At 46.8% G+C, this 72,089-nt stretch overlaps 1 protein-coding gene across 1 annotated transcript; it reads right to left on the bottom strand.

Annotated features, from left to right (window-relative positions):
- Nucleotides 1-12,083: 12,083 nt before the first annotated feature.
- On the bottom strand, nucleotides 12,084-36,697 carry LOC142196948 (cytochrome P450 2F2-like). The gene is made up of 11 exons (XM_075266922.1): nucleotides 36,540-36,697; nucleotides 33,909-34,110; nucleotides 32,624-32,786; nucleotides 24,167-24,316; nucleotides 23,055-23,215; nucleotides 22,791-22,967; nucleotides 18,528-18,669; nucleotides 17,290-17,474; nucleotides 15,642-15,783; nucleotides 14,871-15,054; nucleotides 12,084-12,528 (listed from the first exon to the last, which is right to left on the bottom strand). Exons 2-11 carry the CDS (start codon nucleotides 34,089-34,091, stop codon nucleotides 12,084-12,086), a joined length of 1,932 nt encoding a protein of 643 aa, XP_075123023.1. The 5' UTR covers nucleotides 34,092-34,110; nucleotides 36,540-36,697.
- Between the last annotated feature and the right edge of the window lie 35,392 nt (nucleotides 36,698-72,089).

Below are 72,089 nucleotides of genomic sequence, written 5' to 3' on the forward strand. Positions count from 1 at the left end.
ATGTAGCAGAGCCGAGGCTGCACAAGGGTTCAAGCGCACCCTCGGCTCTGATGTAGGAGAGCCGAGGGTGCACTTGAACCCTTGTGCACCCTCAGCTCTGCTACATCAGAGCCGAGGGTGCGCTTGAACCCTTGTGCACACTCTGCTTCATCAAGCTAATAGAATGCATTGGCCAGCGCTGATTGGCCAATGTATTCTATTAGCCTGATGAAGTAGAGCTGAATGTGTGAGCTAAGCACACACATTCAGCTCTACTTCATCGGGCTAATAGAATGCATTGGCCAGCGCTGATTGGCCAGAGTACGGAACTCGACCAATCAGCGCTGGCTCTGCTGGAGGAGGCGGAGTCTAAGATCGCTCCACACCAGTCTCCATTCAGGTCCGACCATAGACTCCGCCTCCTCCGGCAGAGCCAGCGCTGATTGGCCGAAGGCTGGCCAATGCATTCCTATGCGAATGCAGACTTAGCAGTGCTGAGTCAGTTTTGCTCAACTACACATCTGATGCACACTCGGCACTGCTACATCAGATGTAGCAATCTGATGTAGCAGAGCCGAGGGTGCACTAGAACCCCTGTGCAAACTCAGTTCACGCTAATAGAATGCATTGGCCAGCGCTGATTGGCCAATGCATTCTATTAGCCCGATGAAGTAGAGCTGAATGTGTGTGCTAAGCACACACATTCAGCACTGCTTCATCACGCCAATACAATGCATTAGCCAGTGCTGATTGGCCAGAGTACGGAATTCGGCCAATCAGCGCTGGCTCTGCTGGAGGAGGCGGAGTCTAATGTCGGACCTGAATGGAGACTGGTGTGGAGCGATCTTAGACTCCGCCTCCTCCAGCAGAGCCAGCGCTGATTGGTCGAGTTCCGTACTCTGGCCAATCAGCGCTGGCCAATGCATTCTATTAGCCCGATGAAGTAGAGCTGAATGTGTGTGCTTAGCACACACATTCAGCTCTACTTCATCAGGCTAATAGAATACATTGGCCAATCAGCGCTGGCCAATGCATTCTATTAGCTTGATGAAGCAGAGTGTGCACAAGGGTTCAAGCGCACCCTCGGCTCTGATGTAGCAGAGCTGAGGGTGCACAAGGGTTCAAGGTGCACCCTCGGCTCTCCTACATCAGAGCCGAGGGTGCGCTTGAACCCTTGTGCAGCCTCAGCTCTGCTACATCAGAGCCGAGGGTGCGCTTGAACCCTTGTGCACACTCTGCTTCATCAAGCTAATAGAATGCATTGGCCAGCGCTGATTGGCCAGAGTACGGAATTCGGCCAATCAGCGCTGGCTCTGCTGGAGGAGGCGGAGTCTAAGATCGCTCCACACCAGTCTCCATTCAGGTCCGACCTTAGACTCCGCCTCCTCCAGCAGAGCCAGCGCTGATTGGCCGAATTCCGTACTCTGGCCAATCAGCACTGGCTAATGCATTGTATTGGCGTGATGAAGCAGTGCTGAATGTGTGTGCTTAGCACACACATTCAGCTCTACTTCATCGGGCTAATAGAATGCATTGGCCAATCAGCGCTGGCCAATGCATTCTATTAGCGTGAACTGAGTTTGCACAGGGGTTCTAGTGCACCCTCGGCTCTGCTACATCAGATTGCTACATCTGATGTAGCAGTGCCGAGTGTGCATCAGATGTGTAGTTGAGCAAAACTGACTCAGCACTGCTAAGTCTGCATTCGCATAGGAATGCATTGGCCAGCCTTCGGCCAATCAGCGCTGGCTCTGCCGGAGGAGGCGGAGTCTAAGGTCGGACCTGAATGGAGACTGGTGTGGAGCGATCTTAGACTCCGCCTCCTCCAGCAGAGCCAGCGCTGATTGGCCGAATTCCGTACTCTGGCCAATCAGCACTGGCTAATGCATTGTATTGGCGTGATGAAGCAGTGCTGAATGTGTGTGCTTAGCACACACATTCAGCTCTACTTCATCGGGCTAATAGAATGCATTGGCCAGCGCTGATTGGCCAGAGTACGGAATTCGGCCAATCAGCGCTGGCTCTGCTGGAGGAGGCGGAGTCTAAGATCGCTCCACACCAGTCTCCATTCAGGTCCGACCTTAGACTCCGCCTCCTCCAGCAGAGCCAGCGCTGATTGGCCGAATTCCGTACTCTGGCCAATCAGCACTGGCTAATGCATTGTATTGGCGTGATGAAGCAGTGCTGAATGTGTGTGCTTAGCACACACATTCAGCTCTACTTCATCGGGCTAATAGAATGCATTGGCCAGCGCTGATTGGCCGAATTCCGTACTCTGGCCAATCAGCACTGGCTAATGCATTGTATTGGCGTGATGAAGCAGTGCTGAATGAGTGTGCTTAGCACACACATTCAGCTCTACTTCATCGGGCTAATAGAATGCATTGGCCAATCAGCGCTGGCCAATGCATTCTATTAGCGTGAACTGAGTTTGCACAGGGGTTCTAGTGCACCCTCGGCTCTGCTACATCAGATTGCTACATCTGATGTAGCAGTGCCGAGTGTGCATCAGATGTGTAGTTGAGCAAAACTGACTCAGCACTGCTAAGTCTGCATTCGCATAGGAATGCATTGGCCAGCCTTCGGCCAATCAGCGCTGGCTCTGCCGGAGGAGGCGGAGTCTAAGGTCGGACCTGAATGGAGACTGGTGTGGAGCTATCTTAGACTCCGCCTCCTCCAGCAGAGCCAGCGCTGATTGGTCGAGTTCCGTACTCTGGCCAATCAGCACTGGCCAATGCATTTCTATGGGGAAAAGTTAGCTTGCGAAAATCGCAAACTGACAGGGATTTCCATGAAATAAAGTGACTTTTATGCCCCCAGACATGCTTCCCCTGCTGTCCCAGTGTCATTCCAGGGGTGTTGGTATCATTTCCTGGGGTGTCATAGTGGACTTGGTGACCCTCCAGACACGAATTTGGGTTTCCCCCTTAACGAGTTTTATGTTCCCCATAGACTATAATGGGGTTCGAAACCCATTCGAACACTCGAACAGTGAGCGGCTCGTTCGAATCGAATTTCGAACCTCGAACATTTTAGTGTTCGCTCATCTCTACTTATTATATTAGCAGTCCCAGACACGAATATTGATTAACAATCAAATACTGAAATCAGGTCAAGATGCCCTCATAGGAAACAGAACTAAGCAGAAGTATTGTTTGAAAGTAAGTATACATATATACATGAGAAATATATATGCAGTACAGATCAAAAGTTTGGACACACCTTCTCATTTAAAGAGTTTTCTGTATTCATGACTATGACAATTGTAGATTCACACTGAAGGCATCAAAACTATGACTTATCACATATACTTAACAAAAAAGTGTGAAACAACTGAACATATGTCTTATATTCTAGGTTCTTCAAAGTAGCCACCTTTTGCTTTGATTCCTGCTTTGCATACTCTTGGCATTCTCTTGATGATCTTCAGGAGGTAGTCACCGGAAATGGTCTTCCAACAGTCTTGAAGGAGTTCCAGAGATGCTTAGCACTTGTTGGCCCTTTTGTCTTCACTCTGCGGTCCAGCTCACCCAAACCATCTGGATTGGGTTCAGGTCTGGTGTAGCCCCACATCACTCTCCTTCTTGGTCACATAGCCCTTACACAGCCTGGAGGTGTTTGGAGTTATTGTCCTGTTGAAAAATAAATGATGGTCCAACTAAACACAAACCGGTTGGAATAGCATGCCGCTGCAAGATGCTGTGGCAGCCATGCTGGTTCAGTATGCCTTCAATTTTAAATAAATCCCCAACAGTGTCACCAGCAAAGCCCCCCCACACCATCACACTTCCTCCTCCATGCTTCTTGGTGGGAACCAGGCATGTAGAGTCCATCCGTTTACCTTTTCTGCATCGCACAAAGACACGTGGTTGGAACCAAAGATCTCAAATTTGGACTCATCAGACCAAAGCACAGATTTCCATTGGTCTAATATCAATTCCTTGAGTTCTTTAGCCCAAAAAAGTCTCTTCTGCTTGTTGCCTGTCCTTAGCAGTGGTTTTCTAGCAGCTATTTTACCTTGAAGGCCTCCTGCACAAAGTCTCCTCTTAACAGTTGTTGTAGAGATGTGTCTGCTGCTAGAACTCTGTGTGGCATTGACCTGGTCTCTAATCTGAGCTGCTGTTAACCTGCGATTTCTGAGGCTGGTGACTCGGATGAACTTATCCTCCGCAGCAGGGGCGGAGCCTGACCGGCAACGTTGATGGATGCTAGAGCCTGAAGCTCCGTCAATATATTAGCCTAACATCGACCCTGCAGCTATTACCAGCCCGAAAAATGGGAAAACAGCAGCGTGAACGAGGTGGGGACTTACCGAGCACACCAGCTTCCAAATCGTCCTCGGCAGAGCTTCACAAATTCTTCAAGAAGAAGCAGTCTCAATCCCCGCTGTTGGCGAGCAAGATGGCGCCGGCGGGAACACACCATGAGGATGTACAGGAGGACTCAGACATGGACAGTACCTCTGGAGCGGACACTCAAGGTACCATTTCTACCTCCTTTTTTAAGTCCTTCCTCAGAAAGGCACTGGCACAGGCTATAGCCCCGGTTATGTCCGAGCTTGCAGAGATGCGTGCAGAGCTACAACACATGGGGGGTCGTGTGGACAGGTTGGAATCTGCACACTCTGCCCTCACATTACACTCAACCACAGCAGCTCTCCATGTCTCTAACCACCATACCCACTTAAATCGCGTGTATGATATGATTGAGAATCTGGAGAACAGAAATAGGAGAAGGAACATAAGATTGAAAGGACTACTGGAGTCACATTCTCCAGACTCCCTCAGAGATATAATGGCAGCCATCTTTGCGGACATCTTAGGTGCAGAGAGGGCAGCTTCCATTCAAGTTGAAAGGGTTCACCGCGCCATATGCCCTAAACCTGCTCCCTCTGAACCACCTAGGGACATTGTTTGTGGATTGCTTTCCACCGTTGACACATCAGCTATATTAACTGCTGCGAGAGACAAACGGCCCCTAACCTATGAGGGGTCTGAAATACAACTGTTCCAAGATATAGCACCCTCAACCCTCACGAAGAGGAGAATGTTAAGACCCTTACTGGAAGCTCTAAGGGAGAAAGGCCTCCCATAAGCGTGGCTCTTTCCATTCGGACTCTCGGTCCTAAAGCAGGGCCGCAGGATATATATCCGCTCCCCGGAAGACCTTGCAAACGCCTGGCAACAACTGGGAATTGAGCCGCTACAGATCCCCTCCTGGTCTGCCTTACCGGAGGATATTCACGCCTGGCCTGAGCTCCCAAGACTGGACTCAGACATTGCTCCACGCAGGCACAAATCGCCCAAGGCCAAGAAAACCCTGGTTAGCAACATCATGAGTGACTGAACACTTACTTTCCTAACCGACGTTAGACCCACAGGTTATATATTCTTCATATTGCTTTGATTGTTACTCTGGGTTATACCTGTTAGGCCCCAGTTTCCTTCTGTGGACACCTAGAGCTGCAGCCATGTATGTGAGATTCCGGCTGCATACACAATGCAATGTACTTCCATAACTGCATTTCTCCCCTGTTGTAGATTTAAGTTCTTCTCACAGGTTTGTTCCCAGCACATTCCTTGTAGCCTTACTGCTAAGATGTTTACAGCGGGAACATATGTCATGTAGTACACGGAATGTACCCCCGTCATCTTGGAGTGGGGTGTTCCATTGGTACGTGCCCCGTAGATCCGGGGGGTAACCTCCCTTTAATCCCCCTTCTCTCTCCCCTTACCTTTTCCCACATCCCTAGTGCTCAGGTGTCTTTCTATGTTCTTTAAGCTTTAAGAGATGTTCATGGCCACCTTCGCATTGGGGAAGGGGCTGATATTCTGCCCGGGTGTCATGTTTGACTCTATACTTATGGTCTCCTTCATACCGAATGTTAACTCCGCCACCCCCTATACACAGCAAAAGACTCATCACAGGTTCTAGTGGGGTACCCCCAACCCCCCCCCCCCCCTCCCTCCCCCTACCCCTTTTCCCTCCTTTTATCTCACAGCTCCAGGTGATGACTCTTCCTTCCCTTATCTCCCCCCCTCCTTCCCCTCGTACTGTGGGCTATTATGACCCGATTAGGACTACACTCCGTAACCCCAATTACCTATTTCAGTACAAATAGGTTCAGTGTCTCTTTCTATCTGATAGGCGAGATCAGGCTCTCTCGCCTTTTATCACTTTATTTCTTTCTCATTTTATCATCTTATTTATTCTTCCTCATCTTACTCACTACCCTCCCTCCCTTTTTTTTCTCTCTCTGTTGTAACTGTGATTCAGGTACGTATTTGCGCTCTAGTTCTTTCTTTCTCCCTATACTACTTTTATCTCTCCCTTCACATCTTTCTACTTCCCTTTTCCATTTCTCTCCTCTCCCCTCCTCTTTCTCTTACAATCCCTTCCTCTCCCTCTTCTGCTCTCCCTGACCTTCCTTACCCACCCTCTCTCCCATCCTCCCATCCTCTAAGTGTTCCTATAGTGACGCTCGACGAGGGCTAAATATGACAGAATTGACTCTCACATCCTTTAATGTTCATGGATTAAACTCTCCCAATAAGAGATCTCAAATCTTCACTATCCTGCGCAAACTGAACACCCAGATAGTATTCCTTCAGGAAACTCACTTCAAAGCAGGCAAAATACCTCGCTTACCCACGAAGCAGTACCCCCAGATTTTCCACTCTAGCAACCCCATAGCTGCCACCAAAGGGGTTTCCATATTGGTCCACCACTCTGTACCCTTCTAATGCACTCAGACCTACGCGGATCCAGAAGGCAGATTTCTGTTTCTCAAAAGCACCATAGCCTCTCAAACATACACACTAGCTAATCTATATGCCCCAAATCAGGGACAAGTTCCCTGGCTACTGAACACACTGAGAGAACTTGAGCTTTTTGCTACGGGCCCCATCATACTCGCGGGAGATTTAAATCTTACCCTTGAACCGTCCATAGACTCTTCTTCAGGTTCTTCCTCCACTCCTCAAAAAGCCTTAGGGAAGCTCTGTCAGAGTCTTGCCGATATGAAACTCATTGACATTTGGAGAACCCTCAATCCTACCACCAAGGACTACTCCTTTTTCTCGAATCCGAGACAATCGTATCAGCGATTAGACTACATCTTTCTATCTAAGGAACTAATCCCTTTCTCTAGCAAATCAAGGATCAAAACCATCACGGTTTCGGATCACGCCCCTGTCTGGGTAAAACTAACTTTTACACAACTCCCTAGGAAGGATTGGAACTGGAGACTAAATGAGGCACTACTCGACAGGACTGATGTAGTGTCTGAAATTAAGAAACAAATGGACATTTATTTTAGCTTCAATGCCAATGCAGACATTTGCCCTACAATAACTTGGGAGGCACACAAGGCGGTAATTAGAGGAGTCTTTATTTCGCTCGCATCAAATATTAAAAAAGAATCCCAAGCTGAACTAGACCGTACGCTTTCTGAGATCTCTAAAATAGAAAGGCTAAGAAAGACCTCCCAAAGGAATGCCAGGACCGCGGACTTGCGTTCCCTACGGGAGAAACTGAAGGACATGATCAATACGAGAACAGCCAAGCATTACCTACATTTTCAACATAGATTATATTCTCACAGTGACAAAGGAGGCAAACTCATGTCCTCCCTGATCAAACAAAAGAAATCAAAATGCTTCATATCTGAGATCAAAAACAGCCAGGGCTTAGTTCAAAAATCCACCAAAGATATCCAATTAGCTTTTCAGAAATTTTACTCAGACCTTTACAATCTGACCCCACACCGCTCAAAGGAAGAGACTCTATTTCACACTGACAACATTGACAAATTCCTGTCTTCCATAGACTTGCCCTCATTATCGGAGGAAAGTTCACTTACTCTCACTGACCCGATCTCACACGAGGAGATAAAACATGTTTTAAATAGTTTCCCAAAAGGGAAAAGTCCAGGGCCGGACAGCTTCCCATTGCAGTATTACAAATTCTTCCAGTCCACTCTATTGCCACACTTATCCCTCTCATGTAATGCTCTGATGTCAGGAAAAACCCTGCCCAAGCAAGCTCAGGAGGCCCACATAACGGTCTTACCTAAGGAAGGGAAAGATCCCCTGTTCTGTGGGAGCTACAGACCAATATCATTACTTAATGTGGACCTTAAGATCTGGTCAAAAATATTGGCATTTCGGCTCAAAAACCTCATCCCACAACTTCTACACACTGATCAAGCAGGGTTCGTCCTAGGAAGAGAAGGGAAGGATAATACACACCGTCTCCTACATGCCATATCTCACGCTCAAAAAACTAAATCTGACCTGGTACTCTTAGGTGTCGATGCCGAAAAGGCTTTCGATAGAGTGGACTGGCTCTTCATGAAGAAAATATTGCAAAAATTTAATATCCCATCTACATTCATATCGGCAGTCTTCTCCCTCTATGACACTCCATATGCAAAAATTAAGATAAATGGCACCCTCTCCCCACCCTTCCATATATCCAACGGTACACGTCAGGGCTGCCCCTTGTCCCCTTCCTTGTTCATACTCACCTTAGAACCACTCCTACAGGCTGTGAGATCTCATCCGGATATTCACGGTTTAAAAGTTGGTAGACACACTCTTCAAACAGCGGCGTTTGCGGATGACATTCTCTTTTTAGTCTCGAACCCTGAATTGGGCCTCCCCACCATTATGAATCTACTCCGATCATATGGAGAAGTATCTGGCTATAAAGCCAACCTAGATAAATCGGAGGTATTAAACATTACACTTCCTCGCTCTAGAGTAGTTCAACTAGCCAGCTCTACCCCTTTTAAATGGACCTCTAGTAGACTTAAATACCTTGGTGTTCAACTTACGGCAGATACGGAAAAGCTCTATGAGGAAAATTTTCTCCCTTTATTGGCTGATATAAGAAAAATGCTACTGTCATATCAAGGGATGCCTTTTTCCTGGTTCGGCAGACGGAATCTGCTGCAAATGTATGCGCTCCCAAAACTCCTCTATAGGTTGCATATGCTCCCGATCAGACTCCCCCCTGCGTTCTTTAGTTCCATTAAAAAGTTGTTCTCTTCCTTCCTTTGGAGGGGAAAACATCCTAGACTCCCCTCCTCACTCCTCATGAAAAAGAAACAAGCGGGAGGGATAGGTCTACCAAATGTAACGAATTACTACAAGGCGATTCAACTTAAACGTTGGCTTGACCTTACTTCCACCAACCCAAACAACATCATAGCGGATCTAGCATTCACCACCTTTGGACACTCTGCGATTGTTGAGTTGTGGCTATATGGCCTCCCGGAGCATCGCTCCAAAAATATTCATCTCCTCCTTTTAGGGGCTTGCGAGGTTTGGAAAGACATGAGACATTCGCTTTCACCGTACCCTTCTCCTCTTCTCCCACTTGGTGTCCTCCTGGAATTCCTGGGAAAATCACATGAGGCCCACCCATCATTATGGAGACAACTCTTCTCCAATAGATTACTAGAGGTACTGGCCTTGAATCATAGGTTTGATCCCCAGAGCTTCTACTCTTTGTTGCCCCACACTGACGCTCTCACGTTTTTGCAGAAACTCCACCTTGATGGAGTGATCCGGAGTGCATTGGAGTTAGGAGAGGTTAGGACGGCCTTAACCACCTTCGAACGTTCCACCTTGGCACAACATAAACAGTTGTCGAACACTTCTTATGTACTCTCGACTCACGTAGCTCCCCTGCGTATCCAGAGGCCCGCCTTCCTGTCCGCGTGGGAAAGAGAGTTAGACATCACTCTTACTGATGAGGAAGTCCAACAAATTCTCTCTCACTCCCACGGCTTTTCCCCGTGTGTAAGACTTCAAGAGAATCATTACAAATTATTGACCAGGTGGTATCGCACTCCTCAATGGCTTTTCACCCACAATCTCTCTGACAGTGAGGTTTGTTGGAGATGCAACGTTCACGAAGGTTCCCTCTCCCACATTTGGTGGTTTTGCCCTAAGGTTCAAATGTTTTGGAGTGAGGTTCAGGATCTTTTAAGAAGGCTCTCATCCCCCTCTTTTGAACTCACTCCTGCTATGGTTCTCCTCTCGTTACCTTCACCAACTTACAAACCGTCTAAATCGAATCTATTGTCAATTCTGCTGCTTGCAGCAAACTCATTAATACCCTTAAAATGGCTCTCCCCTGATCCCCCTACAAAATCTGAGTGGATTACGAAAGTTTATCAGATCTGCCGCTTTGAGGAACTTTCCAGTTGGTATAACAGAACTCACGGGAGATTTGAAAAAAATTGGTCTCCCTGGAAAAATCTCACGTTCTGATCGCAACAATTGCAATTTACAATATATCATGTCAATCCCTCCCTCGTCCTCGCCTCACCCCCTTCTTTCCCTTAATCCTCCTCCCCTCTCCCCCCTTCTCTGCTCTCCTTTCCCCCCATTCCTCCCCCTCCATCCCTCTCCTTTCCTCCCTTCACCCCCCCATTCAACAAAATTCACCTTCTTCCCTCACTACATATCTTCCTCCCCTCTCTCCATCTCTTTCTCCTTCCACCCCCCCCTCCCCCCCTTTTTCTTCTGCCCTCCATTCTCACTCTTCACATCTGCTTTCTTGGAAATCTCTATCACTTCCTCTTCTTTCTCTATTTCTCCCTTTCTTCCCTTTCTTCCTCTCTCTTTATTTACTTTACTCTATTTACTTTTCTACCCTAGAGCGCATGACGGTACCTTCTGTTGTGCAACCCACTACCATTTCTCCTCCACCTGCTCATAGAAATATCCATTTTTAGAGGATCATTATGGAAACAGCATCCCTCCTACCTATTGGCTATGCTGTAGACTTGCTTTATCACAGTTCAGAACTACCACTCCCCTCCAGTATTAAGGAGAGGGTTTGAAACACTGTGATGATGATTGATTTGATAAGATTCCTCAATTTACGCTCTTATTATTTACATATGTATGCATATATTGGTTACTTGTTACCTGTTACTCTCCCTGGTTTCCAGGGTATGAATCCTGTCACCTCCATTTAACTCCTGTGTTTTCTAGTTATTCACTCTTTGTACTTGAACCTTTGTTACCTTATTTCATTTTCAATAAAAATATTATAAATAAAAAAAAAAAAAAAGAACTTATCCTCCGCAGCAGAGGTGACTCTTGGTCTTCCTTTCCTGGAGCGGTCCTCATGTGAGCCAGTTTCTTTGTAGCGCTTGATGGTTTTTGCAACTGCATTTGGGGAAACTTTGAAAGTTTTCCCAATTTTTTGGACTGACTGACCTTTATTTCTTAAAGTAATGATGGCCACTCATTTTTCTTTACTTAGCTGCTTTTTTCTTGCCATAATACAAATTCTAACAGTCTATTTAGTAGGACTATCAGCTGTGTATCCACCTGACTTCTGCACAACACAACTGATGGTCCCAACCCCATTTATAAGGCAAGACATCCCATTTATCAAACCTGACAGGGCACACTTGTGAAGTGAAAACCATTTCCGGTGACTACCTCTTGAAGCTCATCAAGAGAATGTCAAGAGTGTGCAAAGCAGGAATCAAAGCAAAAGGTGGCTACTTTGAAGAACCGAGAATATAAGACAGATTTTCAGTTGTTTCACACTTTTTTGTTAAGTATATAATTCCACTGGTGTTACTTCTGAGTTTTGATGCCTTCAGTGTGAATCTACAATTTTCATAGTCATGAAAATACAGAAAACTCTTCGAATGAGAAGGCGTGTCCAAACTTATGGTCTGTACTGTATATATATATATATATATAAACACTTCCCATCAAGGGCCTTGTGAGTCAAATGTCCTAAAGACACCCTGGGTATATAAGTCACCTATAAAGATCACCCCATATTGAGACCAGGTCTGGCTCCCAGCAGGACAAGCAACTCCACTAAAGTGCAGTCCTCACCTCATGAGAGTCTATGACTATACCTTTATAAACAGGATCGGTTCGGAGGAGCAGTGCAAGGGAGTCAATAATCCGATAACAGAAAGTGCCACTCTAGGGAAACTATATAATAGTGTAACCTCAGTTATGAACCCCTCACCAAAGCCAAATTTACGCAGTACTTGCAAAAGAAAAGTCCATTTGACCGAGTCGAATGCCTTGGCAGCGTCTAAAGAGGCTGTCCCCCAATTATGAGAGGAGGAGACCCCAGTTTGAGTTATCACCTGAGCCCGTCTTAGATTGTCCAATGTAGACTTTCCTGGCATGAAACCTGTCAGTGTGGATCAAATCTAAAATAACAGAGATAAGCCTATTGGCCAAAAACTTTGTGAGGAGATTATAATCTTCATTAAGTAATGATATGGGCCGACACGAGCCACAGTCCAGCAGGTGCCTGTCAGGTTTGAGCAAAAGGATTATGGAGGCATCATAAAAGGATGCCAGGAGACCTGCAAAGGCAACATTGTAGCAATTCAGCAACTCTGGAAGAAGGTGGTCCCTGTAGCGGACATAAACCTCCACCGGAATGCCATCTGGCCCAGGCGACTTGCCCTTCACCATGCCCACCAGTGCCTCCAATAATTCCTCCAGTGTAAAAGTGGAATCTAGGAAAACACACTGCTGCTCAGACAAGCTAGGGAAAGGGATAGAGGTTAAATAGGAGACTAATTCCTGTTCGGTGACCCTAAGTTTAGACAGATAAATTTCACTGTAATACTGATGAAATCTATCTCGGATAGCAGAGCTATCAGACAGTATGTTCCCAGCCTCAAAGCGCCCCCTCAGTATTACAGGATACACCATATTTTGATGTATGACCTGAGCCAGTAGGTCACTCGACTGATTACCAAGTTCGTAAAACCTCTTTTTAGAAAAAAATAAAGATCGGCAAGCCTTATCATGCAACCCAAGTAGGAACTGCCTACCTGTCGGTAACCAATGGGATATGGCCTCCTCATTTGGGTTATCTATATAGCCAGCTTCAAAGGAAGCACACTGAGTTAAGTTGGAAAAAACAAATGTAAAAAAAGCCACCATAAATTATCCCTTTATGGGAACAGAATGCTGCACCAACACTGTACGGAGATCGGAAGAAGCAAAGGGACTTTTGGTCAGATTAGTAGACTGTGTCACACTGTTTGAGTGTGACACTCTGTGGACGGCTGTTATGGTCAGCAGGATTTATTAAAAAAAACAACTAAACAACTGAAAAACCCTGCAGAACCCTCTGGGCTACTGACTGCAAACAACTAAGTGTGAATACTGTCTGACAGCTGAAGTCACTGCCAGCTAAATTAATCAGCAGGTGTGCTCTGTTACCAGTCACAGAGTCCTGTGCAGTCAGAGCAGCCGCTACAAATAAACACTGGCTAGCCAGCACTCCTGGACTAGCCAGAGACCAACAAACCCTGTGTGCTTCTAGTCCACCCAACCTCCCAAAGCAACTACAGCCAGCAACCTGTCAGTGTGAACAGTGACTGACACAGCAATGGCCTAGTGAGCTTTCACACAATTCACACACAAGGCAGCATGTTGCCCAACTACCAATGGCATTGCTGTCTCTGGGGATATTTTACTAACTAGGGCCAACTAATAATACTCTGGCTGGAGCACGCACGCACGCACGCACGCACACAACCTTTCAGGTATCAGATCAGGATTTGGATTTGATCTTAGAGCGCGGGGCGTCCAGACCAGCCCCCTTATATAGGCAAGGGGCGGTCACCAGCAAATAGCCCAGCTGCCCAATCCGAGCGTCCATTGGTCGACACACATGTCGATCAACCAGTCGACCACGCCCGGCTGTTGCAAGGCAGATTAACCCCTGCAACCCTGGACTGTGCAGAGGAACAGACAGCACCGCCCAGATCATGGCCGCAATTACTGCACAATCCTAACAACGGCCACAGATCAAAATACTCTTTGCTTTTTGCAAAAATTGACTTTGGCAATTTTTTAAATTGGAAATGAAAGGATTAACTGTCATTTGTATTACTGAAGCAGCCCGGCTCACATGGCACAAATATTCTCTCTCGGTCCTAGTTGTGGTTTCTATCAGCTTGATCACTTGAAAACAAAAAGTTGGAAACAAAATTTATTTGGCCATTTTCTTTTTTTTTTTTTTTGCTCACTCCAGCGTTCTCCGTATGGGATCAATAATTTTATATTTTAATAGATGGGGCATTTTTGAATTTGGGGCCAATTATAGCCATGACTAAGGGGTCATATCCCCGAAACGCGTAGGCTTATTCGTCCTTCTGTCCCGTCTGCACAAGGACATATCCATCGACTGCTTTTCCAAGAACAATATATATATATTTTTAACTTGGAGCATGTCTCCACAATAAAATTTGGAAATTTTTTTAAGAAAACGTATCATCCGGCGTGCTGAGACTACTTCAATTTGTTCCAATTATACTGTCCTATAGTTTACTAGTGTTTATGTATTTTTATATGTGATATAGAGAAAGGGGGTTTGCATTTTTGTAATTTTTTTGTTGTTCTTTTTAATATTTCAATTTTTTTTTTCTCTTTTCTGACCCCTAGGGATCTGACCGCTCATACAGTACACATTAGTAAAGTAAAGTAATATAGTACAAAACACATTAGTATAGCATATGTGAGAAGGTGACAGGCTGTAGTCCAGATATATCAGCCCCAGGTTTCTGACATATGTGTGGTCCAGGACGGATCTGGAGTAGGCCTCAGCACCGGTGTAGATCCTTGGCTCATTACGACGCCAGAAAAAGGCTGCAGCTCTTGCATTGCAGTGCAATTCCATGGGGTGAAAGGAGGTGTGTGGTTCTGTCCTGTAATCCCGAGTCATAGCTGTCATAGCTTCTCATATCTCAGCTTCTTAATCCATTATTCCTTAATACAAAGAAATTAATCCAAAGAAGAAATCACAAAGGTCTCCATAGTGTACTTAATATTATTACATCCTATAAAGAATTGTGCTGGTCCAAGTGTGATCACATGGTGTAGGATTGAGGTACCGCACGCATCATGTAAGGTTTCGGTGAACTAACAAATCCAATTTCAGGATTAAAATCCAGGTCAACACCAGGGCAAGGGAGGAATGTGAAAGTTTGCAGCAGTCTCGTGAACACAAGAAAGAGTTCCACTTTAGCCAGGTTTTCCCCAATACAGCTTCTTTTTCCTATAAAAGTATACAAAAAGATTAATAGCATAAAAATCAGACACATAGTTATATAATGTATACTGTGCATGCAATAAGTCAGCTGGAAACCTTTATATTCAGTGTGACTATAGGGAACTGCAATATTCCTGCCAAGCTCTTACGAAGCTGAGATATGGACCTCAGGATAGAAAGCTAGTGTTGACCAGTCATTTGATTCCTACTGATTCCTCTTTACCCCCTATAAGGGTGCGTTCACATGGAGTAACGTGCCGCGTGATGTGGCACGTATACGGCGTGTGAGACTTTGCACGCCGTAAAAGCTCCCATTGAATTCAATGGGAGCCTGGATCGTATACGCCACGTTATTTTGTGGCCGTGATTTTACAGCCGCAAAATCACGGCTGCAAAATAACTCGGCGTATTCAATCCAGGCTCCCATTGAAATCAATGGGAGCTTTTACGGCGCGCAAAGTCTCACACGCTGTATACGTGCTACATCACGAGGCACATTACTCCATGTGAATGGACCCTAATTCCTGCCCTTTATATTATAGGTAGTAAAATTTAAAAACAAGCCTATAGAAAACTTTCTTTATTGATATTACCTGCCGAAAATGGAATAAATGCTTCATTCATCACAAATTTTCCTTCGGAGTCTAAAAAATGTTGAGGATAAAACTCTTCTGGCTTTTCAAAGTATTCTTTATCCTGCAGTACAGACTTCAGCAGCATAATAATAAAGGTATCCTGAAAAATATTACAGTGTATTCTAAAAATGAGTCTTCATTGGTTATATCAGTATACATGTGGGCTGTCATTTGGTTATGTCTGCCATAATGTAGGATTGTCTCCCCAATCATGACAAAGACTTGTGGCTATGGTAAGGGCTGAAATGGAAGAGAAAGGGGATGAACGGAAAGACTGGGAACAGGAAACCTTTTCCAGCTGTCCAAGAAGTTATTAACAACGTAGAGGACATCAAAGCTGCAGGAATCTTCTTGAGAGTGGCCATGACTGATAGAGATGAGCAAATAGTATTCAAAACTATTCGTCGAATACCTTGCTCCCATAGGAATGCGTGTGTGCGGCCAAACACCAAGGGGTTAAGCGCTGTGAAGATTTGCCATCTGCTAACACGCATTCCTATGAGAGCAAGGTATTCGTATCTACTATTCGCTCAACACTAGCGCCTGACATTCACATTACCAGGTATTACCACATTTGCCATCACAGATTGCCTTAGTAGATATCTCAAAAGTATAGGCTACACCCCTGGCAATGGGCAACAGTATAAGTTCAGGAGTAAGCCACCAGCACCAGTGGTGTTCACCCAGATTAAATATTTCTGGCATCTACCTTCCATCTATGAAGACCATGTCTACATTGTAACTAGTGGTGGTCAAACCTCATTAGATTCGTCTCAAAAATTCTAGTAAGACTCGCAATCAAGTTTTTGCTCGGATCAACCTAGTGGGAGTTGGAAATGGGAATGCTACTAAAATATTCTGTATTCTCTTCAGACCAAAGCAGACAATAAATGAAGCCCTCAGGAGGTGCTGGAAGATAACAAACAACTCATACCTACCTTTTCTCATCCCTCTGGGACTTCACTGTGGCATCCAATTTTCTTTCCCAGCATCTACCAGCTTCCTGGGTAGTATCAGCTTCGATCCACGAATCATAATGTCAACACAAACCACAAGACCATTGAGGCCAAAACACAGACCCCACTGGTCCCTGGGGCCACTGACACCACCCAAGAGGCTGGAAGAAACCTGAAGACGAAGGAAGAGAATACTAAATCCTGCCATGGAGTCAGAGAGGTGAGGAAAAGCGAGTATGAATTGTTGATCCTTTTCCACCTCTCCCCGGGAATACAAATATAATAATCTGGACTCTCAAGACACCCCAGAATATAAACTCGATTTTTGGGTGGCAACAACCAAAAATTTTGGGTTTGGCAAAACTTTTCCAAATTGTAATCATATTTGTTATGGAGTTGTCTTCTGCTGAAAGAATGAAGTCCATTATTATGTGAGCTGATCAGCCCAACTTCTATAGTTGTAGGTATCGACCTACTCTAATGGGCCAGTCCGACCCTAAACATAAGCATATTTTAGGATTTACACAAATGGAAAGATTACAATTTGCAGATTTGTCAGTAAACTTTCAGTTTGTGGTTTATTCTACATCGTAATAATTCATACCCTCAGTAGACATCCCATGATGAGTTTTGGAAGCACAAATACTCACTTTAGGAAGGAAGTAGCCTCTAAAGTTGATATCTCGAGTAGTTGTATGAGGAATGCTTATCGGTGCAATATTTCCAAATCTTTGAATCTCATGAATGACGGCATTGGTGTAGGGCATATCCTTGCGATGCTCAATCTGTGGTTGGCTCAGTCCAATCACTTTCTCTATCTCATTCTGAACATTCTCTGTAATGACATAATTAGTCCAGATTGTTATGCTGTAATATTTGCTGTATATATGACCAAACTCAAAAATATCAGCTTCTATTAAAGGTTTATATCTCTGAGAGCCTGGCTTCTGGAACTCTTGTTAATAAGCTATTATTTACAATGGAAATTGCCTTAGGTCCTGACTTTTTCATTCAGAGGTCCTGCAGGAAACTGTAGTAATAAATTCCAGAAACAGCATCTATGAAAGGGGTTGAACCATTCTTAGCAGATCTCAAAGGCTCAAAAAGGCAGTTGTCCACTTGTCACTTTATGGTTATCACTGCTTTTGTGGAAAATTGGCACTGTTTATAACTGGAGATGAAGAAATTGGTTTAGGTCAAACTAGTACCTGAAACTTTGGGGGTTTGTCACCAGTTAACTGGAAGTGAAATTCAGATCTCTTCTGGGTGATGTCATGGGTTCTTTGGTCAATTCAAAGGTCTGTAATTAGGCCTCATGGATGACCCCAGAAGGGCTAGAAGTTTAGAGGGAGAGTTGGGAAGAGGATCAAGAGGGAGAATTGGGTGCTATGAGGTTGCCTGGAAGAGGTCAGGAAAGGTGAGTATAACTATTTTGTTAATTTTCCACACCTCCCGTGGGCCTCCACCTCTTTATACTCTGGGTCTGAAGATAAAGAGTATGATCATTTCATTTGCAGTTAGTGACAAACTTATTTGCCCAAAAATGAACAATCTCCAGAGGTTTGCCCATCTGCTTCACCCCAAGTGTGGGAAGGAGCTATCGGAGGTCCTTCCACTCAACCACTGTCAGGCTGTATAATCAACATCAGGATAAGCCGAGATCACTCCGCACAGAGAACTAAATCATTCTGAAGTCTCTTTTCTTTTTAGTTGCTATGATTCCCAGTATATGTTTCTATCTGCTATTCTGAGCTTATATGTGTTTTTTCTTGCAATATATTACTGTATTATCCATGCTGTTGTAACACACTGAATTTCCCCATGGTGGGACTATTAAAAGATCATCTTATCTTATTAAAAATATGTTAGATATGAAAAATTATCTTACTTTGGATATCTGGGTATTTCATCATCAACAGAAGACCCCACCGGAGAGTACTGTGGACGGGCTCCATTCCAGCGATCAACATATTACTGACCAGAGTCTTTAGGTTCTCATCATGGAAATACAACCCAGACTTTGATTTTATCTAAAATATGAAAATTTCCTCTTATAAGCAGTGTAATACCTCCATTAGGAATAGTCAAGGTCTCACCATATTAAGAAAATAACAGTCCTAATTCTCGGAACCCAGTTTATATTAGAAAGGTCTCTTAGGAACATCCTATGAATGTCTTATGATGAATGTCCATAGCATCAAACTTCCTCTTCAGGAGACTAGGAGCTTTCTCTCTGTGATTATGCTGAGTGGATGGGCTGTTCCTTGTGTGATGTCAGCACTAGGGTTGAGTAACCAGGATTGGAAAAAATCGGATTGAGTAAATTTCACGATCAGGATCAGGGTACAATCCTGCCTAAAAAAGATTGGGAACAGAATTCCAATTCCGATCGCTCACCCTTACCTGTACGGTTCTGTGCAGGTAACCGGACAGCAGTGGGGGACTAAGTAGCCGGTGGATTTTTTAAACACTACACAGCATGGAGTCCAAAAATTGAAGCCTTCAATTTTTGGACTCCATGCTGTGTAGTGAATAGGATTGTTTTTAACACTAGAAGTCCCAGAGAGGGGTCATTTAATATCACAGTCTATAGTCAATAGACTATAATCACAGTCTATTGTTCTGTAATTAAGGCCATTACTGTCACACCACAGGAGGTTGTTTTCCATTGAGTTTAGCCATTTAGTTTCTAGTTAGTTCTATTGTATTTGATAATATAAAGACTATACATATTGTATAGTTTAGTTTTATTTGAGCAAAAAAGCACTGAAACAATGAATCATTTTTTAGATATTTTAAATAGAATCAGAAATTTTAGTGCAAGGTACAGCTGTGAGTAATGACCAGAAACATTTGTCTAAGGCAGGGGTAGGGAACCTTTGGCTCTCCAGCTGCTGTGAAACTACAACTCCCATCATGCTCTATTCACATTCCATGGGAGTTCCCAGAACAGCAGAGCCAGTATGCATGCTGGGAGTTGTAGTTTTGCAACAGCTGGAGAGCCGTACGTTCCCTACCCCTGGTGTAAGGCCTCAAGCACACTAGCGAAAAAAAAAAAAAAAGTATTTTCAATGGCACTGAGCACACCTGCGATTTTTTTTCGTGCAATTTTTTTTCCATAGGTGCAATTTTCCAGCGATTTATTTATTTATTTTTTTTTGGTGCGAAAAAATCCCAGAGGAGTGATCTATGTGACCAATGGGACTGATCGCAAAAGTAGCTGCGATTTTTTTTTTTCCTGCACCCATTGTCTTGAATCTAAATATACAAAAATGTAAATATACAAAAGAACAACTGTTATTTATATGTGATGGATTTACACTATTCAGCGCAAATGAGAACGTAGCCTTACAGCAAAAAAAAACAACAAAAAAACATTGTATCCATTGGCTCTTCTTTCCATGAACAAAAGAATCAGTCAGTTGAAATCCGACTGTCTGATCCTTAGCTCCTCTGTTATCACATCTTTTGTCTGGGGGGAGGCAGGAGGACCACATACAGTACCCCTTAGATCAGGGCTAGGGAACCTTTGGCTCTCCAGCTGCTGTGAAACTACAACTCCCAGCATGCTCCATTCACTTCCATGGGAATTCCAAGCACAGCAGAGCCAGTATGCATGCTGGGATTTGTAGTTTTGCAACAGCTGGAGAGCCGTACATTCCCTACCCCTGGTGTAAGGCCTCAAGCACACTAGCGATTTTCCAGCGTTTTTTTTTTTTGTGCGAAGTTTTTCATGCGAAAAAATCCCAGAGGAGTGATCTAAATGACCAATGGGACTGATCGCAAAAGTAGCGCAAGTAGCTACGATTTTTTTTGCGATTTTTTTTTCTGCACCCATTGTCTCAAATCTAAATATACAAAAATGTAAATATACAAAAGAACAACTGTTATTTGTTTCCATGCTTTTATTTTTGCTACGAAAATAATAAAAAAAATACAAGGAATAAAACAATTCCACACATATTTACAATAGGCTGCTGTAGGGGGCTGCGTGTGTGTGTGTGTGTGTGTGTGTGTGTGTGTGTGTGTGTGTGAGAGTGGCATGTCCTTCTTGTGTGATTAGCATTTCAGCACTCACTCAGCAGTCTGTCTGCACTGTCGGAACATACCTGGCACTGCCTGGGTATGTCCCTGGTACATTTGCCACACGTGTATTTGTAGCAGTCAACACATCTCTCAGTTGCACAATTGTTCGTGCATCAATGGCTGACCTGAAACTTCGCCCTTTTGCCAGGGCTGGGTGTGGAAGGTTGTTGCCGAAGGAGTTTGTCCTTGCGTGCCTTCTTTTCAGTCACATGAAAGCCACCTAACTCTTTTGGGGGGTGGGCAGACATACTCAGGAGCAGCTTACATTCTTTTGTTTACACTCTCTTACAAGACCTGAAGTGGATCAACACCATTGTCCCCTGCAGATTCCTCAGACAATGGCCACATTTGCAAAAGATAGGAAGCTAATTGGAGCCATCAGAGTTGCCTGTTTGGATTAAGGATCATTTGACCCTCTTTCAGGACTTCAAGGGGGAGCTCGAAATTTCTGGGACTTCTAGTGTTAAATCTGATTTTCAATCATTAAAAAATCCCATTGACTTGCATTAAGATCAGAGTTGGGATCGCGTTCGGATGGAAAATGATCAGAAATCAGATTTTAAAAACGATCCTCAAAACTCAAGATCGGCTCAACCCTAGTCAGCACTGAATTGTGTGCTTTTTAGTGTAGTATGTTAAGCAGCCTTGCAGGAGGTTTGCTAATGTTAAAGTTGCTAATATTTACAGAGAGCCACCTTTTGTAATAAGATCTTACAATGTTACATGTTTTGACCTAAACATTTGATTTATGACAAGAAAATATTACCGTATTTTTCGGACTATAAGACGCACTTTTTTCCCCCCAAATTTCGGAGGAAAATGAGGGTGCGTCTTATAGTCCGAATGTGGGGGGAGGAGCGGATTTACAGCATGGCCGCGCTACTGCCACCGCTGGTTTTCTTCAGCGGCAGGAGCGTGACAATCTGCAGGCTCCGGCAGCTAAGACACTCCCCGGCATCCGCCGGTCTATTACAGCAGATGCTGGGGACTGTCTTAGCTGCCGGGGCCTGCAGATTGCCACGCTCCTGCCGCTGAAGAAAAGCAACGGTGGCATGCTGCAAATCCGCTCTTCCTCCGCAGGTCCCGGCAGTCAGTTAGCCCTGGGGCCGGTCCCCACCGGCCCCATACCTTTAGTGATGCAGGCCGGCTCCTGCACGGCGAGGCCGCAGGAGCCGACCTGTTCCAATGACAGCTGGGAGCCTAATGAAGGCTCCCAGGCCTGTCATAGATATATATTACTATCGCGGCTGGTCTATGACACTCCGCGATAGTAATGTATAGAACCTCCCATAGACGGCAATACACTTGTATTGCCGTCTATGGGACTTGCAATCAAATGATTGCAGGTTCAAGCCCCCTAGGCGGGGGATAATAAAATAGTAAAAAAAAAATATATATATATATAATAAAAAATAAAATAAATAAAAGTTCACCTCCTTTCCCTAGAATACATATAAAAGTATAACATTACTGTGAAACATACACATTAGGTATCCCTGTGTCTGAAAATACCCGGTCTACTAATATTTTTATGTACAGTGAACGTCAAAATCAAAAGTGCTAAACCGCCGGGTTTTTCTCTCTGTTTTGCCTCTGAATTAAATAAAAGGTGATCTAAGCAACAGACATTCCCCAAAATGGTATAACTAAAAAGTACACCTGGCCCCACAAAAAAAAAACGCCCTATACATCCCCATACAGCTGCAGGGTCACCTGTCAATGTGGTCTTGCAGCTGTTCCAAAACTACAACTCCCATATATTAAATATTTTACCATTTTTTGCCTGAAAATTTTTTTTCCCTATTTTTCTCCTCTAAAACCTGGGTGCGTCTTATAGTCCGAAAAATACGGTAATTCTGGGCTTGTTTTAAAACGTTTTATGTGGTGAGATCCCACTATCATGGCTATGGGTAATGACCATGATGGTATCTTTGCAAGCAGCAGAAGTAGCTCAGTCCTGGAACCCTTCCCATCATCTGACCAAATTCAGTTTCATGCAATCTCCATGGTCAATAAACCTTTGGTTGCCTATATATGTTGCCAATTACCACTGTAAATAGATCACCTCATGTTGTTTGACGAGGAATGCATCCAGTAGGCTTCTCTGTTCATTCTTGTCCAGTTGCTCTCTCAGTATCATGGAGAATTCCTTAACAATTTTGTACATCTCCAGATTATTGCTAAAAGTGGTTTTATGGCTTCCAGGCAACCAGTCCAACAGCGAAGGAAATGCATTATAACACTGGAAAAAAATTCTTTTAGTGTTCTAAATCTGATACTGGGGTAGGACATCACTTTTTGCTCCATAGTAGGGGGCCATATAACTTACCAAAGACATGGGACAAGCTATCAGTTTGACGCTCTCCTCAATTAAATGTTTCAGTCTCTGAACTCTCGGATCTTTACAACTATATTGGTTTCCCAGAATTATGGATACCAAGATGTTGGCTATAGTGGTGCTCAGTAGGGGCAAGTTATCAAAGGGTTTTCCTGTTAAGAATATGTTAAATAATAAAAAAAAATGGCAACCAACATGCAGAGAAGAGAAGAATAACAGAAGAGACAGAGTAAGGATGTAAATAAAGCTCAACAACTTGTGACCTGTATACAGAGAAATGGAGGGGAAACATTTTTCATGTCATCCCCATTCCCTCCAGCTCCAGTAAAATCTAGAGATGATCAAAATCAATTTGAAGAAACCTAACTTTATTTGTGGTTCGACTGCAACAAACCTGCTAAGGATAAGTTCACACGGAGTTATTTGGTCAGGATTTTGAGTGCCAGGAGTTTTTTCCGGGAGACGTTTCTTCCGGCTCCCGGAAAAAAGAAGCGAGGTGCTCATTCTTCAGGCCGAGTCGCCTCACGATTCGGCCTGAAGACACTCCCTCCTCTGGACTAGGCCTATTCAGTGCACTGGCTTTCAGTTGCTGCTACCCGACTTTTGGACTGGAACCTGAGGCATCCTCTGCCTACTTCTATCACCTTTCACCTAGACAAACCAGTACCCTGCTTCATACTGATGAGGGGCAATAAATCCCAAAACAGCTTTCCCGGGATGTGATTCTCTTTTTTTTTATATTTAATGCCAGTCATTGCCACTAGTTTTTTTTTTTTTTTTTTTAGAAAAACAGTCATTGATCTAAAGTGAGAAAAGTCAACATCTCCATATGAAGACATAGTACCCATTGTGACCCATTTTATGGTCAATGCAATCCTTATTATAATAACTACTACTACCACTACTACTAATTCTACGACCGCCACCACTACTAATACTACTAGTACTAATACTACTACCACTACTACTACTACTACTACTATTACCACTAATACTACCACCACCACCACTACTACGACTACTACTAATACTACTACTACTACCACTACTATTATTATTCCCATTGTAGATGAAAAATTCTGATTCTACAAGAAATAACTTACCCTCGTAGGATTTGATGGCCTCTAATAACATGTCGCATTCCTCATTTATTACACTTTCCATTGCTTTACTGCCCACACCTAACTGCCGTAGTGTTATAAATGTAAAGCGTCTCATCACATTCCAGTTCTCATCCTTAGCAAAGACGACTCCTGTGGTAGAAGGAAAAGAAGTCCATATATTAGAAAAAATTACATATAAAGATGTCAGGGGTGGACACTGAAAGCAAAGGGCCCCTGTGCTAGAAGTCTGCCTGGGACCTCCCTTCAACAACAACAAAGCCACTCAAATATATAATATATTGCTTGTTGAACACATGACACATACAAGGCAACAAACACATTATAAGAATGATGTATACACAACACTTGCACATCCCACGTACAAGCCACTCACAGGTTTGACACATGATGTACAAACTCACTGTACTATGTGGGACAATTCACCATACAATATGTATGCCAAAAAAATAATAAAGATGGGCGAAGATTTTTTTCATTTCTGGTTCTGATAGGAGAAAGAGAAGATAGGTAGTACTGGGGGTGGGGATTATTGAGAGAGAGCAGCATGTGAAGGATAGTACTCACAGCCCATCTACATTTCAACTTTGTCCTCACAATTAAAGATGAGTTATGGGATTCATGGACAGAGTGAAAGTTTTGAAAAGTAAGAAGTTATACAAAGCTAGGTGTCTTTGTGTATGTAAAAGAGATGGGTGAGTTTCTCATGATTTATGTAATTTCTGGTTTGGATGGCTCAGGACCAAGATTTGTTTCCGGTCAAACAAGTTTGGTGCGAACCACACCTTAAAATGGTTTAAAACATAGTGCAAAACACTCTTATGGCTTCTAGGAATCTATCTACGAAACAGTGTACAACACTCTTGGGGGTTTCTAGGAACCTATCTATAAAACATAATGTAGAATACTCTTATGGCTTCTAGGAACCTATCTATAATACATAGTGTAGAATACTGTTGGGGGTTTCTAGGAACCTATCTATGAAACATAGTGTACAACACTCTTGGGGGTTTCTAGGAACCTATCTATGAAACATATTGTAGAATACTCTTATGGCTTCTAGGAACCTATCTATAAAACACAGTGTAGAATACTGTTGGGGGTTTCTAGGAACCTATCTATAAAACATAGTGTATAATACTGTCAGGACTCCTAGGAACCTATCTATAAAACATAGTGTAGAACACTGTCAGGGCACCTAGGAACCTATCTATAAAACATAGTGTAGAATACTGTTGGGGGTTTCTAGGAACCTATCTATAAAACACAGTGTAGAATACTGTTGGGGGTTTCTAGGAACCTATCTATAAAACATAGCGTATAATACTGTCAGGACTCCTAGGAACCTAACTATAAAACATGGTGTAGAATACTCTTAGGACTCCTAGGAACCTATCTATAAAACATAGTGTAGAATACCCTTGGGGGTTTCTAGGAACCTATCTATAAAACATATTGTAGAATACTCTTAAGACTCATAGGAACCTATTTATAAACCATAGTGTAGAATACTCTTAGGGCTCCTAGGAACCTATCTATAAAACATAGTGTAGAATGCTCTTAAGACTCCTAGAAATTAGAGATGAGTGAACACTGTTCGGATCAGCCGATCTGAACAGCATGCTCCCATAGAAATGAATGGAAGCACCTGGCACATACACTTTGCCGGCGGCCGGTCGCCGTGCCACGTGCTTCCATTCATTTCTATGGGAGCGTGCTGTGCGGATCGGCTGATCCGAACAGTGTTCGCTCATCTCTACTAGAAATCTATCTATAAAAAAGTCTAGAATAACCTTAGTACACTTACTGTTTAAAGCATAGCATCACATGCCAACCATATAACACATAAGGTGTCTGGGTCTGTAAGAGCAAAAATCTTGAATTTATCCCTATTCAGGATTTTTATCCAGAGTGGAAAGTGAATACAAAAATCATCTTTCACTCTGGATGACCGGCCCTATCCTTCATTACATAGACAACAAGTAGAGATGAGCGAACACTAAAATGTTCGAGGTTCGAAATTCGATTCGAACAGCCGCTCAATGTTCGTGTGTTCGAACGGGTTTCGAACCCCATTATAGTCTATGGGGAACAGATACTCGTTAAGGGGGAAACCCAAATCCGTGTCTGGAGGGTCACCAAGTCCACTATGACACCCCAGGAAATGATGCCAACACCTCTGGAATGACACTGGGACAGCAGGGGAAGCATGTCTGGGGGCATCTAACACACCAAAGACCCTCTATTACCCCAACATCACAGCCTAACAACTACACACTTTACACACTCAATACCACCTCTCTGACAGTAGGAAAACACCTTGAAACATGTGTATTTGGCACTTGCAGTGAGGAGAGCTTGTCACCAGCAGTGAATTTGGCCCTTGTAGTAAGTTGAGGTTGGCACCAACATTTGTTTTGAAAATCAGGGTGGATTGAGCCTCTAACCAGCAGAGTTTGGGCAAATTCATGGTGGAGGGAGCCTCTAAACACCCCAGTTTGGGTAAATTCATGGTGAAGGGAGCCTCTAAAAACCCCAGTTTGGACCAATTCATGGTGGAGGGAGCCTCTAACCAGCCCAGTTTGGACCAATTCATGGTGGAGGGAGCCTCTAAAACCCCAGTTTGGACCAATTCATGGTGGAGGGAGCCTCTAAAAAACCCAGTTTGGACCAATTCATGGTGGAGGGAGCCTCTAACCAGCCCAGTTTGGACCAATTCATGGTGGAGGGAGCCTCTAACCAGCCCAGTTTGGGCAAATTCATGGTGGAGGGAGCCTCTAAACAGCCCAGTTTGGGCAAATTCATGGTGGAGGGAGCCTCTAAACAGCCCAGTTTGGGCAAATTCATGGTGGAGGGAGCCTCTAACCAGCCCAGTTTGGACCAATTCATGGTGGAGGGAGCCTCTAAAAAACCCAGTTTGGACCAATTCATGGTGGAGGGAGCCTCTAACCAGCCCAGTTTGGGCAAATTCATGGTGGAGGGAGCCTCTAAAAAACCCAGTTTGGACCAATTCATGGTGGAGGGAGCCTCTAAAAAACCCAGTTTGGACCAATTCATGGTGGAGGGAGCCTCTAAACAGCCCAGTTTGGGCAAATTCATGGTGGAGGGAGCCTCTAAAAAACCCAGTTTGGACCAATTCATGGTGGAGGGAGCCTCTAACCAGCCCAGTTTGGACCAATTCATGGTGGAGGGAGCCTCTAAACAGCCAAGTTTTGGGAAATTCATGGTGGAGGGAGCCTCTAAAAAACCCAGTTTGGACCAATTCATGGTGGAGGGAGCCTCTAACCAGCAGAGTTGTGGGAAAGCAGGGTGGAGGGAGCCTCTAACCAGCAGAGTTGTGGGAAAGCAGGGTGGAGGGAGCCTCTAACCAGCAGAGTTGTGGGAAAGCAGGGTGGAGGGAGCCTCTAACCAGCAGAGTTGGTGGAAATCAGGGTGGAGGGAGCCTCTAACCAGCAGAGTTGGGGGAAATCAGGGTGGAGGGAGCCTAGTATTAGCAGAATTGTGCAACGCTTATGGTGGATGAGTATGAGGATGCGGAGGAATTGGAGAGGTTGAGTACAGACATGGAGTTTCATGTTGGGGTGCTTTACACAGGTGGGCACAAAAATGAAGGCTCTATCCAGTGGTGGTTCATTTTTATCAAAGTGAGCCGGTCGGCACTCTCAGTGATGATGCCACCGGCTGCACTGAACACCCTCTCAGATAGGACGCTGGCGGCAGGACAGGACAGCACCTCCAAGGCATATAGGGCAAGTTCAAGCCACAGGTCCAACTTCGACACCCAATACGTGTAGGTCGGAGAGGACAGGGCTGTGGTCGGAAAGGTATTCCCGCAACATGCGCCTATACTTCTCACGCCTGGTGACACTAGGACCCTCCGTGGCAGCACTTTGGCGAGGGGGTGCCATCAAGGTGTCCCAGACCTTAGACAGTGTGCCCCTCGTTTGTGTGGACCGGTGAGAACTTGGTTGCCTACTGGAGGAACTGCCCTCCCTGCCGCCAACGTCACATGCAGGAAACATCTCCATCATATTCTGCACCAATTGCCTGTGGCAAGCATTGATGCGATTGGCCCTCCCCTCTACCGGAATAAAAGAGGAGATGTTGTTTTTATACCGGGGGTCAAGGATAGCAAAGATCCAGTACTGGTTGTCCTCCATGATTTTGACAATACGCTTGTCGGTTGTAAAGCACCCCAACATGAACTCAGCCATGTCTGCCACAGTGTTAGTTGGCATGACTCCTCTGGCCCCACCGGAAAGTTCATTCTCCATTTCCTCCTCATCCTCCATGTCTACCCATCCGCGCTGCAACAATGGGACGATTCGAAGTTGCCCGGAAGCCTCCTGTATCACCATCACATCATCGGACAACTCTTATTCCTCCTCCTCCTCCTCCATTAAACGCGATGAAGCGGACAGATGTGTGGACCTACTCTCCAGCTGTGACGGATCGAATGCTATCCCTGACTCCTCTGTGTGATCTGAGTTATCCCTGATGTCAATCAGGGATTCTCTCAGAACACACAAGAGCGGGATTGTAAGGCTCACCATCGCATCCTCAGAGCTCACCCTCCTTGTGGACTCCTCAAACACCCGTAGGATGTCACAAAGGTCTCTCATCCATGGCCACTCATGGATGAGAAACTGAGGCAGCTGACTTTGTGGCACCCTAGGGTTTTGTAGCTGGTATTCCATCAAAGGTCTCTGCTGCTCAACCACTCTATTCAACATCTGAAACGTTGAGTTCCAGCGTGTGGGGACGTCGCACAAAAGCCGGTGTTGTGGCACATGCAGGCGTTGCTGGAGAGATTTTAAGCTAGCAGCGGCTACTGTCGACTTGCGAAAGTGGGCGCACATGCGCCGCACTTTCACCAGTAGCTCTGGAACATTGGGGTAGCTCTTTAGGAAATGTTGCACCACTAGGTTGAAGACGTGGGCCAGGCATGGAACATGTTGGAGTCCGGCAAGCTCCAGAGCTGCTACCAGGTTCCGGCCGTTATCACAAACGACCATGCCTGGGTCCAGGTGCAGCGGCTCAAACCATATTGCCGTCTCATCGAGGAGGGCATCCCTCACCTCGGAGGCAGTGTGCTGTCTGTCCCCCAAGCTGATCAGCTTCAGCATAGCCTGCTGACGTCTACCAACGCCAGTGCTGCAACGTTTCCAACTCGTAGCTGGGGTCAATCTAACAGCGGAGGAGGAGGCGGTGGCGGAGGAGGAGGCGGTGGAGGAGGAGGGGGGTGTTCTTCTCGTGTCCCTGCCAGGAATGTTAGGCGGGGAGACGAGGTACACTGGGCCAGTTTGGGAAGCAGTCCCAGCCTCAACTACATTCACCCAGTGTGCCGTCAGTGAAATGTAGCATCCCTGTCTGCATGCACTTGTCCACGCGTCGGTGGTCAAGTGGACCTTTGTGCAAAGCGCGGAACTAAGGGCCCGCCTGATGTTGAGTGACACGTGCTGGTGCAAGGCGGAGACGGCACACCGGGAGAAGTAGTGACAGCTAGGGACGGCATAGCGAGGTGCCGCAGTTGCCATCAGGTCCAGGAAGGCGGGAGTTTCAACAAGCCGGAACGCCAACATCTCCTGGGCCAGCAGTTTAGCGATGTTGGCGTTCAAGGCTTGCGCGTGTGGGTGGTTAGCAGTGTATTTCTGCCGCCGCTCCAATGTCTGAAAGATGGTGGGTTGTTGTAAAGAAGCGCCTGATGGTGCCTTTGATGGTGCAGGAGAAGGAGATAAGACAGGAACAGGGGAGGATGAGGGAGAAGTCAACAAAGTGGCGGAGGCAGATGAAGTGGTGTCCTGGCTCGTCCTCTGGAGTGCATCGCCAGCACAGTCAGCAGTGGCAGTGGCAGAGGCAGAGGCAGTGGCAGTGGCGTGAACGGCAGGCGGCCTTTGTCCTGCCGTTGCTGCCTGCCACTGATTCCAGTGCTTGGATTCCAAATGACGGCGCATTGAAGTGGTGGACAGGTTGCTCTTCTCAGAGCCCCTAATCAATTTCGAGAGGCAAATTGTGCAGACAACACTATATCTGTCCTCGGCGCATTCCTTGAAAAAACTCCACACCTTCGAGAAACGTGCCCTCGAGGTGGGAGTTTTTCGGGGCTGGGTACGAACTGGAACATCTTGGGAGATTCCGGGTGTGGCCTGGCTTCGCCTAAGCTGCTGACCTCTTCCTCTGCCTCTAGCTACCCTTTTTGGTGCTGCACCTGCCTCAACATCCACACTACTTTCCCCGCTTGACATCCCCCCTGTCCAGGTCGGGTCAGTGTCCTCATCATCCACCACTTCCTCTTCCAACTCCTGTCTCATCTCCTCCTCCCGCACAATGCGCCGGTCAACTGGTTGCCCTGACGGCAACTGCGTCACATCATCGTCGATGAGGGTGGGTTGCTGGTCATCCACCACCAAATCGAACGGAGATGGAGGAGACTCTAGTGTTTGAGCATCTGGACACAGATGCTCCTCTGTTAGGTTCGTGGAATCGTGACGTGGAGGGGCAGGTTGAGGGACAATGAAAGGAGCGGAGAACAGCTCTGGGGAGCAGGGACAGTTGGGGTTATTGTTCTGTGAAGCTTGGGAATTTTGGGAGGAAGGAGGACAAGACTGTTGGGTAATAGGAGGAGAGGAAGCAGAGTCTGACTGGCTGCTGTACAATGTGCTGTAAGCGTTCTCTGACAGCCATTGCAAGACCTGTTCCTGGTTCTCGGGCCTACTAAGGTTTGTACCCTGCAGTTTAGTTAAAGTGGCAAGCAACCCTGGCACTGTGGAGTGGCGCAATGCTTGCTGCCCCACAGGAGTAGACACGGGACGCCCTGTGGCTTCACTGCTACCTTGCTCCCCAGAACCATTCCCCCGACCTCACCCACGGCCTCGTCCACGTCCCTTTCCGGGAGCCTTGCGCATTTTGAATTCCCAGTTAGAAACTGGCACTATATACCAGTAGCAAAAATTGTGGGTGCACGTAACCCCAATATATTCTTTGAATTACCAGTCAGAAACTGGCACTATATACAAGTAGCAAGAAATGAGGGTATTTGTAACCCCAATATATTCTTTGAATTCCCAGTCAGACAATGGCACTATACACGAGTAGCAAAAATTGTGGGTGCACGTAACCCCAATATATTCTTTGAATTACCAGTCAGAAACTGGCACTATATGGCAGTAGCAAGAAATGAGGGTATTTGTAACCCCAATATATTCTTTGAATTCCCAGTCAGACAATGGCACTATATACCAGTAGCAAAAATTGTGGGTGCACGTAACCCCAATATATTCTTTGAATTACCAGTCAGAAACTGGCACTATATACAAGTAGCAAGAAATGAGGGTATTTGTAACCCCAATATATTCTTTGAATTCCCAGTCAGACAATGGCACTATATACCAGTAGCAAAAATTGTGGGTGCACGTAACCCCAATATATTCTTTGAATTACCAGTCAGAAACTGGCACTATATACCAGTAGCAAGAAATGAGGGTATTTGTAACCCCAATATATTCTTTGAATTCCCAGTCAGACAATGGCACTATATGGCAGTAGCAAAAATAGTGGGTGTATATAGCCCCAATTCTATTGTTAGGGGACTTGCAGTGTATTTCTGGGGTGAAGGTGGGGGGGCACACCGTTGGAACGGGTATCGGGGGTATATATAGGGTATACGGGAATACACTGTCAGTGTATTCCATTCAGGATCCTGGGAAAGCTGGGTTGCGGCGATTGAGCCCGTCAGTGCCACGTTACACTGACAAGCTTCTCCCTGGAATTTAGCTCTTATAAGAGCTGTTGGTTGTCTTCTCCTTCCTATCCTAGCCTGTCCCTGCCTACCCAGAATCTAAGCCCTAGCTAACTGGACGGAAACCTCCGTCCCCGGTGAATTGCAAGCTCAGAATGACGCGAAGCTGGGCGGCGCTGTTCTTTTAAATTAGAGGTCACATGTTTTCGGCAGCCAATGGGTTTTGCCTACTTTTTTCAACGTCACCGGTGTCGTAGTTCCTGTCCCACCTACCCTGCGCTGTTATTGGAGCAAAAAAGGCGCCAGGGAAGGTGGGAGGGGAATCGAGTAATGGCGCATTTTACCACGCGGTGTTCGATTCGATTCGAACATGCCGAACAGTCTAATATCCGATCGAACATCAGTTCGATAGAACACTGTTCGCTCATCTCTAACAACAAGGTTATTTGAATGTTGACTGTAATTCTTAATTTCTCCTGCAATGTTGCTCCAGGGAACTTAAACTACTAAGTTTGATCTCATATTACATCCAATAGTTGAGGGCTCTGGAATGAGAGCACTTACAAGAATTTAGTAAGAAAGCTTGTAGAATCAGATTATTTTCAAGAAACTCCTATAACAAGCATAGATTTTCCAACATGCAGAACCTCTTTAATAATATTTAATAAAAAATGAATATAAATATATTAAAATACATTTACCATAGCCTCTAGTTAGAGCAGCAATCAAGGGAATTTGTGGTCTATTGGAAAAGTCATTGCCGTGTTGCAGGAGAGCATCTTTCACTGCTTCATAGCCACAAAGAACCACAACTTTTTCCGACCCCATCTGGAAACTAAATATTGAGCCATACTTTTTAGATAACTGTAAGAAAGAAAAAAAAAATCATAAGAGGAGGAGGGAATGCAGCTGTTTTTCTTACTTTCTGTGTTTCTGAGACTGCACGCTGCGAGAGGGGAGGGGAGCAGTGTTGTAGAAGAATCTTGATCATCCCATCATACAGCTCTGACAAAACACCAGGAAGAGCCTGCCTACCCAGCAAGCACGGAGAAAGACTGGGTTAGAGTTACTATTGAAAATGACCCATTGTGGTACAATTAAGACCCCATACACACTACCAAGTGTGCATTTAATGTGGAGCCAAGGTTTCAGCAGAATGCAGTCAGATGACGATAAATACAGGGTGGGAGGGTGAGTAGGAATGTTGGCATCTCTCTTATTTTACTTGATTCGGTTTCTAGTTGGGCATTTAGGATTGGTGTAGTAGTAGTAGGGCGGGTTCGTATATGACTATTGTGAGTACTTAGTTAGGTTCAGATTCGGATTGGAGGTACTTTATACATGCGTTAGTCCGCGGTTGTTATATTTGTATATATATTTTAAGTAAGTGGTATGTTTCGCCCTTTATTAGACATTTATTGTACACACATTGAGTCATATGATCTACAAACTAAGCTATAGTATGTATATTGATTATGTAGACATTTTTTTGTGTGCTAATAATGAGAGGGTTAATGAGATGGGCGGGAGGTGGAGTCATCTCGATGTAATGGTTTAAAAGATCTGTTTGTTGTTACATGTTTGAGCCGAGAGGAAGGGACTAGCGTCCCGAAACGCGTCGCTTTCAATACAAAGATTTGACATCATGGTTACCATGTAACTTTTTTATTTATTTAAAATAAAAGTTAAATTTTATTTACCGCGGACTCTTCATCTATCTGGATACAGCTGGCTACATTTTATCGTCTTCCTACTTGCAGTCAGATGAAACTCATAGTGACAACTGAGTGTCTTCTGAGTGCATTTTGTGATGCATTTACATCTATGGGGTCTTCCAATTCATTCTGTTCCAATGTCATTGGAACGGAACGGATCAGAAGCCCCCGCAGAGATGAGTGCATCATGAAATGCTCTCGAACGATACTCACAAGTTAAGGTACACAATTTATTATGTGAGATATCCAAAGATAAATATGTCATACTGACCTGTGTCATGGTTTCATATGGATTTCTTAAATTGAACAAGTGCAAATTTCCAATAATTGGTAGCCACATTGGCCCGGGAGGGAAATTTTTATGTTTGCTCTTATGCTGATCATAAAAAAATTTGCACAAGAGGCAGAAGGTAAAGATGACTAACAGTATGTTTATAGAGTCAGCGTCTGGCATATTGTAGTGTTTGTCAAATCTAGAATGAAAAAATTTAAAACGTTAACACAAACATCCTGCATGTTCTAAGTTTTTGAAGCACATATTTAGGATAATGGAGTCTTTTGGGAAAATGGTAAGAAATGCTGTAAAATGGAGGATTGCTCTATTCATTTTACCCCCTTTCCAGTGGTGATGCCCTGTGCTATCCTCCAGTCTGTTTCTGGTGCTCCAGTAACTACTGCACACAATTGCTGAGGTCAATAATTGACTGAGGTGTCCATGTGGAGGATCACTGACCTCATCAATGAGTGCCAGAAACAAAGGTTGACGGAAAGCACCATACTTACTGTCCTGGAAAGGTGGAGATAGAAGAATTACAAATAAAGAAGCTCTTAAAATCTAGTCTGGTGTGTTGCTGAACAATATTTGCACCAGCAGCAATGCCAGAATTTATATTAGCAGCTGATTGACAATTCAAATGAATTGCCAGGCACAGATAGCCTTCCATTCAACTAGTATTGCTTCATATAGTGAAAAAAGTAATGTAATAACAATAGAAAAAAAAATCTAGAGAAAAAAGTTATAGTGGAGCCATGTTGCCATTAGCGTCTGTGGGTCAGCTCTGGTTAGGACCTTTAGTCAATTAAATTTAGTGATCAATGGCTTATTCAGTGATTGGCCCATTTGAATTGACAAGTTGCCATTAATGGTTTCAGTAGGCCAATGACTAAAATGAATAGAACCGCTACTAAAATTGGAAGGGGACTGGAACTTTGGATCTTATTGGCAATTGGCCTGAACTCAGTCCATTCTTCTTGATCCATTTGTAAGGTCTTGGAAAGCAGAAATTGCATCATGAGAAACTGGAGACTGAGTACTTGAGTGCACTAGGAAGCGTCGCCTGTTGGAACAGGAGTGGCGACTACCGAATTGTTAGTAAGCTCCAAGTGACTTTACTTACCAAAGTGTGCCTTACCTTGTGTGTGTTGATCATGTATCTTGTTTAACTACAATCAAGTTCAGTAAAGTTTCAATCTTGTTGGTCTTCCTTCTGACACAACTAAACTACATCACCTGGTCTGTGTAGGTTTTCTGTTCAGAAGCTGGCTGGGATATCACTTAGTTGTTAGAACAATGTTTAGTGTTTCTTAAGCAGACATGTGTGTGTTGATATTTCGGCTCAAACATTGGTGACCATCTCTTTTATAGATGGTTGCAATATGGCTCAAGTGGGCCAGCCTGGATCCCAGAGTCAGGATGATGGTGCTTAGTAAATATTTAGTCATGAGCGGCCACCAATCTCAATCCAGGCCCTATAAGACCTTCTGTTTGTATTTCCAGAGATGTCAAACTGGAATAGAACTTCAGATGAGGATACACAGACAGAAGGTTGTAGCAAAAATGGGAGTAACTTTTTCTTTCGGAGTTATACAAAGAACATGGCTAAATATATATTAAAAAATTAAGGGGTCCCATTATTGATAACTTACCCTAGACCAAAGTTTTAAATTAATTTCAGACCTCTGACCACATTCCTATATTAATATCCGATCCCAAGTCAAACTTCATGAATATATTCAGACTCTCTATATTAAAGAGATTATACAGTAAGGATTAGTAATATCAGACATCAGGTCCTATTAATTTCTCTTTTAAACATCAAACTTATAACCATGGTCATAACATAGTAAGCTGGCCACAGGTCTCCCTTCAAATCCACCTTCACACTACCAAATAGGTTTTATCCTTGATTTAATAACATAACAGTCCAGAATAATCTAGAAAAGAAAAGAACTTCAGTCCACAATATAGCCACAAGCAGCACCCAATTACCCAAAGGCACATCACAACGACTCAAATAAAATAAAATAAAATAAGGAGAGAGAACAGGACAACTCACTGCTTAGGGCCAGTAAGAAGGGGAGCAGCTGCAGGGCAGAGGGACAAAACCCTTATGGAAGTAACACCTATATGCAACATCAGAGGGTTGCAAGAGAGGAGCCAACCAACCCTCCCGCCAAGCCTACAGCCACATCACCAAAACACTCCAACCTAAAACCTGTAGTGCAGCTTTCCTAGTAACTAGAAGGGAGGAGGGAGAAAGCCATGAACCACTTCTCCCATCCTGCAGTCAGTAATGCCTTCCCTATTTGGCTCAGTGTTCATTCATTCCCTCAAATGACACACATTGGAAACACACAATGCACAACTATAGTAACTATGCAGCACCACATATACAGTGCACATACAATGCACATAAAGTATCATTGACTAATAGTTAATAACAAAATAACACAACACAATTGGCTTCCCTTTGTACATTCCAACAAGTCAATAATGATTCAGCCAGAACACAACACCCCACACAGCTGGTGACTTGGGTTTGGATATTGTATATGGACATCTACTCTCACCCACCTGAGATAGCTAACAACTAGACCCACATGCACAATCCCTTAGTCTTACCTCTTTACAAACTTTGTAAGCTTTAAGCAGGATATGTTAGTATGGAGTGATATAGCGTTCAGGATCTGATGTCTTCAACGCTCATCTTCTCTGGTTGACAATACTCATTCTCAAAAAGGAGAGGAGAAGAAGAAGGTAATTCTATCCTCGCTGGCACAAGTAACACACCAGACTGCCATCTGAACCTGTTATGTGACTTTTGTCACCTAAAGAGAATTAAGTCAGGATGAGTAACAGCCTATTGCGAAACCAGTTAGGTTTTGTGTGCTGCTAACATATCAGAAGCATTAAAGGAAGGCAAGGACAGTGATCCCTAATACAAGACCCACCCCGAAGTCAATACTTGGTGGCCTCAACTACCCTAAGCGTAGAGGACCACTGAGTCACAGCTCCTTCCTATGACACAAATGCAACACAAACATAGACAAGACACACAAAGGAGAACAGGTAGGAAAATAGTCAAGGGTCTGAACAGTCAGGCAGCGGGACAAAATATGGACAATAATAATAATAATAATAATAATAATAATAATAATAATAATACATTTTATTTATATAGCGCCAACATATTCCGCAGTGCTGTACAATTTGTAGGGTTCAAATACAGACAAAAAGATACATTACAAAGAAAGTCATTTCACACAATGGGACTGAGGGCCCTGCTCGCAAGAGCTTACAATCTATGAGGTAGAGGGGGTGACACAAGAGGTAGCAGGGGCGGCATTGCTTATACAGGGGTCAGACAATTCTGTAATAGAAGTTACTGTCATTACACAAACATAAAACTATATGAGCCATCACCAGTCCTGTCCTTTAACATGTGGAAGGTGCTTGGACCTATAGAGTTAGTCTGAAATGGCATCGGGAACATTTAGGAAAACTTTGGGAAAATTTTAGGGATTCTAATTACGGTACGGAAGGGTTTACATTAGTAATTGTGATAGGCCTGTCTGATAAGATGTGTCTTTAGTTTGCATTTGAAACTGTAGAAATTGGGAGTTAATCTGATTGTCCGGGGTAGAGCATTCCAGAGAAGTGGTGCAGCTCGGGAGAAGTCTTGTATACGAGCGTGGGAGGGTCTGGTAATAGAGGATATAAGTGTTAGGTAGAGATGAGCGAACACTAAAATGTTCGAGGTTCGAAATTCGATTTGAACAGCCGCTCAATGTTCGTGTGTTCGAACGGGTTTCGAACCCCATTATAGTCTATGGGGAACAGATACTCGTTAAGGGGGAAACCCAAATCCGTGTCTGGAGGGTCACCAAGTCCACTATGACACCCCAGGAAATGATGCCAACACCTCTGGAATGACACTGGGACAGCAGGGGAAGCATGTCTGGGGGCATCTAACACACCAAAGACCCTCTATTACCCCAACATCACAGCCTAACAACTACACACTTTACACACTCAATACCACCTCTCTGACAGTAGGAAAACACCTTGAAACATGTGTATTTGGCACTTACAGTGAGGAGAGCTTGTCACCAGCAGTGAATTTGGCCCTTGTAGTAAGTTGAGGTTGGCACCAACATTTGTTTTGAAAATCAGGGTGGATTGAGCCTCTAACCAGCAGAGTTTGGGCAAATTCATGGTGGAGGGAGCCTCTAAACACCCCAGTTTGGGCAAATTCATGGTGGAGGGAGCCTCTAAAAACCCCAGTTTGGACCAATTCATGGTGGAGGGAGCCTCTAACCAGCCCAGTGTGGGCAAATTCATGGTGGAGGGAGCCTCTAAAAAACCCAGTATGGACCAATTCATGGTGGAGGGAGCCTCTAACCAGCCCAGTTTGGGCAAATTCATGGTGGAGGGAGCCTCTAAAAAACCCAGTTTGGACCAATTCATGGTGGAGGGAGCCTCTAACCAGCCCAGTTTGGGCAAATTCATGGTGGAGGGAGCCTCTAAACAGCCCAGTTTGGGCAAATTCATGGTGGAGGGAGCCTCTAAACAGCCCAGTTTGGGCAAATTCATGGTGGAGGGAGCCTCTAACCAGCCCAGTTTGGACCAATTAATGGTGGAGGGAGCCTCTAACCAGCCCAGTTTGGGCAAATTCATGGTGGAGGGAGCCTCTAAACAGCCCAGTTTGGACCAATTCATGGTGGAGGGAGCCTCTAAAAAACCCAGTTTGGACCAATTCATGGTGGAGGGAGCCTCTAAACAGCCCAGTTTGGGCAAATTCATGGTGGAGGGAGCCTCTAACCAGCCCAGTTTGGACCAATTCATGGTGGAGGGAGCCTCTAACCAGCCCAGTTTGGGCAAATTCATAGTGGAGGGAGCCTCTAAACAGCCCAGTTTGGACCAATTCATGGTGGAGGGAGCCTCTAAAAAACCCAGTTTGGACCAATTCATGGTGGAGGGAGCCTCTAAACAGCCCAGTTTGGGCAAATTCATGGTGGAGGGAGCCTCTAACCAGCCCAGTTTGGACCAATTCATGGTGGAGGGAGCCTCTAAACAGCCCAGTTTGGGCAAATTCATGGTGGAGGGAGCCTCTAAAAAACCCAGTTTGGACCAATTCATGGTGGAGGGAGCCTCTAACCAGCCCAGTTTGGACCAATTAATGGTGGAGGGAGCCTCTAAACAGCCAAGTTTGGACCAATTCATGGTGGAGGGAGCCTCTAAAAACCCCAGTTTGGACCAATTCATGGTGGAGGGAGCCTCTAACCAGCCCAGTTTGGACCAATTCATGGTGGAGGGAGCCTCTAACCAGCCCAGTTTGGGCAAATTCATGGTGGAGGGAGCCTCTAACCAGCCCAGTTTGGACCAATTAATGGTGGAGGGAGCCTCTAAACAGCCAAGTTTGGACCAATTCATGGTGGAGGGAGCCTCTAAAAACCCCAGTTTGGACCAATTCATGGTGGAGGGAGCCTCTAACCAGCCCAGTTTGGGCAAATTCATGGTGGAGGGAGCCTCTAAACAGCCCAGTTTGGGCACATTCATGGTGGAGGGAGCCTCTAACCAGCCCAGTTTGGACCAATTAATGGTGGAGGGAGCCGCTAAACAGCCCAGTTTGGACCAATTAATGGTGGAGGGAGCCTCTAAAAACCCCAGTTTGGACCAATTCATGGTGGAGGGAGCCTCTAAAAAACCCAGTTTGGACCGATTCATGGTGGAGGGAGCCTCTAACCAGCCCAGTTTGGACCAATTAATGGTGGAGGGAGCCTCTAAACAGCCAAGTTTGGACCAATTCATGGTGGAGGGAGCCTCTAAAAACCCCAGTTTGGACCAATTCATGGTGGAGGGAGCCTCTAACCAGCCCAGTTTGGGCAAATTCATGGTGGAGGGAGCCTCTAAACAGCCCAGTTTGGACCAATTCATGGTGGAGGGAGCCTCTAACCAGCCCAGTTTGGGCAAATTCATGGTGGAGGGAGCCTCAAAAAACCCAGTTTGGACCAATTCATGGTGGAGGGAGCCTCTAACCAGCCCAGTTTGGGCAAATTCATGGTGGAGGGAGCCTCTAAACAGCCCAGTTTGGGCAAATTCATGGTGGAGGGAGCCTCTAAACAGCCCAGTTTGGGCAAATTCATGGTGGAGGGAGCCTCTAACCAGCCAAGTTTGGACCAATTAATGGTGGAGGGAGCCTCTAACCAGCCCAGTTTGGGCAAATTCATGGTGGAGGGAGCCTCTAAACAGCCCAGTTTGGACCAATTCATGGTGGAGGGAGCCTCTAAAAAACCCAGTTTGGACCAATTCATGGTGGAGGGAGCCTCTAAACAGCCCAGTTTGGGCAAATTCATGGTGGAGGGAGCCTCTAACCAGCCCAGTTTGGACCAATTCATGGTGGAGGGAGCCTCTAACCAGCCCAGTTTGGGCAAATTCATGGTGGAGGGAGCCTCTAAGCAGCCCAGTTTGGACCAATTCATGGTGGAGGGAGCCTCTAAAAAACCCAGTTTGGACCAATTCATGGTGGAGGGAGCCTCTAAACAGCCCAGTTTGGGCAAATTCATGGTGGAGGGAGCCTCTAACCAGCCCAGTTTGGACCAATTCATGGTGGAGGGAGCCTCTAAACAGCCAAGTTTTGGGAAATTCATGGTGGAGGGAGCCTCTAACCAGCCCAGTTTGGACCAATTCATGGTGGAGGGAGCCTCTAAACAGCCCAGTTTGGGCAAATTCATGGTGGAGGGAGCCTCTAAAAAACCCAGTTTGGACCAATTCATGGTGGAGGGAGCCTCTAACCAGCCCAGTTTGGACCAATTAATGGTGGAGGGAGCCTCTAAACAGCCAAGTTTGGACCAATTCATGGTGGAGGGAGCCTCTAAAAACCCCAGTTTGGACCAATTCATGGTGGAGGGAGCCTCTAACCAGCCCAGTTTGGACCAATTAATGGTGGAGGGAGCCTCTAAACAGCCAAGTTTGGACCAATTCATGGTGGAGGGAGCCTCTAAAACCCCCAGTTTGGACCAATTCATGGTGGAGGGAGCCTCTAACCAGCCCAGTTTGGGCAAATTCATGGTGGAGGGAGCCTCTAAACAGCCCAGTTTGGACCAATTCATGGTGGAGGGAGCCTCTAACCAGCCCAGTTTGGGCAAATTCATGGTGGAGGGAGCCTCTAAAAACCCCAGTTTGGACCAATTCATGGTGGAGGGAGCCTCTAACCAGCCCAGTTTGGGCAAATTCATGGTGGAGGGAGCCTCTAAACAGCCCAGTTTGGGCAAATTCATGGTGGAGGGAGCCTCTAACCAGCCCAGTTTGGACCAATTCATGGTGGAGGGAGCCTCTAACCAGCCCAGTTTGGGCAAATTCATGGTGGAGGGAGCCTCTAAACAGCCCAGTTTGGACCAATTCATGGTGGAGGGAGCCTCTAAAAAACCCAGTTTGGACCAATTCATGGTGGAGGGAGCCTCTAAACAGCCCAGTTTGGGCAAATTCATGGTGGAGGGAGCCTCTAACCAGCCCAGTTTGGACCAATTAATGGTGGAGGGAGCCTCTAAACAGCCAAGTTTGGACCAATTCATGGTGGAGGGAGCCTCTAAAAACCCCAGTTTGGACCAATTCATGGTGGAGGGAGCCTCTAACCAGCCCAGTTTGGGCAAATTCATGGTGGAGGGAGCCTCTAAACAGCCCAATTTGGGCACATTCATGGTGGAGGGAGCCTCTAACCAGCCCAGTTTGGACCAATTAATGGTGGAGGGAGCCGCTAAACAGCCCAGTTTGGACCAATTCATGGTGGAGGGAGCCTCTAAAAACCCCAGTTTGGACCAATTCATGGTGGAGGGAGCCTCTAACCAGCCCAGTTTGGGCAAATTCATGGTGGAAGGAGCCTTTAAACAGCCCAGTTTGGGCAAATTCATGGTGGAGGGAGCCTCTAAAAAACCCAGTTTGGACCAATTCATGGTGGAGGGAGCCTCTAACCAGCCCAGTTTGGGCAAATTCATGGTGGAGGGAGCCTTTAAACAGCCCAGTTTGGGCAAATTCATGGTGGAGGGAGCCTCTAAACAGCCCAGTTTGGGCAAATTCATGGTGGAGGGAGCCTCTAACCAGCCCAGTTTGGGCAAATTCATGGTGGAGGGAGCCTCTAAACAGCCCAGTTTGGACCAATTCATGGTGGAGGGAGCCTCTAAACAGCCAAGTTTTGGGAAATTCATGGTGGAGGGAGCCTCTAAAAAACCCAGTTTGGGCAAATTCATGGTGGAGGGAGCCTCTAAACAGCCCAGTTTGGGCAAATTCATGGTGGAGGGAGCCTCTAACCAGCCCAGTTTGGGCAAATTCATGGTGGAGGGAGCCTCTAAAAAACCCAGTTTGGACCAATTCATGGTGGAGGGAGCCTCTAACCAGCCCAGTTTGGGCAAATTCATGGTGGAGGGAGCCTTTAAACAGCCCAGTTTGGGCAAATTCATGGTGGAGGGAGCCTCTAAACAGCCCAGTTTGGGCAAATTCATGGTGGAGGGAGCCTCTAACCAGCCCAGTTTGGGCAAATTCATGGTGGAGGGAGCCTCTAAACAGCCCAGTTTGGACCAATTCATGGTGGAGGGAGCCTCTAAACAGCCAAGTTTTGGGAAATTCATGGTGGAGGGAGCCTCTAAAAAACCCAGTTTGGGCAAATTCATGGTGGAGGGAGCCTCTAAACAGCCCAGTTTGGGCAAATTCATGGTGGAGGGAGCCTCTAACCAGCCCAGTTTGGGCAAATTCATGGTGGAGGGAGTCTCTAACCAGCCCAGTTTGGACCAATTCATGGTGGAGGGAGCCTCTAAACAGCCAAGTTTTGGGAAATTCATGGTGGAGGGAGCCTCTAAAAAACCCAGTTTGGACCAATTCATGGTGGAGGGAGCATCTAAACAGCCCAGTTTGGGCAAATTCATGGTGGAGGGAGCCTCTAACCAGCCCAGTTTGGACCAATTCATGGTGGAGGGAGCCTCTAAACAGCCAAGTTTTGGGAAATTCATGGTGGAGGGAGCCTCTAACCAGCCCAGTTTGGACCAATTCATGGTGGAGGGAGCCTCTAAACAGCCCAGTTTGGGCAAATTCATGGTGGAGGGAGCCTCTAACCAGCCCAGTTTGGGCAAATTCATGGTGGAGGGAGCCTCTAAACAGCCCAGTTTGGTCAAATTCATGGTGGAGGGAGCCTCTAACCAGCCCAGTTTGGACCAATTCATGGTGGAGGGAGCCTCTAACCAGCCCAGTTTGGGCAAATTCATGGTGGAGGGAGCCTCTAAACAGCCCAGTTTGGACCAATTCATGGTGGAGGGAGCCTCTAAAAAACCCAGTTTGGACCAATTCATGGTGGAGGGAGCCTCTAAACAGCCCAGTTTGGGCAAATTCATGGTGGAGGGAGCCTCTAAACAGCCAAGTTTGGACCAATTCATGGTGGAGGGAGCCTCTAAAAAACCCAGTTTGGACCAATTCATGGTGGAGGGAGCCTCTAAACAGCCCAGTTTGGGCAAATTCATGGTGGAGGGAGCCTCTAACCAGCCCAGTTTGGACCAATTCATGGTGGAGGGAGCCTCTAAACAGCCAAGTTTTGGGAAATTCATGGTGGAGGGAGCCTCTAACCAGCCCAGTTTGGACCAATTCATGGTGGAGGGAGCCTCTAAACAGCCCAGTTTGGGCAAATTCATGGTGGAGGGAGCCTCTAAAAAACCCAGTTTGGACCAATTCATGGTGGAGGGAGCCTCTAACCAGCCCAGTTTGGACCAATTAATGGTGGAGGGAGCCTCTAAACAGCCAAGTTTGGACCAATTCATGGTGGAGGGAACCTCTAAAAACCCCAGTTTGGACCAATTCATGGTGGAGGGAGCCTCTAACCAGCCCAGTTTGGACCAATTCATGGTGGAGGGAGCCTCTAACCAGCCCAGTTTGGGCAAATTCATGGTGGAGGGAGCCTCTAACCAGCCCAGTTTGGACCAATTAATGGTGGAGGGAGCCTCTAAACAGCCAAGTTTGGACCAATTCATGGTGGAGGGAGCCTCTAAAAACCCCAGTTTGGACCAATTCATGGTGGAGGGAGCCTCTAACCAGCCCAGTTTGGGCAAATTCATGGTGGAGGGAGCCTCTAAACAGCCCAGTTTGGGCACATTCATGGTGGAGGGAGCCTCTAACCAGCCCAGTTTGGACCAATTAATGGTGGAGGGAGCCGCTAAACAGCCCAGTTTGGACCAATTCATGGTGGAGGGAGCCTCTAAAAACCCGAGTTTGGACCAATTCATGGTGGAGGGAGCCTCTAAAAAACCCAGTTTGGACCGATTCATGGTGGAGGGAGCCTCTAACCAGCCCAGTTTGGACCAATTAATGGTGGAGGGAGCCTCTAAACAGCCAAGTTTGGACCAATTCATGGTGGAGGGAGCCTCTAAAAACCCCAGTTTGGACCAATTCATGGTGGAGGGAGCCTCTAACCAGCCCAGTTTGGGCAAATTCATGGTGGAGGGAGCCTCTAAACAGCCCAGTTTGGGCAAATTCATGGTGGAGGGAGCCTCTAAAAAACCCAGTTTGGACCAATTCATGGTGGAGGGAGCCTCTAACCAGCCCAGTTTGGACCAATTAATGGTGGAGGGAGCCTCTAAACAGCCAAGTTTGGACCAATTCATGGTGGAGGGAGCCTCTAAAAACCCCAGTTTGGACCAATTCATGGTGGAGGGAGCCTCTAACCAGCCCAGTTTGGGCAAATTCATGGTGGAGGGAGCCTCTAAACAGCCCAGTTTGGGCAAATTCATGGTGGAGGGAGCCTCTAACCAGCCCAGTTTGGACCAATTAATGGTGGAGGGAGCCGCTAACCAGCCCAGTTTGGACCAATTAATGGTGGAGGGAGCCTCTAAACAGCCAAGTTTGGACCAATTAATGGTGGAGGGAGCCGCTAAACAGCCCAGTTTGGACCAATTCATGGTGGAGGGAGCCTCTAACCAGCCCAGTTTGGACCAATTAATGGTGGAGGGAGCCTCTAAACAGCCAAGTTTGGACCAATTCATGGTGGAGGGAGCCTCTAAAACCCCCAGTTTGGACCAATTCATGGTGGAGGGAGCCTCTAACCAGCCCAGTTTGGGCAAATTCATGGTGGAGGGAGCCTCTAAACAGCCCAGTTTGGACCAATTCATGGTGGAGGGAGCCTCTAACCAGCCCAGTTTGGGCAAATTCATGGTGGAGGGAGCCTCTAAAAACCCCAGTTTGGACCAATTCATGGTGGAGGGAGCCTCTAACCAGCCCAGTTTGGGCAAATTCATGGTGGAGGGAGCCTCTAAACAGCCCAGTTTGGGCAAATTCATGGTGGAGGGAGCCTCTAACCAGCCCAGTTTGGACCAATTCATGGTGGAGGGAGCCTCTAACCAGCCCAGTTTGGGCAAATTCATGGTGGAGGGAGCCTCTAAACAGCCCAGTTTGGACCAATTCATGGTGGAGGGAGCCTCTAAAAAACCCAGTTTGGACCAATTCATGGTGGAGGGAGCCTCTAAACAGCCCAGTTTGGGCAAATTCATGGTGGAGGGAGCCTCTAACCAGCCCAGTTTGGACCAATTAATGGTGGAGGGAGCCTCTAAACAGCCAAGTTTGGACCAATTCATGGTGGAGGGAGCCTCTAAAAACCCCAGTTTGGACCAATTCATGGTGGAGGGAGCCTCTAACCAGCCCAGTTTGGGCAAATTCATGGTGGAGGGAGCCTCTAAACAGCCCAATTTGGGCACATTCATGGTGGAGGGAGCCTCTAACCAGCCCAGTTTGGACCAATTAATGGTGGAGGGAGCCGCTAAACAGCCCAGTTTGGACCAATTCATGGTGGAGGGAGCCTCTAAAAACCCCAGTTTGGACCAATTCATGGTGGAGGGAGCCTCTAACCAGCCCAGTTTGGGCAAATTCATGGTGGAAGGAGCCTTTAAACAGCCCAGTTTGGGCAAATTCATGGTGGAGGGAGCCTCTAAAAAACCCAGTTTGGACCAATTCATGGTGGAGGGAGCCTCTAACCAGCCCAGTTTGGGCAAATTCATGGTGGAGGGAGCCTTTAAACAGCCCAGTTTGGGCAAATTCATGGTGGAGGGAGCCTCTAAACAGCCCAGTTTGGGCAAATTCATGGTGGAGGGAGCCTCTAACCAGCCCAGTTTGGGCAAATTCATGGTGGAGGGAGCCTCTAAACAGCCCAGTTTGGACCAATTCATGGTGGAGGGAGCCTCTAAACAGCCAAGTTTTGGGAAATTCATGGTGGAGGGAGCCTCTAAAAAACCCAGTTTGGGCAAATTCATGGTGGAGGGAGCCTCTAAACAGCCCAGTTTGGGCAAATTCATGGTGGAGGGAGCCTCTAACCAGCCCAGTTTGGGCAAATTCATGGTGGAGGGAGCCTCTAAAAAACCCAGTTTGGACCAATTCATGGTGGAGGGAGCCTCTAACCAGCCCAGTTTGGGCAAATTCATGGTGGAGGGAGCCTTTAAACAGCCCAGTTTGGGCAAATTCATGGTGGAGGGAGCCTCTAAACAGCCCAGTTTGGGCAAATTCATGGTGGAGGGAGCCTCTAACCAGCCCAGTTTGGGCAAATTCATGGTGGAGGGAGCCTCTAAACAGCCCAGTTTGGACCAATTCATGGTGGAGGGAGCCTCTAAACAGCCAAGTTTTGGGAAATTCATGGTGGAGGGAGCCTCTAAAAAACCCAGTTTGGGCAAATTCATGGTGGAGGGAGCCTCTAAACAGCCCAGTTTGGGCAAATTCATGGTGGAGGGAGCCTCTAACCAGCCCAGTTTGGGCAAATTCATGGTGGAGGGAGTCTCTAACCAGCCCAGTTTGGACCAATTCATGGTGGAGGGAGCCTCTAAACAGCCAAGTTTTGGGAAATTCATGGTGGAGGGAGCCTCTAAAAAACCCAGTTTGGACCAATTCATGGTGGAGGGAGCATCTAAACAGCCCAGTTTGGGCAAATTCATGGTGGAGGGAGCCTCTAACCAGCCCAGTTTGGACCAATTCATGGTGGAGGGAGCCTCTAAACAGCCAAGTTTTGGGAAATTCATGGTGGAGGGAGCCTCTAACCAGCCCAGTTTGGACCAATTCATGGTGGAGGGAGCCTCTAAACAGCCCAGTTTGGGCAAATTCATGGTGGAGGGAGCCTCTAACCAGCCCAGTTTGGGCAAATTCATGGTGGAGGGAGCCTCTAAACAGCCCAGTTTGGTCAAATTCATGGTGGAGGGAGCCTCTAACCAGCCCAGTTTGGACCAATTCATGGTGGAGGGAGCCTCTAACCAGCCCAGTTTGGGCAAATTCATGGTGGAGGGAGCCTCTAAACAGCCCAGTTTGGACCAATTCATGGTGGAGGGAGCCTCTAAAAAACCCAGTTTGGACCAATTCATGGTGGAGGGAGCCTCTAAACAGCCCAGTTTGGGCAAATTCATGGTGGAGGGAGCCTCTAAACAGCCAAGTTTGGACCAATTCATGGTGGAGGGAGCCTCTAAAAAACCCAGTTTGGACCAATTCATGGTGGAGGGAGCCTCTAAACAGCCCAGTTTGGGCAAATTCATGGTGGAGGGAGCCTCTAACCAGCCCAGTTTGGACCAATTCATGGTGGAGGGAGCCTCTAAACAGCCAAGTTTTGGGAAATTCATGGTGGAGGGAGCCTCTAACCAGCCCAGTTTGGACCAATTCATGGTGGAGGGAGCCTCTAAACAGCCCAGTTTGGGCAAATTCATGGTGGAGGGAGCCTCTAAAAAACCCAGTTTGGACCAATTCATGGTGGAGGGAGCCTCTAACCAGCCCAGTTTGGACCAATTAATGGTGGAGGGAGCCTCTAAACAGCCAAGTTTGGACCAATTCATGGTGGAGGGAACCTCTAAAAACCCCAGTTTGGACCAATTCATGGTGGAGGGAGCCTCTAACCAGCCCAGTTTGGACCAATTCATGGTGGAGGGAGCCTCTAACCAGCCCAGTTTGGGCAAATTCATGGTGGAGGGAGCCTCTAACCAGCCCAGTTTGGACCAATTAATGGTGGAGGGAGCCTCTAAACAGCCAAGTTTGGACCAATTCATGGTGGAGGGAGCCTCTAAAAACCCCAGTTTGGACCAATTCATGGTGGAGGGAGCCTCTAACCAGCCCAGTTTGGGCAAATTCATGGTGGAGGGAGCCTCTAAACAGCCCAGTTTGGGCACATTCATGGTGGAGGGAGCCTCTAACCAGCCCAGTTTGGACCAATTAATGGTGGAGGGAGCCGCTAAACAGCCCAGTTTGGACCAATTCATGGTGGAGGGAGCCTCTAAAAACCCGAGTTTGGACCAATTCATGGTGGAGGGAGCCTCTAAAAAACCCAGTTTGGACCGATTCATGGTGGAGGGAGCCTCTAACCAGCCCAGTTTGGACCAATTAATGGTGGAGGGAGCCTCTAAACAGCCAAGTTTGGACTAATTCATGGTGGAGGGAGCCTCTAAAAACCCCAGTTTGGACCAATTCATGGTGGAGGGAGCCTCTAACCAGCCCAGTTTGGGCAAATTCATGGTGGAGGGAGCCTCTAAACAGCCCAGTTTGGGCAAATTCATGGTGGAGGGAGCCTCTAAAAAACCCAGTTTGGACCAATTCATGGTGGAGGGAGCCTCTAACCAGCCCAGTTTGGACCAATTAATGGTGGAGGGAGCCTCTAAACAGCCAAGTTTGGACCAATTCATGGTGGAGGGAGCCTCTAAAAACCCCAGTTTGGACCAATTCATGGTGGAGGGAGCCTCTAACCAGCCCAGTTTGGGCAAATTCATGGTGGAGGGAGCCTCTAAACAGCCCAGTTTGGGCAAATTCATGGTGGAGGGAGCCTCTAACCAGCCCAGTTTGGACCAATTAATGGTGGAGGGAGCCGCTAACCAGCCCAGTTTGGACCAATTAATGGTGGAGGGAGCCTCTAAACAGCCAAGTTTGGACCAATTAATGGTGGAGGGAGCCGCTAAACAGCCCAGTTTGGACCAATTCATGGTGGAGGGAGCCTCGAAAAACCCCAGTTTGGACCAATTCATGGTGGAGGGAGCCTCTAAAAACCCCAGTTTGGACCAATTCATGGTGGAGGGAGCCTCTAAAAAACCCAGTTTGGACCGATTCATGGTGGAGGGAGCCTCTAACCAGCCCAGTTTGGACCAATTAATGGTGGAGGGAGCCTCTAAACAGCCAAGTTTGGACCAATTCATGGTGGAGGGAGCCTCTAAAAACCCCAGTTTGGACCAATTCATGGTGGAGGGAGCCTCTAACCAGCCCAGTTTGGGCAAATTCATGGTGGAGGGAGCCTCTAAACAGCCCAGTTTGGGCACATTCATGGTGGAGGGAGCCTCTAACCAGCCCAGTTTGGACCAATTAATGGTGGAGGGAGCCGCTAAACAGCCCAGTTTGGACCAATTCATGGTGGAGGGAGCCTCTAAAAACCCCAGTTTGGACCAATTCATGGTGGAGGGAGCCTCTAAAAAACCCAGTTTGGACCAATTCATGGTGGAGGGAGCCTCTAACCAGCCCAGTTTGGACCAATTAATGGTGGAGGGAGCCTCTAAACAGCCAAGTTTGGACCAATTCATGGTGGAGGGAGCCTCTAAAAACCCCAGTTTGGACCAATTCATGGTGGAGGGAGCCTCTAACCAGCCCAGTTTGGGCAAATTCATGGTGGAGGGAGCCTCTTAACAGCCCAGTTTGGGCAAATTCATGGTGGAGGGAGCCTCTAACCAGCCCAGTTTGGACCAATTAATGGTGGAGGGAGCCGCTAACCAGCCCAGTTTGGACCAATTAATGGTGGAGGTAGCCTCTAAACAGCCAAGTTTGGACCAATTAATGGTGGAGGGAGCCGCTAAACAGCCCAGTTTGGACCAATTCATGGTGGAGGGAGCCTCTAAAAACCCCAGTTTGGACCAATTCATGGTGGAGGGAGCCTCTAAAAAACCCAGTTTGGACCAATTCATGGTGGAGGGAGCCTCTAACCAGCCCAGTTTGGACCAATTAATGGTGGAGGGAGCCTCTAAACAGCCAAGTTTGGACCAATTAATGGTGGAGGGAGCCGCTAAACAGCCCAGTTTGGACCAATTCATGGTGGAGGGAGCCTCTAACCAGCCCAGTTTGGACCAATTAATGGTGGAGGGAGCCTCTAAACAGCCAAGTTTGGACCAATTAATGGTGGAGGGAGCCGCTAAACAGCCCAGTTTGGACCAATTCATGGTGGAGGGAGCCTCTAAAAACCCCAGTTTGGACCAATTCATGGTGGAGGGAGCCTCTAAACAGCCCAGTTTGGGCAAATTCATGGTGGAGGGAGCCTCTAACCAGCAGAGTTGGTGGAAATCAGGGTGGAGGGAGCCTCTAACCAGCAGAGTTGGGGGAAATCAGGGTGGAGGGAGCCTAGTATTAGCAGAATTGTGCAACGCTTATGGTGGATGAGTATGAGGATGCGGAGGAATTGGAGAGGTTGAGTACAGACATGGAGTTTCATGTTGGGGTGCTTTACACAGGTGGGCACAAAAATGACGGCTCTACCCAGTGGTGGTTCATTTTTATCAAAGTGAGCCGGTCGGCACTCTCAGCTGACAGATGGGTGCGCTTGTCAGTGATGATGCCACCGGCTGCACTGAACACCCTCTCAGATAGGACGCTGGCGGCAGGACAGGACAGCACCTCCAAGGCATATAGGGCAAGTTCAAGCCACAGGTCCAACTTCGACACCCAATACGTGTAGGGCGCAGAGGGGTCGGAGAGGACAGGGCTGTGGTCGGAAAGGTATTCCCGCAACATGCGCCTATACTTCTCACGCCTGGTGACACTAGGACCCTCCGTGGCGGCACTTTGGCGAGGGGGTGCCATCAAGGTGTCCCAGACCTTAGACAGTGTGCCCCTCGTTTGTGTGGACCGGTGAGAACTTGGTTGCCTACTGGAGGAACTGCCCTCCCTGCCGCCAACGTCACATGCTGGAAACATCTCCATCATATTCTGCACCAATTGCCTGTGGCAAGCATTGATGCGATTGGCCCTCCCCTCTACCGGAATAAAAGACGAGATGTTGTTTTTATACCGGGGGTCAAGGATAGCAAAGATCCAGTACTGGTTGTCCTCCATGATTTTGACAATACGCTTGTCGGTTGTAAAGCACCCCAACATGAACTCAGCCATGTCTGCCACAGTGTTAGTTGGCATGACTCCTCTGGCCCCACCGGAAAGTTCAATCTCCATTTCCTCCTCATCCTCCATGTCTACCCATCCGCGCTGCAACAATGGGACGATTCGAAGTTGCCCGGAAGCCTCCTGTATCACCATCACATCATCGGACAACTCTTCTTCCTCCTCCTCCTCCTCCTCCTCCATTAAACGCAGTGAAGCGGACAGATGTGTGGACCTACTCTCCAGCTGTGACGGATCGGATGCTATCCCTAACTCCTCTGTGTGATCTGAGTTATCCCTGATGTCAATCAGGGATTCTCTCAGAACACACAAGAGCGGGATTGTAAGGCTCACCATCGCATCCTCAGAGCTCACCCTCCTTGTGGACTCCTCAAAGACCCGTAGGATGTCACAAAGGTCTCTCATCCATGGCCACTCATGGATGTGAAACTGAGGCAGCTGACTTTGTGGCACCCTAGGGTTTTGTAGCTGGTATTCCATCAAAGGTCTCTGCTGCTCAACCACTCTATTCAACATCTGAAACGTTGAGTTCCAGCGTGTGGGGACGTCGCACAAAAGCCGGTGTTGTGGCACATGCAGGCGTTGCTGGAGAGATTTTAAGCTAGCAGCGGCTACTGTCGACTTGCGAAAGTGGGCGCACATGCGCCGCACTTTCACCAGTAGCTCTGGAACATTGGGGTAGCTCTTTAGGAAACGTTGCACCACTAGGTTGAAGACGTGGGCCAGGCATGGAACATGTTGGAGTCCGGCAAGCTCCAGAGCTGCTACCAGGTTCCGGCCGTTATCACAAACGACCATGCCTGGGCCCAGGTGCAGCGGCTCAAACCATATTGCCGTCTCATCGAGGAGGGCATCCCTCACCTCGGAGGCAGTGTGCTGTCTGTCCCCCAAGCTGATCAGCTTCAGCACAGCCTGCTGACGTCTACCAACGCCAGTGCTGCAACGTTTCCAACTCGTAGCTGGGGTCAATCTAACAGCGGAGGAGGAGGCGGTGGCGGAGGAGGAGGCGGTGGCGGAGGAGGAGGCGGTAGAGGAGGAGGAGGAGGGGGGTGTTCTTCTCGTGTCCCTGCCAGGAATGTTAGGCGGGGAGACGAGGTACACCGGGCCAGTTTGGGAAGCAGTCCCAGCCTCAACTACATTCACCCAGTGTGCCGTCAGTGAAATGTAGCGTCCCTGTCCGCATGCACTTGTCCACGCGTCGGTGGTCAAGTGGACCTTTGTGCAAAGCGCGGAACTAAGGGCCCGCCTGATGTTGAGTGACACGTGCTGGTGCAAGGCGGGGACGGCACACCGGGAGAAGTAGTGACGGCTAGGGACGGCATAGCGAGGTGCCGCAGTTGCCATCAGGTCCAGGAAGGCGGGAGTTTCAACAAGCCGGAACGCCAACATCTCCTGGGCCAGCAGTTTAGCGATGTTGGCGTTCAAGGCTTGCGCGTGTGGGTGGTTAGCAGTGTATTTCTGCCGCCGCTCCAATGTCTGAGAGATGGTGGGTTGTTGTAAAGAAACGCCTGATGGTGCCTTTGATGGTGCAGGAGAAGGAGATAAGACAGGACCAGGGGAGGATGAGGTAGAAGTCAACAAAGTGGCGGAGGCAGATGAAGTGGTGTCCTGGCTCGTCCTCTGGAGTGCATCGCCAGCACAGTCAGCAGTGGCAGTGGCAGAGGCAGAGGCAGTGGCAGAGGCAGTGGCAGTGGCGTGAACGGCAGGCGGCCTTTGTCCTGCCGTTGCTGCCTGCCACTGATTCCAGTGCTTGGATTCCAAATGACGGCGCATTGAAGTGGTGGACAGGTTGCTCTTCTCAGAGCCCCTAATCAATTTCGAGAGGCAAATTGTGCAGACAACACTATATCTGTCCTCGGCGCATTCCTTGAAAAAACTCCACACATTCGAGAAACGTGCCCTCGAGGTGGGAGTTTTTCGGGGCTGGGTACGAACTGGAACATCTTGGGAGATTCCGGGTGTGGCCTGGCTTCGCCTAAGCTGCTGACCTCTGCCTCTGCCTCTAGCTACCCTTTTTGGTGCTGCACCTGCCTCAACATCCACACTACTTTCCCCGCTTGACATCCCCCCTGTCCAGGTCGGGTCAGTGTCCTCATCATCCACCACTTCCTCTTCCAACTCCTGTCTCATCTCCTCCTCCCGCACAATGCGCCGGTCAACTGGATGCCCTGACGGCAACTGCGTCACATCATCGTCGATGAGGGTGGGTTGCTGGTCATCCACCACCAAATCGAACGGAGATGGAGGAGACTCTAGTGTTTGAGCATCTGGACACAGATGCTCCTCTGTTAGGTTCGTGGAATCGTGACGTGGAGAGGCAGGTTGAGGGACAATGAAAGGAGCGGAGAACAGCTCTGGGGAGCAGGGACAGTTTGGGTTATTGTTCTGTAAAGCTTCGGAATTTTGGGAGGAAGGAAGACAAGACTGTTGGGTAATAGGAGGAGAGGAGGCAGAGTCTGACTGGCTGCTGGACAATGTGCTGTAAGCGTTCTCTGACAGCCATTGCAAGACCTGTTCCTGGTTCTCGGGCCTACTAAGGTTTGTACCCTGCAGTTTAGTTAATGTGGCAAGCAACCCTGGCACTGTGGAGTGGCGCAATGCTTGCTGCCCCACAGGAGTAGGCACGGGACGCCCTGTGGCTTCACTGCTACCTTGCTCCCCAGAACCATTCCCCCGACCTCGCCCACGGCCTCGTCCACGTCCCTTTCCGGGAGCCTTGCGCATTTTGAATTCCTAGTTAGAAATTGGCACTGTATACCAGTAGTAAAAATTGTGGGTGCACGTAACCCCAATATATTCTTTGAATTCCCAGTCAGACACTGGCACTATATGGCAGTAGCAAGAAATGAGGGTATTTGTATTCCCAATATATTCTTTGAATTCCCAGTCAGACAATGGCACTGTATACCAGTAGTAAAAATTGTGGGTGCACGTAACCCCAATATATTCTTTGAATTACCAGTCAGAAACTGGCACTATATGGCAGTAGCAAGAAATGAGGGTATTTGTATTCCCAATATATTCTTTGAATTCCCAGTCAGACAATGGCACTGTATACCAGTAGTAAAAATTGTGGGTGCACGTAACCCCAATATATTCTTTGAATTCCCAGTCAGACACTGGCACTATATGGCAGTAGCAAGAAATGAGGGTATTTGTATTCCCAATATATTCTTTGAATTCCCAGTCAGACAATGGCACTGTATACCAGTAGCAAAAATTGTGGGTGCACGTAACCCCAATATATTCTTTGAATTACCAGTCAGAAACTGGCACTATATGGCAGTAGCAAGAAATGAGGGTATTTATAACCCCAATATATTCTTTGAATTCCCAGTCAGACAATGGCACTGTATACCAGTAGTAAAAATTGTGGGTGCACGTAACCCCAATATATTCTTTGAATTACCAGTCAGAAACTGGCACTATATGGCAGTAGCAAGAAATGAGGGTATTTGTATTCCCAATATATTCTTTGAATTCCCAGTCAGACAATGGCACTGTATACCAGTAGTAAAAATTGTGGGTGCACGTAACCCCAATATATTCTTTGAATTCCCAGTCAGACACTGGCACTATATGGCAGTAGCAAGAAATGAGGGTATTTGTATTCCCAATATATTCTTTGAATTCCCAGTCAGACAATGGCACTGTATACCAGTAGTAAAAATTGTGGGTGCACGTAACCCCAATATATTCTTTGAATTACCAGTCAGAAACTGGCACTATATGGCAGTAGCAAGAAATGAGGGTATTTATAACCCCAATATATTCTTTGAATTCCCAGTCAGACAATGGCACTGTATACCAGTAGTAAAAATTGTGGGTGCACGTAACCCCAATATATTCTTTGAATTACCAGTCAGAAACTGGCACTATATGGCAGTAGCAAGAAATGAGGGTATTTGTATTCCCAATATATTCTTTGAATTCCCAGTCAGACAATGGCACTGTATACCAGTAGTAAAAATTGTGGGTGCACGTAACCCCAATATATTCTTTGAATTACCAGTCAGAAACTGGCACTATATGGCAGTAGCAAGAAATGAGGGTATTTGTATTCCCAATATATTCTTTGAATTCCCAGTCAGACAATGGCACTGTATACCAGTAGTAAAAATTGTGGGTGTATATAGCCCCAATTCTATTGCTAGGGGACTTGCAGGGTATTTCTGGGGTGAAGGTGGGGGGGCACACCGTTGGAACGGGTATTGGGGTATATATCGGGTATACGGGAATACACTGACAGTGTATTCCATTCAGGATCCTGGGAAAGCTGGGTTGCGGCGATTGAGCCCGTCAGTGCCACGTTACACTGACAAGCTTCTCCCTGGAATTTAGCTCTTACAAGAGCTGTTGGTTGTCTTCTCCTTCCTATCCTAGCCTGTCCCTGCCTACCCAGAATCTAAGCCCTAGCTAGCTGGACGGAAACCTCCGTCCTCGGTGAATTGCAAGCTCAGAATGACGCGAACCTGGGCGGCGCTGTTCTTTTAAATTAGAGGTCACATGTTTTCGGCAGCCAATGGGTTTTGCCTACTTTTCTCAACGTCACCGGTGTCGTAGTTCCTGTCCCACCTACCCTGCGCTGTTATTGGAGCAAAAAAGGCGCCAGGGAAGGTGGGAGGGGAATCGAGTAATGGCGCACTTTACCACGCGGTGTTCGATTCGATTCGAACATGCCGAACAGCCTAATATCCGATCGAACATGAGTTCGATAGAACACTGTTCGCTCATCTCTAGTGTTAGGTCATTGAGTGAGTGGAGAGCACGGGTTGGGCGGTAGACAGAGATGAGGGAGGAAATGTATGGAGGTGCGGCATTATGGAGAGCCTTGTGGATGAGGGGGATAACTTTATATTTTATTCTATAATGAATAGGCAGCCAGTTTACTGACTGGCACAGACCAGAGGCATCGCTGTAGCGTGTAGCCTGATAGATGAGCCTGGCTGCTGCATTCAGAATAGATTGTAGAGGGGAGAGTTTAGTAAAGGGAAGACCGATTAGTAAGGAGTTACAGTAGTCAAGATGAGAATGAATCAGAGAGACAATAAGTGTCTTTAGTGTATCTCTGGTAAGGAAAGGGCGTATTCTGGAGATGTTTTTAAGGAGGAGATGACATGAGTGTACGAGTGATTGGATATGGGGGGTGAAGGAAAGGTCTGAGTCAAATACAACCCCGAGGCAGCGGGCCTGCTAGGAGTTATAGTAAGGCCTGAGACTACAATGGATATATCAGGGACAGATCTATTAGATGGTGGAAACAGTAGTAGTTCAGTCTTAGAGAGATTTAGATTCAGGTAGAGCGAAGTCATGATATTTGAGACAGCAGAAAGACAGTCACTGGTGTTCTGTATGAGTGCAGGGGTGATGTCACGGGAAGATGTGTATAATTGGGTGTCATCAGCATAAAGATGGTACCAGAAGACAAATCTGGTGATGGTTTGTCCAATGGGGGGTGTGTAGAGAGAAAAGAGCAGGGGCCTAGGACCGAGCCCTGAGGAACCCCAATAGCATGGGAAAGAGGGGAGGAAACAAAGCCTGCAAATGATACACTGAAAGTGTGGTCTGAGAGATAAGAGGAGAACCAGGAGAGTGTAAGTCCGGGCCAGCAGGTAACAAGGATCCGCGACTAGGAGACAGACGCACACTGGCAGGTATATAACACAATTTACTTATGGTAAATGGGAAGGAATTAACAAAAAAAAACTAAGTTACATATAACAGTATGAGGATAACGCACGCTATACACTGGCCCTACCTGTCCCTAAGATACTTGTACGGTACCAGGTTTTTTACAGTCTCTCAGCTCTCTATGGTGCTCCCTCGATGCAGGCCTGTCCAGGAACTCAGCAGACTCTGTCTTGCTTCTGTCTTGGGTGAAGGTCTGAACAAAGTCCAAGGCACAGTCCGGCTTTAGTCTCCAGAACAATCTCTGCAACACTGCCGCTTTCTCCAGTCAGTCTCTGCAGTGTTTCAGGCCTTCTACTATGGCCTACAGCAACAATGGCCTCTCACGTGATGTGACGTGATGACGTTACATCACGTCTAAATCTTCAGGCAGAGATGGAGAGAACGGCAAGACACTGGGGGAAGAGATGGGGGGACATGAATCTGGGGGCAGAGATGGGGGACATGAATCTGGGGGCAGAAATGGGGGACATGAATCTGGGGGCAGAGATGGGGGATATGAATCTGGGGGCAGAGATGGGGACATGAATCTGGGGGCAGAGATGGGGGGACATGAATCTGGGGGCAGAGATGGGGGGGACATGAATCTGGGGGCAGAGATGGGGGGACATGAATCTGGGGGCAGAGATGGGGGGACATGAATCTGGGGCAGAGATGGGGGACATGAATCTGGGGGCAGAGATGGAGAGGACATGAATCTAGGGGCAGAGATGGGGGGACATGAATCTGGGGGCAGAGATGGGGGGGACATGAATCTGGGGGCAGAGATGGGGGGGACATGAATCTGGGGGCAGAGATGGAGAGGACATGAATTTGGGGGAAGAGATGGGGTACATGAATCTGGGGGCAGAGATGGGGGGACATGAATCTGGGGGGCAGAGATGGGGGATATGAATCTGGGGGGCAGAGATGGAGGGGGACATGAATCTTGGGGCAGAGATGGGGGCCATGAATCTGGGGGCAGAGATGGGGGACATTAATCTGGGGGCAAATATGGGGGGACATGAATCTGGGGGCAGACGAAGGGTGTATATGTAAACAGATAATTTTCTTTTATGAAACTAACAGCCTTGTTCTCAGAGAACAAGGCTGACTGAGCACCACTTATAATCTAAAAAAGATTGAAAAAAATGATAGGAAATAAATGTTTAGTTTTTAATTGCTGTATTTTTGTTAAATATATGTTGCTGTTACATATTACTACTTCATATCTTGTTTTCATGACTGCTGTTAAAATACGTGTGTGACATTAGCTGCTGTGTGCGGCCCTCGCAACAACCTCTTGTTACTCATGTGGCCCTCGGGGTACCCTGAGTTTGACATGCCTGCTGTAGAGTATCTGAGAGGTGCTGGGTGTCAATAGCACGCAAATTCCTATACGTGTGTTGGGTAGGTGCATCTTGTGAAGGGAAGAGGGCACTGATGGAGAAAGATAGAAGGTTATGATCAGAGAGTGGCAGAGAAGAGTAAGTAAATTTAGAAACTGTGAGGAGTCGATGGAAGACAAGATCAATCGTGTTGCCATCTACATGTGTGGCGGAAGAAGAACATTGTGAAAGACCAAAAGAAGTGGTTATTGAGAGAAACTGTGAGGCAGCTGTGGAGACAGGGGTGCCAATAAGGAGGGTAATAAGGTAGTAATAAGGAGGGGTGTCTATAGGGATGTTAAAGTCACCCATGATGAGGGTAGGAATTTCGCTGGATAAAAAGTGGGGAAGCCAAGAAGCGAAGTGGTCCAAAAATTGGTAGGGTGAGCCAGGTGGACGGTAGATCACGGCTACACGTAAGGAGAGGAGTGGGCGGAAAAGTCTGATAGCATGGACTTCAAATGAGGAGAATGAGAATGAGGGTACCGGTGGAATGGACTGAAAATTGCACTGTGGTGACAGAAGTAAGCCTACCCCACCACCCTGCCTGTTGTCAGGCCTAGAGGTGTGTGAGAATTGTAGGCCACCATGAGACAGAGCAGCAGGGGAGGCCATATCTGCCTGCTGGATCCAAGTTTCAGTAAGGGCGAGCAGGCCGAGGGATTTACTAAATAATAAGTCACTAATATATTCTAGTTTGTTACACACTGATCAGGCGTTCCCCACAGACTGTTCTGCAAAAACAGAGGTACAGGAGAAAACCATTAGCACACTGCAGGGAGACTAAGAGCAAGCAGTAAGGTGTGGGTTAGAAAATTATATATAGAATGTCAGAAAGACGCTCCAGGCTTGATTGGAAAAAAAAAGTTGTCAATCACATGAGCAATGCTGCGGTTAACCGTTTCAGGAGCAGAGGGAAATAAACAGTAGAAGAGATGGGTGTGGTGGAGGAGGGTTAGCGGAGGTGAGGGGATAGAGCTGTGTTCAGACAGAGTACAAGAGAAAAACAAAAAGCATAAAATCATAGTCAGACAGACCTCCCGTGCTGTACCCTATCACTGGATGATAGCACAGAAGTCTGAACAGATATGGATGTTACAAAGCCATTATTTTATTCTATCACCATATCACCATATAGATCAGATGACCCAAAAGAAATGGCCTAAAACTGGTGCACACATCAATCCTATAAATGAGTGGCGACATATTACTACAAGCAGACTGATGAGTTGGAGTCATGTTTATGTACATGGAGGAGCTAAAGAAGTTTGGTCTATGTTCATGAAAGTAACACCAGTTTTTTTTTCTTTCACCTATGCAAGGGTTAGATCACATCTGCGTTTGGTAACCTATTCGGGAAGTCTGCATGGGGACCCCCCCAAACGGACTACCAAATGCATTGCCAAGCGGTGTGCAGTTAAAGCACACAGACTCCATAGACTATAATGGGGTCCATGTGCTCTCTGCGCGGTGTCCACACGGAACATGCGGAGAAAAAAGTAGATCGTGATCTACTTTCATGTCCGCATGATTCGTGCAGGCAGCGCACAGAAAGTGCACGGATCCCATTATAGTCTATGGGGTCTGTGTGCTTTTACTGCACACCGCTTGCCAGTGCAATTGGATTACCAAATGCAGATGTGAACCAGGCATAAGGTAGTCATTCAAAATGTACTATTGTTGGTGCAGTCACCCATTGTTAGCACCTGTACCTAAATCTAGTACATACAATCCTGTCTAGTACCTGTACCCATGTCTATTTTCTGTTTCTGCAAAACACTGCAAAGCTAATACTAAAATATATTTTACAGGTCCTGGAATCTGCACCAACTGTTGCTGAGTACACTGGGGAGGTAATGGTGGCATGATCACTAGTGATGAGCGAACCCAAACCACACAGTTTTGGTCTGTGTGGAACATTGTGGTTTCAGGTACCAGAACCCATACTTCAGTGCTGAATTTTGGGTTTGGCTCATCCCTAAAGCTGGTTGATGGACAGCTGAGCATACTGTGTATACTGCTGACTATATTGTATATACTGTTTATACTGTGTAGACTGCTGAAGGTGGAGAAGAGTGCAAAGACATAGCGGTCAGCCCATAGCCACGACATTGTAAGCATGGCCATAATGTGGAACACCTTGTTCAATTCTCCGCAACATCCACCACCATCAGATACAGTCTGTAGTACTAGGAGGCAGACTTTGGATAAGTATTTGTCAACACTTCTCCTGGAACTGAGCGATGGGTCCTCCCCGTTCAATTTCTTGGTTGGTAAATTGGACACATGGCCAGAGCTTGCCCTCCATGCCTAGATAGTGTCCTATCAGAACGTGTGTTCAGCATCTCAGGGGCTGTCATGACCAACAATAGGATCCTCCTATCCACAGCCAATGTGGACATACTTAAGTTCATTAACATTAATCAGGGAGATCTCTCAGGACTAGGCACTGCCAATGCCTGAGTGAGTGGTTAAAGTGTTGGCTACCTCCTCCGCCTCTTCCACTTACACCGCCACATCCACCCGCTCCTCCTCCCACTTGACCTCTACTACCTTTTCAAAATTATTATTGTATTTGTTTTTAAATTTTCATTTATTTATTTAATGTTATTATTTTAAGTACTTTTCCTACCCCATTTTTTTTGCAGGGCACTTCCCTGTTATTTTGCAGCCCTCCGCCCCTTACAATAGCCATTTTATAGCCATTTGTGGGTCACCAAGTTCGGGTCCCCATTGATTTCAATGGGGTTTAGGTTCAAGTCAAGTTCACTTGTCAAACTCGAACTTCAACAGGTTTACTTAATACTAATGATGACCTCACTGTGAGAGGGATGGGAATTGTGGTCAGTATGTGAAAAAGGGAGACCATTTTGTGTGTGGCAGAGGAAACGTGAGGAGGTTTTTCACAGGAGAGTTAGGGTAAGTTCACACGGAGTTTTTTGGTCCAGAACCTGAAGTGGAGGCCACCTGAGGCTCTGGACCAAAAGCCAGGTAGCCACAACTGAAAGCTGGTGCACTACACTGGCATCAAGCCACGCACTCCGCTCCAGATTAGGCCCAATGAATGGGCCTAGTCCGGAGGAGGGTGTGTCTTCAGGCCGAATTGCGAGGTGATTGGCCTGAAGAATGAGCATCTTTCTTCTTTTTTTCGGGAGCCAGAAGAAACGGCTCCTGGAAAAAAGAACTGACCGCCTCCCATTGATTTCAATGGGAGCCGCCTTTTTGGTCAGGATTTTGAGGTGGATACGGCCTCAAAATCCTGAACTAAATACTCCATGTGAACTTACCCTTAGACTAGAAATATAGTGGGCAGTACTTTGATGAATCTGAGGTCACATGGTCATTTTTATAGGATCTTCAGGCAGCAGAGAGAGACCTCCTGTTTGTACAGCAACTTCTCTAGAAAAAAAAGGTCATACTGTGACCATGTGAAAACGATGTGAAAACAAAATAAGGAAAACACTGGATTGCTATGCCTTGTATGCCACTTTTCTGGTGTAAAAAAGGTATAAAATGTTTCATCTTTCTGCACAAATAGGAAAAATTTTTGCACTGCCCTTGCCATGCAGCTTTTGCCAAATAAAAAGATTAGTTCTCCTCACATAGGTTGAACCACTCCTTAAAAGTGTTGTCCAGGAATCTCTGTAGTTGAGCTGGAGGCTAGGAAGGTGAAACATGAATAAAAAATACCATACATGTCTCAGTAAGTCTACATAAGACTGTTTCCAAAATCACCACCTTGAAGACAAGAGCCCCCGGAAAACGTACCTCTTCAGGAAAGCCTACGACCTCCAATAACCCTTCTGCTACCATGCCACCATCCCAACGGCGAGGTCCTCTCTTAGTGGACCACTGAGTTAGTCTACTGTACTTGTTTTTGCAGTTACAGTAAGTATTACAGCCAACGTTACAGTTTGTCAAAGTGAATGCGACATGCATGTCTATGGGAACAATGTATAATAAGCAGTTTTAAAGAAGTTTTAAAGTGATGAAGAATTGGATTTGTGCTGAATAATGGGTTGACTTTTCTCACTGTTGACCATATGTGTCTAATATGTTACTGACCTGCAAGTCTTGGCACAGGAATGGGATTGTATTACGTCTTTGATCACTATCTCAGGGTTTGGCTACGAGTGAGAACATCGAGTTGTCCTAAAGATAATGAAACTCATTATGGCTGTAGTAACGCCATTGCAGTGTGACGATCAACAAAGCATTTTATTGAGCCGGAGTATTCACAATGTTGACTTTGGCTGTACTCACTGTATACTATTTTTGCAGTGAATGTATGCATTATCTTTATACCAGGACTTTGTTACTCATAGAGATAGTGGTTTTATGGGGAAGGTGTGATTACCCCAACATTACACCTCCCTACTAACCTCCTATGGTCTCTTCAATGGACATTGAAGAGTGAGTGACCCCTCTTTCACATCTGTGTTTGGTAATCCGTTCGAGGAGTCTGCATGGGGACCCCCCAAACGGACTACCAAGAGGTGAGCATTGAAAGCACATGGACCCCATAGACTATAATGGGGCCGTGTGCTTTCCGCGAGATCTCCGCATGAATCATGCAGACATGAAAGTAGATTGAGAAGTACTTTCCTCTCTGCGTGTTCCCTGCGGTGATCTCATGGCAAACACAAGGACCCCATTATAGTCTATGGGGTCCATGTGCTTTTACCGGCACACCGCTTGCCAGTAAATTTGGTATTCCGCTCAGGGGGGTCCCCATGCGTACTCTCCTGAACAGAATACAAATGCAGATGTGAACGAGAGGTAACTTACAAATACAGGTACTAGTCATTTATATCATGAACATTTCTAACAGATCAGAATTTTTTTGGGGGGAGTGCGTCTTTAATTGAACAAACAAACAAGCCCCGTGCACAGGTCAAAGAAACTTAGCTTTATTTCTAAATCACGGTAAATAAATCCTCAATTTCTAGTTGAAGAGTTTCGACAAAAGTTCTTAGTCGCTGCATGATGCATAGGCTGACATCCTCCATGACTGCATCACTGGTTCAGGTCCTCTGGAGGGATATCAATAAAAAGTAAATTAAAAAAATGGGGGAAAAAAAAGAAGTGAAATGTATGAAAAAATTTAAAAATCATGCAAAGAAATAATGATTTTTCACCAAAAAAATTATATAAAGTGATCAAAAAGTTTACATGTACCCCAAAATAGTACCGATAAAAGCACAGCTCGCCCTGCAAAAAATAAGCCCACAACCAATTCTGTCATCTAGAAAAAAAATACTACACATTGTTCTGCAGAATTAGTAACGCAAATATATATATATATATATATATATATATATATATATATATATATATATCACACTACAGGCTGATCCAACTTTGATATAATGTCCTTAAAACATGTCAGTATGAGGCTCAGCAGTGTGTGTGGCCTCCACGTGCCTGTATGACCTCCCTACAATGCCTGGGCATGCTCCTGATGAGGTTGCAGATGGTCTACTGAGGGATCTCCTCCCAGACCTGAACTAAAGCATCTGCCAACTCCTGAACAGTCTGTGGTGCAATGTGACGTTGGTGGATGGAGCGAGACATAATTTCCCAGATGTGCTCATTCGGATTCAGGTCTGGGGAACGGGTGGGCCAGTCCATAGCTTCAATGCCTTCATCTTGCAGGAACTGCTGACACTCTCTAGCCAAATGAGGTCTGGCATTGTCCTGCAATAGGAGGAACCCAGAGCCAACTGCATCAGCATATGGTCTCACAAGGAGTCTGAGGATCACATCTCGGTACCTAATGGCAGTCAGGCTACTTCTGGCGAGCACATGGAGGGCTGTGTGGCCCTCCAAAGAAATGCCACCCCACACCATTACTGACCCACTGCCAAACCAGTCATGCAGAAGGATGTTACAGGCAGAAGATCGCTCTCCACGGCATCTCCAGACTCTGTCACGTCTGTCACATGTTCTCAATGTGAACCTGCTTTTATCTATGAAGAGCACAGGATGCCAGTGGCAAAGTTGACAATCCTGGTGTTCTGTGGCAAATGCCAAGCGTCCTGCACGGTGTTGGGCTGTGAGCACAACCCCCATCTGTGGATGTCAGGCCCTCATACCATCCTCATGGAGTCAGTTTCTAACCGTTAGTGCAGACACATGCACATTTGTGGACTGCTGGAGGTCATTTTGCAGGGCCCTGGCAGTGCTCCTCCTGTTCCTCCTTGCACAAAGGTGGAGGTAGCAGTCCTGCTGCTGTGTTGTTGCCCTCCTACGGCCCCCATCACATCTCTTGGTGTACTGGCCTGTCTCCTGGTAGCGCCTCCAGCCTCTGGACACTACACTGATAGACACAACAGACCTTCTTGCCACAGCTCGCATAGATGTGCCATCCCTCAGTAGACCATCCGAACCTCATCAGGAGCATGCCCAGGCGTTGTAGGGAGGTCATACAGGTACGTGGAGGCCACACAAAATACTGAGCCGATTTTGACATGTTATAAGGACATGACCGGGATTTTCCTATGTCATTAAATTTGAAGAATAATAAGGAGGCCCCTCCACCGCCCTCACCACTGTGATTTTTAACTACTTCCCTAAAATAACTTGGACTCATACAACAGGTACGATGGAATGGAAGCGGCCACAACAGCCAATTTATTGAAATTAAACATGTTGAACAGTAAATAACATCTTAATCTTAAATGGAAGGTCTCACAGGGCCCACATACGAGAAAAGGCAGCCCAAATCACGCCCCAGCTGCATCTCGCCGACACGGGAGAAGACAAAGATGTCCTGGTACTGCCGTGAACTCCTACTTCACCTTGATACTTTTACTATTTCGTTAACAAACATTCGCAGAGATACGCTTCTATGGGTCCACTGTATTTGACCGGAACTTCCCTTAGAAGCGTGCCCTGCAAGACCTTCCTACTGCCGGCTGTCGTGACAGAGAGGACGGATGTGACCTGAAAAAGAAAAAAAAAAACACGAAAGAAACAAGCAGGGGTAAAAGGGGAATACACAAAACAATAGGGAGGGAGGGAAAGTCCCAGGTGAGGAATGAATAGCAGAGGGAGGAGGGTGAGGAGGTTAAATAGCACCTGAAATCAAAATAACCAGCCTCCTGCACCCAAAATAACCCAAAATAACAGCAGGCAGACAGAGGCCATTAACCCCTACAATGCTGCAGAACTTTTGCATGGCATGACAATGAATATCCCCCGTCATGGCAGACCTTTTGCCCACTATGCCCCAACTTTACATTAAAGTTGGATCAGCCCGTAGTGTGTTTTTCCACTTTAATTTTGGGGGGTGACTCCAAATCCAGGCCTCCATTGGTTAATAAATTTGATTTCCATTGATGATTTTTGTGTGATTTTTTTGTCATCACCTTCAACTTTGTACAGAACAAAGTTTTCAATGAGAATATTTCATTCACTCCGATCTAGGAGGTGTTATTGGAGGGTTCCCTTTATTTTTTGAGCAGTGTATGATTATGTCCAGGGCGAAACCATGTTTTTTTTTTTTTTTTTAATTCAACAAGTTTTTTATTAAGTTTTTCTTGTATGATACAGGAAAGGAAACGTGAATGAGTAACAGTAAACGTTACAACAACTTAATATAGTGAACAAGTGATACAAGGGTATCGAAATTACCAAGTCCAATACGCAAACAGGAGTAGAATTGGTACATAAAGAGAGAGCATCAACATATAAGGACTACAACTGTGTCTGATCAGGCTATCGTGAAGGTAGGGGTGGGTTAAGGATTAGGTAATCAGGTGTGTAGGTCATAGGGGATGAAATAAGGGAGAATAATGGAAAGGTAATTAAGAGCATAGACATAGGGTTGCGGTCCCCGCGAAGACCCGTGGTGTAAGCAGGCCTGCCTACAGAATGGGAGGGGGGTGGGGGGAGGGAAGAGGGGAAGGGGTGCGGGAGGAGGGAATGGGAGTGGGGAAGGGGGGGGGGGCGGGGGGGAGAAGGGGGGGAGGGGAGATGGATAAAGAGACAGAGAGTGAAGTGTGAAAGGGGGGGGTCATAAGAGCTATGAACCCACTGAGAGGGAGCGAGAGAAAAAAGGAGAGGAGGAGAAGTGCTGAGAAAGAAATAAGGGGGAAAGGATGGGGTAGGGGGGGAGGACAAAGAAAAGAACAGCTACTCAGCAAAAGTCAGTGGGAATTTCCACACCACTATGCCAGTCCAGACAAAGATGGAGAGGGCGTATTGCGCTGGGCAGGGAGACGGTCAAGCCATGGTGACCAGATCTGGCGAAATTTGTCATGAGACTGATGGGTCCAGCTTAGAAGCTCTTCAAAGCGCGCAAAAAGATCTACCTTATGTATCCAGTGTTGGGAGGAAGGGGGAACAGTCTGCAGCCAATGAATAGGAATGAGCGACTTGGCCGCTGCAAGCAGGTGGGAGACCAGGACATGTTTAGAAGGGTGGTATTCAGGCGTCGAGGCTGACAAGAATATCATGGCAGGCGTGATCTCAAGCTTAGGATGTCCAATGGATCGAATTGTATCTTGTATGTCAGTCCAGTATTGGCGAATGAGTGGGCAATCCCACCAGATATGTAAATAGGTGCCTTCCTCTTGAAGGCATCTCCAGCAAAGGTTTGTAGGCGCTAGGCCTTTGCTGTGTAGCCATGAGGGGGTGCGGTACCATCTCGACAGCAGCTTATAATGACATTCCTGCAGTCGAATACATCTAGATGGACCATGCGAGTGTTGCAAGATAGAGTCAATCGAGTGGTCCGGAAGGGTAACACCCAGTTCCTTTTCCCACGTGGCAATAAAACTTGGTGTAGTATATCTGATCGGGTCGACATATCTGTGTAAGAGGCGCGATATCCTTCTGAGGAGAGGAGTCTTGGATGATATTAATTTCTCGAATTCGGTAAGTTTCTTCCTGAGTGGGAAGTTACGAGTTAGAAGAGTTAAACAGGCTGTAAGGTGTTGAGTGTGAAGGAAAGAAAGAGAGAGGTTCGGAGTCAGCGCCAGGATTTCCGGAAGCGGGCGGAGACCTTCTGTAGTCATAATGTCCAGAAGAGTTATAGACCCAAATTTGGACCACATATCCCGGTAAGGGGAGCCATCTAGTCCAAGGAGGGCCGGGAGAGCTGCCAGTGGCATCATTGGAGAAGGCGTCGGTGCAAGATCAGTACCCAGAGAAGACCAGATGGAAATAGGCCCTTTTAGAAGGGGATTGGTTTGAAGTGTCTTATCCTCCCTAAACGAAGGGATCCAAAGAGCAAGTAAAGGAGGAGGAGAGGTCGACGGAGACAAAAGGCGGAGCGGTAAAGGAGAATGGATGGGAGAGGTAAGCTCCAACCACCATGCCAGTTGGTTTGCTCGGTAGTATTTGCGAATATCCGTGAGACCGATCCCTCCATATTGCTTCCTCTCCGTCAGTTTCCCCCACGCAATCCTTGGAGTCTTATTTCTCCAAATAAACTTAGAGAAAAGACTCTGTAAGGATTTAAAGAAAGCCGGCGGTATGAAAATCGGAAGCATCATGATTTTGTACAGGATCTTCGGGAGAATATAAGTTTGTATCAAACTTTTTCTACCGAACCAGGATAAAGGAAGCAAGGTATATGTTGCGAGGGATTTGGATACTTCGTCAAGAAGGGGAGGAAAATTGCGGGCATAGAGGTCCGATGAGCGGGAGGTAAGATATATGCCAAGGTACTTCAAGTGGGAGTTCGACCAGGAAGATAAGATAAGATAAGATATTCCTTTAATAGTCCCACAATGGGGAAATTTCAGTGATACAGTTTCATAGATGGTACAGTAGTATATAACAAGAGAGAAACACATAGAAGCTCATGGCAGATAGAGAAATCCTAGGAATCGTAGGAAAAGGGGGTCATGTACTTGAGACGCGTCGCTCTAGGTGAAGGGAGAGAGATATTGAGGACCTCCGACTTTGACAGATTAGCTTTGTATCGTGAGACTCTACCGAAGTCAGAAAGAACATCTACCAATGCTGGTAAGCCGTCCTCGGGGTTGGTGACGACGAAAAGTACGTCGTCTGCGTAAGCCGTGGAGTGCAAGGTAAGATCTCCTTTCTCCAATCCTCGGATTCTATCATCCTGCCTGACTTTTTGAAGCAGGGTCTCCAGCACCAGTATGAAGAGTGTCGGGGATAGAGGGTAACCCTGTCGGGTCCCATTAGTGATAGCGAAGGTGGGGGAGAGGGTGCCATTCACTCTCAGTCTGGCTGTAGGGGCGTTATACAAGGAAAATATAGCGTCGACAAAGGAGGGGGGGAAGCCGAACTTGAGCAAGGTGAGCCTCATAAACTGCCAATCCACTCTGTCGAACGCCTTTTCGGCGTCGACACCTAGCAGAACCAAAGGGGTATTTGAATGGTTAGCCCAATGTATTAGTGGAAGGAGCTTAGCAGTGTTATGCTTCCCCTCCCTGCCGTAGACAAATCCGGATTGTTCGTCATTCACCAAGTCTGGGATATAGGATTGGAGGCGTCTAGAGAGGATCTTTGCCCAGACTTTCACATCTACATTCAGTAGCGAGATGGGGCGGTAACTACCACAGGCAGATGGGTCTTTGCCCTCTTTGGGGATAAGGGTCACATGGGCTTCCTGAGCTTGAGGCGGTAGGGACTGTCCATTCAAAAGCGCATTGCAGAGAAGGGAGAGCTGGGGGGAAAGAACTTTTCGGAATTTCTTGTAATAAAAGAGTGGTAGACCATCCGGGCCTGGGCTCTTGCCCGTCGGGAAGCTGTTGAGAGTATCTTCGACCTCTTGCAGAGAAACCGGATCAAGGAGAGAAGAGGAGGTTAGGGGGGAAAGCTTGGGGAGGGAGATAGAGTCCAAAAAGCGAGTCATCAAGGTTTGTCTCTGGGCCGCGGAGGATTGGGTGTCTTCTGATTGTAAGTTATACAAAGAAGAATAGAAAGTGACAAAAGCATCAGCAATGTCTGATGTGCGCATGAGGAGTTTCCCCTTTGAGTCCTTGATGCTTGCAATATAGGATCTGGCCTTTTCCTTCTTGATAAGGTTGGACATTAGGCGCCCTCCTTTGTCTCCGTGCGCGTAAAGGAGTTTTCTGTAGTGAAGGTGGTGTTTAGCCGCTCTAAAATTAAGAACATTGTGGAGTTTGTTCCTCAGTGAGTCTAGCTCCGTCTGAAGAAGTGAAGACTGTGACTTCTTCCTAGTACGTTCAATATCTGCTATCTGCTGAAGAAGGGTATCCACCTCCTTCTGTCTAGTCCTCTTCGTCTTCGATGCCAGGGAGATCAAGACCCTTCTAATATAAGCCTTGTGGGCTTCCCAAATAGAGGTTTGTTGTACATCCTGTGTAGAGTTTAGATGAAAGTACTCTTCCAAATGTGTCAAAAGAAAGGTATGGTTCTCCTCCAAGTCCAACAAGGACTTGTTAAGTCTCCATGTCCACTGAGGGCGAGGCAGATGGCCAAGGCGCAGAGTAAGGGATACCGGAGCATGGTCCGAGACCGTAATAGAGTCTATATGTGATAAGTAAGTAAAAGTGTAATAAAAGTGTACTATATGTGAAAGTAAGACTAGAAGAGAGACAAGAGGGAGGGAGAGGACTGGGTAAAGGTGAAGGGTGAGGGAAGGGGAGGAGCTGTGGTAAAGATAAGGGAAGGAGGAGAGGGGGAAGGGAAACCGCGGGGGCCGCGCCCCAAGAAATAAGAATATGAGAGAGTACGGCTAAACGCCGCTGAGGGTATTTGAATGCAGTGGATTAGATCTGCGTATCCACTGAGAGGGTACAATAGAGTATTCAGACAACTACTAGGGGAATGTGGGAGTGCGTATGAAAGCAGGTGTTGTCAGAGGCAGAGAAGAGTCCTGATCAAAACACGTGTCCATAACATAAATCTCCATAAAGGATAATAATGAAAACGCTAGAGAGTCATAACAGCATGTATAACATTTCCATAGACCCAATGAAAGAATGGGAACTGGGAACCATGAACCATGATGAGGTTAGTGGGGATGGGGGGGGGGGGGGGGATGAGGGAGAGGGGGGGTGGACCAGGGAAAGGGAAAGGAGGGGGGGGGGGGAATCTTGGTGGAAAGAGAATCGCAGAGTGATATTAATACATGGGACAAACGGAGGGGGTGGGTGGGTAAGGGACGGGAAAAAAGGGGGAGCAGAGGAGGGGGGGAGGGGGAGGGCAATAGGGCTCTTTGAAATAAAAGAGGAAAAGCAATCCTAGTACCGAACGCCTGCCGTCTTTAGCAGCGGTGAAATAGCTAGTCATAGGAACATCAGTGAGCAATATTAGGCAGAGGAGCAGAAGAGATCCTTAACCACGTATGCAAATGTTAGAGCTAGAATGGAGCACCCGTGGGGGGTGATGTATACATCACAGGAGCATTAAGAGTGTGCGTGTCAGCGCCCGGGTGATGGATCTAATGCTGCTGCTGAGGTAACACTAATATAACCTTAGTACACATCGCGTATAAGTATGAGCAGCAATAGAAAAATAAACAGACATTGTTAACTCCCGACAATCAAAAGCTCCAGGGGAAGGAAAATGAAGCCAAAGCTAAACCCGGGATCCAATCAACCAGAAGTAAGTGAATGAAGTAGTAAAGGGAGGGGAGAGGTATGGGAGGGGGGGGGGGGGGACGAGCAATGAGAGCGGGATAGTGACTAGATGGGAGGGGGGGGTTGCAAAAGTGCGGGAAGGAAAAGAAAAGGCGGGAAAGATAAGTAGGATGGGGAAGGAGGGGGAGGGGGGGTGGACAGGGAAGGAGGGGGGGAGGGAGGGGGAAAAAGAAGGGGGGGAAGGGGGGGAAGCGAAGAAGGATCAGATATACAATGGTAGAAATTAGCTCAAAAGTTAAACTTCCAAGGCATACTAAATAAAAGCATCCTAAAATGACATCATAGAACGACAATATCAGTCCCTGAGGTCAAAACTCAGGAGAGGTGTTGGTGCTGAAAGCGGGTATCGCTGGTGGGGAACCCGGTATACTGCGGACATGACAGGGAAGCGAGTCCCAGCTATCCCAAGGACAAAGCCGACGGGAGCATGCTGGATTTAGGATGTGATCGCCTACTCTTAGGTGATTTGGTTCTCCCCGGTGTGCGGGGTGGGGTCGCAGAAGTAGTCGGCAAGTCCGGGGGTGTCGGGTCTTGTACCGGCAGCCAGGAGGGAATGTCTAAGGGGGTATATCCAGGGCCAAATAAAGACCATCCAGGTCTGCGGGGGAGTAGATATTAAGGCGTCTACCATTTTTCAGCACCGATAGGCCGAAGGGGAAGAGCCAGGAGTACTGGAGATTCCTCGCCCGTAGAGTGTCTAAGAGGGGCTTGAGGACCCTTCTCTTTTGGAGAGTGGCCAGGGACAAATCTTGATAAAAATGAAGCCGCGTACCTTCATGGGTGAACTGAGGCTTATCTCTCGCCACTCTCAGGATCGCCGTGGTGTCTGCATATGTGAGGAGGGCACATACGACATCCCTTGGTGGTTCATCAGGGTTGGGTTTAGGACGAAGTGCCCTGTGCACTCGTTCGATACGGGAGCTAGTAAACGGCATCTCCACATTGTGTAGGTCGGGCGCAGAGGACAGAAGGGCTTGAAAGACAGACGAGATAGCCTCCGGCAGTGCTTCAGGAAGGATCAGCTCCGGCAGGCCACGGATGCGCACATTTCGGCGGCGACTCCTGTTCTCTACATCCTCCAGCATAAGGTAAGTTTTGTTAAGATATTCCGTGTGTAGATCTATTTGTCTGGTATTGGCTTTAACCGACTTCAGGAAGACAGAGTGCGTAGCTTCTAGACGGTCTACTCGCTTACCTATGGCCTGTGTGTCTGCGTGGAGCTCCGCCAATTCAGTCATGACCGGGGCTATTGCTTGGGCCAAGGCTTGTGCCAAGGTTTTCTTCAAATAGGTCCGGGATATAGGCGCCGAGGCATGGGTCACAATCGGCTCCGCAGGATAGGAGTCCATATCGGAGTCAGCCGTTGCTTCTCCCACGCTACTGTTGTCGTCAGG

The sequence above is a fragment of the Leptodactylus fuscus genome, chromosome 3 (genome assembly GCF_031893055.1).
Source record: "Leptodactylus fuscus isolate aLepFus1 chromosome 3, aLepFus1.hap2, whole genome shotgun sequence".
NCBI lineage: Eukaryota > Metazoa > Chordata > Amphibia > Anura > Leptodactylidae > Leptodactylus > Leptodactylus fuscus.

What these genes read in the sequence shown, in the direction of transcription:
- LOC142196948 (XM_075266922.1), bottom strand. Translation starts at nt 34,091, where the DNA reads ATGCCAGACGCTGACTCTATAAACATACTGTTAGTCATCTTTACCTTC. An exon ending in TGCTCTAACTAGAGGCTATG is followed by an intron (nt 24,317 to 32,623) that starts GTAAATGTATTT and finishes CTTCTACCACAG; the next exon opens with GAGTCGTCTTTGCTAAGGAT. An exon ending in GAAATACCCAGATATCCAAA is followed by an intron (nt 17,475 to 18,527) that starts GTAAGATAATTT and finishes ATGTCATTACAG; the next exon opens with AGAATGTTCAGAATGAGATA.